The sequence below is a fragment of the Hibiscus syriacus genome, unplaced genomic scaffold (genome assembly GCF_006381635.1).
Source record: "Hibiscus syriacus cultivar Baekdansim isolate YM2019G1 unplaced genomic scaffold, ASM638163v2 tig00110584_pilon, whole genome shotgun sequence".
Classification (NCBI taxonomy): Eukaryota; Viridiplantae; Streptophyta; class Magnoliopsida; order Malvales; family Malvaceae; genus Hibiscus; species Hibiscus syriacus.
This window is the reverse complement of record NW_024062792.1, coordinates 2,953,042-3,025,130: the sequence shown is the minus strand read 5'-3', so window position 1 is coordinate 3,025,130 and position 72,089 is coordinate 2,953,042. Positions and strand designations below refer to the sequence as shown.

Genomic DNA, 72,089 nt, shown 5'->3' with positions numbered 1-72,089 from the left:
GTCGAGGAAACATGTTGTACACATTCAACAATGGAATAAGCAACATTTATCTACCCTATGCATTTCAAAATTACAGTTGTTGATCTTGATCTCAATATTTCTCCCTACCTCCGAAACTATGAAACAAATGGGAAACTATATTTAACAACATCGGCAAAGAGGGAACAACAATGGGAAGAAATGAATGCCAAATTCATAAAGGGTAAGAAAGAATTATCATCGACATTTTCGTCTTCTGCTTCTACTTCTGCGTTTATTGAGTATTTTGCATCTCAGACCAGTTATGGTTTTTATCCTCCATATCATGCTTCAATGAAGAGTCGGTCGAATTGGGTTAGAGGTTCATGAGATGCAATGCAAAGTACTCGGGCATCTTTGACATAATATGTGGGTGAATAGGATCATATTATATATGGTTAACAACAAGGTACTAATTTAGATAGTCAATTTGAGTCAATGACAGCAATGATTGCGTTAAATACCTTAAGTACTCCATCACCGTATTTCGAAGGTGTATCTTAAAGTGGATTGATGATCAATACACCTCCTGTTGAAGAAGCAAACGAAGATGAAGATGATCAAGGCAGACGACTAAGACTTAATCGACGTGCCTCACACCATTATCATTTGACCCCTTCTCGGCATCATCAAAAATTATAAAAATATAAATACATTTTTATTATGCATTGTATTAGTTGTAATAAAATTTATTATTATTTTTTAATATATTATTTTGTATTAAACCATTTTTAAACTTATTGTTTATAAATTAATTTCGACGAAACAATTCGCGTTGACGTGACGGGTTTGAACAATTAAATTTTTTAAAATTCATAAGTTGTCTCTTACCAACGACTACTTCATTTTAAATTCTAAGGTAACTCATCATCTTTGGGTGACGAAGTTTTGATTTTTTTAATTAAAAAAAAAACTTTATATGGGTACGTTGACGTGATGAGTTCTGAAAATATATTATAATAATAACCCACATGAGACCTATTAATATGGGACCATTAAAAATATTTTTTCAATAAACTTATCACGTCGCCATTATATATAATGGATGATCAAAATAAAAATAATGAATTAAAAATTCTTTAATCATAAATACAAGTCTGACAACAAAAATGGCATAGACATATGTGTGCCATATCTTTAATCATTTAATAGATGTATATTTAAAAATTTATATTTAAATTCTTTAAAATTCGTATGTATATATAACCAATATGAAAATAGACAACATAAAATAGCTCGGCATTGTAACTTCATCCCCCGAGACGGAGGGCCCTTGGGGCCCCGAACCCTGCTGCAAATTTTAATTTTTTTTCTTACCCTAATAGGCAGTGTTTTGAAAATCGAACTGGACTGGCCGGTTCAACCGGAAATCGTTGTCTAGTCTGGTTCAATCTATACCGGTTGAACCATTACTAGTGAACCGGCCGGAACCGCTGAACCGTTCAAACCGGACTGGCTGAAAACCAGAAAAAACCGGGAAAAATCGGAAAAAAACAACCAATTTTGTTTTTTTTTTAAATAAAATTAAATCAAACGACGTCGTTTGTTAAACGAGCCAAGTCAAACTCGAGTATTGCTGAGATCGACTCGAACTTGAAAACTTTAAAAGTAAGCTCAACTCGACTCAAAACTCACGAGCTAAAAATTATCAAGTTCAACTCAAACTCGAAATATAATATTGAAACTTGAACTCGAAAAGGCTTGAACTCAAAAAAAAAAATTAGAAGCTCGATTGAAGCCTAAAATTTGAGCTTGATTGAAGTGAAAGAATAGTTCACTCAATGCTCACCAAAAGGCTCCATGATTTTGAATGTCAAATTACCTCTATTATTTATAGAATTTAGTTGGGATGCTCTTCTATGTTTCTTAGTCATGTAGGATTGTTTTGTTCTCATATTTTTACTCGTTAGACTTTTGGGATACTCTTCTATGTTTCTTAGCCATGTGAGATTGTTTTAAAAAAAAAGTAAACCAAACAATATCATTTTGTTATGATTTTTTTAGCCCCAAATTTATTTTTTAATTATAGTTATATAATTATATTTATTATTTAATATATTTTACCTTAAATATTATGTTGTAGTTAATTTGAATCATTTTTGTTTTACTTAATTTTATGGTTTTTAACTTATATATGTTATGACTTGCTTTGAATATGACTTGTGATATAAAAAATTATTTTTTTATTAAATATTTTTTGGTATTTTTATTTAATTTTTTAAATAATTATGACATCGTTTGGTTTTTCCGACCGATCGGACCGGTTCGACCGGTTGAACCAGTGAACCGGTAGCATAGCCGGTTCGCTAACCGGTCTGGTTCTGAAAACCATGCTAATAGGAGTCATCAAAAATTTGTAGTGCAATTGTATAGGGATTGTGTTTTTTCAAAATCAATATAAATGGAAATTATGGAATAAAGTTTTAGTATTTCCAACATACAATATTGTGAAAAAACCCCATAAGCTCCACAATAAAATTAAGTCTCTTCAACTACGATTGTCTGAAATTTACTAAAGTGATCTAAATTCAATTGAGTGATAATATTTAAAGGTAAGAAATTAAGTAGTATTATATTTATTATTTTTTAATGTGAATTATTTGATCTTATATTTAATTTTATTATTCGTTTGAGTAATTTAATAATTGTTAAGTTGAATGGTATTTTCTAAATTTATTTTTTATGTTCGTGAACTAATTTTAGATAAATACATATTGACATGGGGAAAATCCAACAATTATTAAGCTTTTTAAGAGAAAAAAACAGTTAAACTTCGAAAAATGCAATAACTGAAACTTCAATTGGCGCACCTGTTAATGCTTCACCTTCGGAAGATAGACCTTAAAAGATAGGTACAAAATCAGGATCCAAGTACAAACTCTAATTACTTGGAGCGAGATCTTGGTAAGAACTGGGAATATTCTTCTGAACAAGAAAGAAAGAAATTCGGAGGGCTTATATTGCCGAGGGTCCATATCAACCAATACTCTCTGAATTCAAAAAAAAATTGGACATGTTTCTCACCCTCGTCGATTTCAAGCTTCCTGGTATAAATATTTTTGTTCATGATTATAATATTCTCCTGAAAATGATGTTGCATTTTATTTTATTTTATTTTCTTTCTTTTTAACAAGCTAGATAGTCATCCATCGCACAAGACTTTCACTATGAATGAAATCCGAAATTGGAATAAAGTAAATGGAAAAAGTTGTTATTTTAAGATGTATATAGATTTAGAACCTAATTCACCTCATAAAATTGTCGAGCAAGAATTGGAAGATTTTTTAACCAGTCTAGACACTTGCCACAAGTGTTGAATATGAAAACACCATTACAAATTGTTAATAATAGACCTAGACTTGAAACCTCTATAGATGCATTACGTTGGCTAGCTTTACAAGGGCTTGTAATGAGAGTCTGTGACAAAAGTGAATCCTCATTTAACCGAGGAAATCATTGATTCACTTTCTCAATCATTACAACAAAAATCTCAGGATATTCTGAACTCACTGCATCTTGTTGAGAGTTCATAAATACTTTTGTAGAAATTTAGAGATAATGGATGGAATAATCTTTATATGGAGGTTACCTAATTTTGTGAAAGTCACAACATAGATATCCCGGATATGAGTTCTATTTATAGAGAAAGAAGAGGTCGTACTTGTCACCAAAAAATCATTTTACAGTTGAACATCATTATCGAGTAGAATTTTTTTATGCTACAGTTGATGTTCAACTATAAGAGATAAATAATAGATTTAATGAAAAGTCAATAAAGTTATTAACTTGTGGTTGTGCAATGTAACAAAATTTTCAAGGTGGAAGACATTTGCAATATTGTGAATAAGTTTTATCCGAAAGATTTCATGGAAGTTGAAAAGAATGTTACGAATAGAATTGCGTCATTATGAGGTAGAGTTATCTTGGAATTCATATCTAAAAAAATTGTAGACGATCTCTGATCTAAGTCAATGGTTGGTGGATACGAGGAAAGTAAACACTTATCTGTATATATTTTGAACGATAAAAATTTTATTGACTCTCTTTGTCGACACCCGTTTTCGTCCGGATATTTCGTTAATGATAATAATATTATTATTATTACTATTTATTTTCTGCAGACCATTACAACATGCCCAATAGGGCCCAATTACAAGTGACCCAATAGACCCAAACTTGAGCCCAATACAAGGTAGCCAAATGTTTTAGGGTTTTCTAAAACCCTAAGTTCTAGCTACCTCTATGCCGCCAACAGAAGATTTCTCCCATCGTCACTGTTTCGGCCACCCGTTCCCAATGATCTCGTTGCTGTTCAACTACTTCATCATCATCTTCTCAGGCGAACAATGACAACAAAATCAAGTAAAAGAAAAAAAAGTCAAAAACCTCATTAAAAATTAATTAAAATCCTAAAAAATCATGATGAATTAATGCGAGTTTAGGGGAAATCATCCCCCTTGGTTCTAGCCTCACCAAACACGCAAAGGGGAGATTATAAACAAGGTCCAAATGAGGGATAAGGGATTCAAATTTTTTGGGGGAAAACCGAAAAAGAAAAAGGAGAGCAAACAAAGAAATTTTACCTCGGGTAAAGGTAAGTATCGACGACGAGGGGGCAGGTCGAATGTCTAAGGTATTTTCTTCATTATGGTTTATAATTTGGGCGAGTTTGATGGTTGATTTGGTTCGATTTAAAAGGGATATGAGATTAGGGTTTATGTTTTGTGTATTTTCAAGAAGAGTTTGCCCTTTAAGGGCGGTGTATAGTGGTAGGCACGGTGGTTTGTGGCCATCAATCGGATCTTTCACAAATAAAAATGGGGAAAAAGATAGAAAGTTGAGAGAAAAAATGGGGGGTGTCGAGCTATTGAGTAAAAAAATGAGGGACTAGGTTTTCTTAAAACCCATAATGAGACTTATATAGGAGTCCCACAACTACGTCGTTTTGGGAACTAGGGTTTTCTTGAAACTGACGCATGGGTTATTCACGCAGGGAGGGTCTTGTGCTTTGTAATATTTCATTTTGGTCACTATATGAAGTTTTATTTATTTTTGTTTTGAGCTTTTAATTTTTTTGGTTTATATTTAGATCACTATTCTAATTAATATTATTTGTTTTGGTTTATTTACGTGTTTGGTCCTCACTCGAGGTTTTCATTTTTATGATTTTGGCCTTTTATTTTACGCGTGTTATAATTTGGTACACATAGTTTATTTATTTTTGTTTATTATAATTTTAGCACATAATGTTAAATATGTTCATTTTGGTCCTAAATATTTGGTTTATTACTCTGTTAGAGGTTGTAATGTATGATTCTTGTATTATATGTTATGTTATTTATTTGATTTACTGTTTTGACACTAAAAATTCTAATTTTATTATTTAGTCATATATTTGTATAATATGAATAATATGTGCTTTGAATGTTGTCCATGTATAAAATATATATTGATATCATGAAATATAAATATTTGTGTAATTTGTTGCATATAGGTTTAGGATTTAATTTGAGTTAAATTGTATGAAACCTCGTAAGCATGACTTGACTCGAATCGAAATAATTTGACTAAGGGTAATATTCGTTCATTTTAATATTGTTGTGAAATAATTGTCTTAATGTATAAGAAAGTTACTTTCGATAATTTTAAAATGAAAGTATATCCCATTAAGTGAAACAAATAAAATTGATTACATTTAAAATTTAAGACTGAGAAAAAGATTATGTTCTTTTAATTAAATTCATCGAGAAAAGAATGTTAGATCGAATATATGGTCTCCTCTCGATGTATTTAAATAATTGAACATTAAGGGTCGGTAAAATAATTAATTAATCGTATTTGTTTGATGTATATATCTAACTTTCGTTTTATTTTTGTATATATTTTAATATGATTACAAAAATAAATAACACTCGAATTAATATTGAATTTTAGGATAAAATAGTAATATTTCTTTATTTAAATTGGAATAATAAATGAATGCTTTAACGCATGAGAGGTCATTTCTTTTCGATTGGAAATAATTAAATATTACTGTTTCCCCTTTTAAAATTCAAAGAATATGTTTTAAAAAGAAAATCTTAAATTTAATTTTTTTTATTTTATTGTTATTTCTGCACTTAAATTTTGAATTAATAATAAACTTTAGAATGTAATTGTAATATTTCTTTATTTTAATTGGAGTAGGAATTGACTGCTTTAAGGTATGAAAGGTTGATTCTTCTCAACAGGAAATAATTAAATATTATTGTTTCAGCCTAAAATTCTAAGAATATTATTTGTATGGGATATTACATTAAATTAAACTCGAATTCGTAAATTTTATTGCAAAGACAACTAATTAATTGACTAGGTACCAATTTAGGGCGATGTGGGGGTGCTAATCCTTCCGACGTGTAACCAACTCATGAACTCAAATTTTTGGTAACACATATCATTAATTTGTTGTTTTAATTAAAAGTAATATTTTTATTAAAATGACAAATATGTTTTTGGGTGCTCAATCACACCCTAATCAAATATTGGTGGCAACACCTCGAACCATGTTTTATTATTAAAAGGTCACCAAATTATTCGAGATTATATCTTTTAAAAATCATTTATAAAAATTAAATTTATTTTTTTTAAATCGTTTTGACAGCTGAGCGACTCTTCTGGGGACTTTTTTATAGACTCGAGCCGTTAGTCAATTAATTAATTGCCTTTCAATGAAAATTTCAAGTTCATTCTAATTTAGTTTTTGATCCATTATGTTTTGATTAATCACTAAATAGTTGTACTGATTTGTTTGCTAATGCTTTCAGATTAAATATGTCTTAAAGGGATTTGAGAACTCTGTTTTGTGTTGGTTGTGTGTATTTTCGCTTTTCCTCACACATTGCACAGTCGTATCTGCATAACATAAGCAAAAACCCCGCTCCCTCATATTTAATTAGGAGTGAGAAACTACTCCCTCGTGTGGTCTTCACCTCTGTATGGGATAGTGGATCGCTCATGGGGCTCACGCCTTATGGTCCTCGTGATGGTTTTCACCTTTGTATGGACATAAGGAGGTGTGTCCCCTCGAATTACCTCGATCTGCAAGCTTGTGATGGGCCAGGATTGAGGGTCTGAAAGCCCAAGGGGGCACCGACAATGACAATTCAAGAACCTTTTACTTTAGAGCCAAACCCAGCATATAATAAACCTAAAACCCGGGTAGATCCTATCCCAAACCTTAAGAGTCCCTTAAGGAGAGTACATTAGGAAAAGCTCCTTTGAGTATTTTAATTTTTCTAGTTTAATTTTGTTTTTCGAATAAATGTATGCGAAATAGAGATTATGTGGTTAGGTTTATATTTTTTGAATAATCATGTGAACTAGAAGGCATGAGGTTAGGATTTTTATGTTAAATAAAGCATAGGGGTAAGTTTTATTCAATGCTTATAGTACTTACTAACTTGTTGTTTATCTTATGTGTACTAACCCATTTTTGTTTTGTGTTTATTTTATTTTGCTTTTATTTTCTTGCATTTGCATCTTCAAGTCATCCGAAGGTATTAATTCACAAGTGATTGACTAAGTAAGAAGATTGTTCATATTGAGACAAGAAACTATTAACCATGTAGTCAAAACCAGGAGATCCAAAGATGTTCAAACGATATATGAAGAAAGACGTTTGATGAATGAAGAAATTTGAATATGGTTGAAGACTTCCTTTGAAGACGCAAAGGCTAAGATGTTTCCTCAAGAGATAGATGCAATCATACCAAGGACGAGCAGACCCTTCATGAAGAGATGAAAACCACTTCTCATTGGAAGTAAAAATAGAGATCTCAAGATTCAACCATAAATAATTTAAGGACATTAGGAATCATCAAATGTGATAAAGTAAACAGACAACTTTGTGTGCAATGTTAGATTCTATGAAGAGTACGGCTCAAGGAAATGAAGAAATAAAGAATCATAATTTTATTTTGATTATCTGATGTAATGAAACCTTGTTGTCTAAATGAAGGTTGTTCTATGGCGGACACCTATGGAATTAACACATTTTGCATTTGCATTTTGCATCTAAATTTGCATTCGCACTACTTTAATTTAAGCATTTTTACATACATCAATCATGAAAATGTGAGAATAATTTGTGAAGGATACTGTGACGGAAGTTCTTAATGCAAATTGAAGTTACCCAAGGCGTGTCTATAGAAAGATCAAAAGCGATGAATGAGATATTAACACGTGTTATTAAGATCGAGAGAATCTAGGAACAACTTGTAAGGACCTAATAATAAATTATTGATGAAGCAAGGAAGTTCCAAGTTGAATACAGAGAACAAATGTCCAAGTTGATGAGCATGATGGCTATAGTGATATATGGGAGAAATAGTTAGAGGGCTCTATTATGTAAGAAAAGATGAAGACTTTGAGTGAAAATCTGAATGTTGGTTGTGCAACCAATGTGATGACAACAGATGATCAAGAATCTGTTGGGGAGTATGATAATCCAAGTCAACTCAAAAAATCAGGTATGATTCTAGAAAATCTGACAGAGATCATGCTGGGAAAAATGAAAATTGAGGTTGAAACTTTTAACATGAAAGTTGAGTCTGACTCAAAGAAGAGAGGCATATAGAGGAAGTTGAAATGCTAGTAAAGAAGACTAAAAAGAATAACAAGAAAAAGATGACGATGCCTCTCGTTCTGATTCTGGGGTCATATTCAGACTTGTTACCCTTTTTCTATTTCTCCAAGGCCTAATACTTATTGGCATCCAGATTGGCAAGGTGTCAAAAATTTATACAACTATTATTCTGGAGATTTTAGCCACTCTATGGAAAGTTGTACGGTTATGAGATTAAAGGTTCAAAACCTCATCATGGAAGGGTTGTTATACTTTGAAGATAAAAACCCTAAGCTCCCTAGAAGCTCAGAACTTGTTTATAAAAGGAGATCTACAGACCAATATCTCCCAAGAGATGTTAGTCGAAAGTTAAACCTTCAAAAAGAATATCTCAATGATCATTCACTAGGTCTTCAGATGATCAAAATAATGGCAAAGAGAAAATAAAGTCAAAAGAGCTTCTACTCAATTTTCCTTAATTTTTACACAACAAATTATATCCCAATTTGCTCGAAGCCCAACTGATTACTCCACGTCTGGCTAAGCCTCTGTTACCCCCTTATCCGAGTTGGTATAATGAGAAAGTTTCTTGTGAATATAATGCTAGAGCCCGAGGACACTCCATAGAGAATTGTGGTAACTTCAAACGACAAGTCCAAGATCTTTTAGCACATGGAGTTATAGAGGTAGATGTTAACAATCAGTCAGTTTCAGTTAAACAGTTGCAAGTCAACCCCATAATAGAGTTGATAGGGTCAAAACAAATGAAGTGTATACGAAAAAATGCGTGAGGAAATAAAATAACAAAATCAAGGAAAGTAAGGTATGTGAGGCAGAGTTAAAGGATTGAACTCTCAAGACTTCTATGATACTAAAAAATGAGAAGGAAATGAGAAATGACAATAAGGAAATTAAAAGATAAGTAATCTAAGACTGCCTGCTAAAGATGTTATGGAAAAATACGACCCTCAAGGTTTTTCAAGTGCCCATTTTTGACTTGTTATACCCTTTAATCAAGAGTCAGTACCTCACCCTAAGGCCCTTGAGAATGAGGACTAGCCCATATGCTTATGGCTATGACTCGAATAGTGCTTGCGATTTTCATCTGGGGGCATTAGGCCATCTCACTGACAAGTGTATACCATTGATGGAAGAGATAGAAAAGCTCGTTGACAAGGGAGTCCTGACACAAGAAATGATCAAGAGATGGAGAGCAAATGAGGGTAAAGACCCTAATGTAATTAGATACCCAACATTATAAGAGTAATGGGGCATTCTAGATGAACAAGTGGAGGTCGTTATCCACAACAGTTGCACCTTATGTTGAAAGCATCTTGTTTGAATTTGTTTTTTGTCCTTTCTCAGCTTTTTTGTAAGGATATTTAAATGAACTTATGCTACTTTAAAGATGGTGAACATTAAATCAAATTTGCAATCTCGTAGTTCTTTGAATATCAACTGAATTAAAAACTCTTTAAATGATTCAAATTATGAATATTTGACAAAGTGACAAGACTAAACTCGTATAAAACAAGAACCCTTGATCTTACTCTAGAAGATACACCAGAATACCATACCCTTCTTTTGCATGGAACAAGATAGCATTCTCCTTGCATGAAGAGACAATTAAAGGCTTAACATTCATGTATTTATAGGAGCAGACGAAATGAGGCATATTGTATATGAGGTTGCAAAGCTGACTGGTTTATACTTCTATTGATGAAGATCGATGATGATTCTAATCTATTCAGATGAAATAGTTGAGTAGATGAATTAGTTTTGGTCAGCTGCTTGAGAATTGAACTCTAAAGATGAGATTTCCTAACATTCAACGACACCCAAACTATAACAGGTTCTCCTCGACGAGCTTAAAAAATTGAATCTATATACCCATGAACGTAATTATATACTTATAAAATAAAGATTGAGATGTTCCTCTAAAGCAATTGGTTAAATGTCTCGGCCTTATGAATAAATTCAGCTAGCCCGATAAAGGCGGTTATAATATATATATATATATATATATACAATAAAGCTGAATTCAGCTAGCCAAACAATGGCAAATTAAATTAAATTTACTAAATAAGGAGTTTCTGTAAAAATAAAATAAGGGAGTTGATGAACACCTATTATAGTTGATCTTACACAAGCACTTAAGAATTTTATATTTAGACTGATATTTTCGACATTGCCTCTATTGAAGGAGTTTGTAAAACTTGAACAAATGAAAGATTTTAGAGAACTGAAACAAAAGTGTTCTAAAAAGTCTAACAATTCAATATGATAGTTGCTTTATTTTGTCTGCATCCACTTAATATGTCAAACCGAGAAAGAGGGACATGTCATAAGGTTCACATAGGTATATAAACAAATGAGGGTATCTTGATGGCTAAAACCCTAGAAAATATGAAGCCAACCTGAAGTTAACCCACCAGTCCTAACAATTGTCAAATGAGTATAACTATGGAAATTTAGAGAACAATTAATTTTTTTGATATTCTGTAAACTCATGTTTATGATTTGCTTCAATTTCAAGCCTGAATTAAGGGGTAATACTTTACAAAATTCTTTCGTTCTTTGATTTCTAAAATAAAAGAAATGAGAAAAACATTTTCAAACAAGACAACCCCTCGAGAAAGAGGTCCTTGAACTTGACGAGGCTTATAAACAAAAATCAAAGCCAAGAAATGAGTAATGAGGAAGCAATGAGACAATAGACTGAACAAGAAGGGGCACGACTTACCTCGAGATTTCCTGGTATCTCAATTCATGTTAAGGAAAAATTGGTCACTTATTAAATGTCCATCTGTTTTTAAGATCTCATAGAAAGGAAAGGTCCATAAACTTTGACAAGAACAAGGAAAACAAGCGGAAACACTTCTATTTGCTCAAGATGATAGCTTGTGGTCGTTGACAAATGGTATTAGGATCAAATTATTCAAAATCAAATGTTGACTATCGATGGTCTCGGATTGGGGCATGACCAAAGACCCAGATCATGTTGAGATAACAAGGTTCAGATCAAGAAGACCCTGAAGGAGAGCATCACCACTTAGAGTGACAGGGTCAAAAGATGAAAACAAAAAGAGCTTACTTTGAGAAACATACCATTCATGCTTCAGTTGGAAGACGAGTCTTGAAAAAGAAATTATTGAGCGGTCCTTGTTGTAGCTTTCATCATTTAGCTCAAATCAGCTCCCTTAAGTGTGGCCGAATGCACCTTTAAAACAAAACACAATATTAGTTAAGTATTTAAAGTAATAAATATTGAATATAAATATGTGGGCTAAGGCTATATACTAATAACTTCATGCATAACATAATAATGAATGAAATGTTATCATCATAGCTATAGATGTAATATATGTATATAAATATATCTATGTCATAAATGAGATATGAGTCATGTATTATGAATATAATCATCATTATCATAGTGTAAGAAAATAATAAGTTAGAGAAAGTCCCCCTTTAAATCTTATGAATGGTTGGAGATGCAAGGATGAATATGATGCTGAATCGGTTCACATCAAGATCACAACCGAATGAATTGTCATTTTTCATTCCAAAGAAAAAAGTTTCGAAGTGGGAAGAAGATAAGGTTTAATGGGTTGATTAAATCTACCCAAAAGCTTAGTAGTGAAGCATTTTGGGATTTAAGGTTTAACAGGGTTTCAGATTTGAGAAATGCTTATATATGAACAAGATGGTATTTTTCGGGATACTTGATCAGTTTGGGTCCAAATGAATCAACCCTTTAATTTTGTGCATAATAATTTAAGGGTTAACTAACAAATTATCACTTATGTTTGTGTTTTATTCACTTTTAATCAATGATTTTAAAAAACATAAGATATAATCATTTTTGCTTTTATTTAATTAAGATGTGTCATCCCAAGTTAACTGTTGTTAATAACAGTTAAATATTTTAATATAATCACATATTTGGTCTCTATTATCTGCATATATTTTTAATTTAGTCATACTTTTAATAAATTAAAATAAATTTAATCCTCCAATCGAATGATGTCACATGTCATGCCATGTGGCACATTTGGTTGAAGGACTAACTTTATTTTAATTGAATATATTTATTTTCACCAATCAAAGAGTGACATGTGTCACCCTCAGGTTGAAAGAAAAGGAAAGTAAATTAAGGCAAAAAAAGATTCAAATCTTGGTCACTTAAGAAACTAAACATGTTTCCAACCATTAAGCCAAAACCATTGCTTGGTGTAAAGCAGACAACACGATGTATTTATTTTGTCATTTAAAAGTATATATTATACGTTAAAATTTAGTAAGAAGCATGACTATATTGAGAGAATATGTAAATGATAAGGACCAAATGTGTGATTATACTAACTATCACGTCACATATTCTGTTAATTGTTAACAACAATTAATCTGTTATGACCGCATCTTAATTAAATAAAAACGAAATTGATCATATTTTAATTAAATAAAAACGAAAGCAAACACTTCTTATGTTTTTTCTGAAATCAGACAGTGGACTTTTTCCTAAGCATTTTATTTTATTTCTCAATTTTTTATTAGATAAATTATGCGTTTAGTATTTAAATTATTAGTTTTGATACGTTTTAGTACTTAAACTTTTATTTTTTTCATACCTAACATTTTTTTAATATTATTATCTCATTGTTAAAAATTTAACAGACAAGCTGACATGGCATAGCTATGGTAGATAGACGACCAATCCGAACGGTAAATCATGAGAGAATGACAAGTCGACCAACATAGTTTAGTTTCATTTCCATCAGACGGTAGACTATGGAGATCAGAGGATAAAGAAATCGAAGATCCCATCGTCGATTCGTCGATTTGGGGAGATTGAGGCGTTTTCCTATGAAACAGAGGTCGTCGAAAAGGAATGAGCTATAAAGTTTGGACTTCATTGGTCGACGAATGCAACGGCTGGCGACTGTAGACTTTGCAGTTGGTGAACCTGTCTGTTAAGTTTTTAACGGCGGTGGTACTAAAATGAAACAAAAATTGAACATTAGGTATGATTTAAAAAAAGTTTAAGTACTAAAATGGACAAAAACTAATAGTTTAGATACTAAACACAAAATTTACCCTATTTTATTTTGGACTAAAAAGGACTACATAAAAATGAAAAGTGTTAGTTAACAAATGATTAACAGTCTAAAATAAGAGTCGTTATATCCTAAAATAAAATATTAAGGGACAAAATACTTCAGAAAAAAAATAAGTCCAAAGTGATTATTCGATCAAACGTTAGAGGTCTTTCTGTCATAAAATAAAACGTCAAGGGTCACAATACTAAAAAAAGAGTAAAGATCAAAATTATCATTTTGATAAACATTAGAAGTTAATTTTAGTATTATGCCATTTTGCTCATCAAATTCTAAAATATTTCAATCTAAACCTCAAAACTTTCAAATTTTGCTTTTTAAGTCACTGTGTTGTTAATTTGTTGACATTGTTTTAATTAATTTTGAGGGAGTTGATGATACAATGTTCATTTTAAGATAAAATTCAGTCCAGCTTCCATGCATATCGCGTAAATGAAGTCATGATAAATCGAAACAGTAATAATGACCCAGATTCTCGAGTTACAAGAAAAATATTGTTGTTGCGCCGGAGAAGAGTGTTAAACCTAGTTTAATCTTTAAGGCTTTGAGCTACGAAAATAACGTTTTAACATTCTATCAAAACTAGTTTTTAAGTTAAACTTTGTGCTTTCGGTGGTAAAAAATTTTATTGTTATTTCACGAGGTTCTGAGTTTTAGCACCATGAATGTTAAGAGCACGAGCGTTTAATGTCAAATAATTGAGAATTGTCTTTGAACTAATATTACATTATTCTTACACCAGGTTAAATAAAAAAAAAAGGTTAAACTCTACCACCTATAAAATATGTAAAATTACTACTGATAGGAATTCAAATACGACCCCTTGCAAAGAGGGTCTCAAACTTAGTTACTGAATCAATCAAGGAATATGTTAAATTTCTATCAAAACAAATATTTAAGTTAAATTGTATACCATTTTAAAATTATGAAAAATAGATACTAGAGAGAATCAAACTTGAGATACCAATAAAGAGAGGTCGATGTTTCACCACCGAATCAAGTTATATAATTTTCTTATTTAGTTTAACTAAAATACAATTTTTGATAGAAAGTTCACATATTTTTCACTTAGCTTAGTGGTTAAAGGGTCCCTTTGTAATGTATTTTGTGTTTGATGCTTCTAGGTAGTAATTTTGTTATTTTTAAGGTGACATAGGGTTTAAGTTAAATGTTAATTTTGATGAGATTTTAATGTATTTTTTGTCTTACTTAGGAGTTAAGGTTTGGAGTCTTTTGCAAGGGTTCTTTTGTTTAATATGTCAAGTGAACCACTGATAAGGAGAAAAAATGACTTTAAAAATTAAAAAGAAGCATATTAGTATTATCGTTAATTTTTAATTAAGAATGATGACTAAAATGAAAAAAAAAATATAATATTAATGACAATTTTATAAAAAGATAAACAAAACGATAAGAACTAACAGTAACTGAGTTTTCATCTTCTTTTCTTTCCTGAACCCAGACATTTGATGTAAATCATTCCTTGGTAAACACATAACCAATGTCATTTACCTGATAAATGGTTCCAAAAAACCAGCACCTTTTGGCGATGAAGCACGGCTTTATTACCCCGTCGGCAACACTCATTTCGCTTCATTGGAACCCTTTTCGGGATCATCCTCCTTTGCAGTAGAAGCTTCGGATTTAGCATCATCCTCTATCTGCATTGACATGAGAGGGCGTTCCGAGGCCTTTGCTTGAGTCGCAAGCTTCAGTGCCTGCTTCTTCTTCACCTTCTTTGCCCAACCAAGAAGACTCGCTTGCACATCTTCATCAAATATTGCCTTGTTGAATGAACTTCCCATCTTCAATTCCGTAAAAAGAAAACAAGTAAATCGGAGTTCGGATTATGAAAACTCAAATAAACATTCCAGAAACTCGACTAACCTGTGCGACGATGGCATAAAGTGGCAGCGTACTGTAACTACAGACTACTTGAATGAACATCCTGTAGGAACCAACAGAAGATCTAAGGTTTGGAACTCGGAAAAGAAATGCACACATTAAAGGAAATGGTCAATGATTTTACCCAATAGTAAGCTTTGGAACGATATAATAAAGTTCACCCATTAGGCAGGATTCGAACCCTAATTGAACCTACATATGATGAAGAAAATTTCATTATGTTCATCCGGATTACTTACACTGTAGTTCATATTGCAGAATTGTGACCCAAAAATTTAAGCTTACCCAAATCCAAAAGAAAAATGCAATCTCGAAAGCATTTTGGAAGAGGATAAAATGGATCAACCTGAGAACCAGACGAGGATTGTCGAACCAAAAGAATCCATCCGATGGTCTTACCACTAATTCTCCTTCAATGGCTACATGTTTCTCAGCAACATCATGAGCCAAACTGGTAATCACATGCTCGAGCTTCGTCCCCACAGCAAGTAGAAGCTAGCAAAACAAATAAGTAGAGAAAAAAGGATCATATCTCGTATCCAAATCCGGATATGTGTCAGATATAGGAAGATTTACAAGAACATGAATCAATCGTTGAGTGACTTCTAGTCTCTTCAATTTGACATTAAACTTCCAGTCCTGTTTTTATGTAAATGGATGTGTTTGTTCAGTGCATGTATGTTTAAGAAACTATATTGTAACTACTCACAATGAAAGGAATGAAAGCTATCCAGAAATATGTATACCATCCTGCAGAAGAAAATCGAGAAAAAATCCATCATTATGAAGCTTTAACGCTTGGCAATCTCAACAAATAACATCTATTACATGCCATTGAAACAAAACAGAATGATCCACAGCAATCGATATTCCATACCATTAACATTCAGCAACAAGAAGATGATCACGAATGCCCAGAGATACCAACTGCAAAAAACCAAACATACCAAGCACGATTTGAAGTAAAAATGAGGCCACGAAACATAAATCTTCAGAAACATACTCTCAAACATGACTTGCCTTATACCAACAACTTCCTTAAAATCATCTTCCAAGGCTCGAATCATGTATTTGTGAAAATTAAACTTGGGATTCCCTTTGCAATGGGTCTGCAAATATAAATGACAAGTATTGATGACTGACTATGTCGAGGAATGACAACAAAACCGTAAGAAAGTCGTTCGGGAGAAACCAGTTTTCCATAGATAGCTTACCATGATGAAACCTAGCCTTAGTGCCTCGTAATCGGATTTGGTAACAGATGCATGGAATTGCTTGAAAAACGAATACTAGGAAGAAGATTAGAGTCATTGTTAGGAATGCATACAAAACTTGTGTTTCAATTTTATTTTTCAAAAAAGAAAAGAAAAGAAAAGGTGAGACCAGATCAGAACTGGAAACTTCATGAGGCACAGTATCATTTCTTACTGTAATGCAGTTTTCTTCCTTGTTACTCAGGATTTGAGTGCCAGACACGAATATGTTCATATTTTCTGGCAGGGGTATTGAATATGGTCTTTCAAGGACCCTCCAAAGACATGGAAAAACTTGGGAAAAATCGAACACACCCGATTCTAAGTAACATAGAAGGAACTTTAAGGTCTACCTCTTTCATATTAGGTTCAGTTGTTACAGATGTTAATGGTAAAAAGAATGTATCATAGATGAAATAGCAGCTTACCAACCACCGTAGAGGAACTGAACGTTTACCGAAACCCTGAAAACGATGTTTGATAAAATCATGCTGCTGGACATGAATGAATTTTTTCTCCAACTCTGCAATAACACAATGTATAAGTCAGAACCACCAAAGTAAGAAAAAGAAACCGAAGCAGCAGACAACTTTAAAGCAGACATATATTGAATAGTCTATCATAAGCTATATTACCCAAGACACATGGATGTGAACATCGTACAGAAGCACGAGCCACAATACAGTAGATTGAAATCCATGTTCGGAAATGTGTTGGAAATGGGTACTTCAAGAGAAAAATAATAAAAGTTGGACCAACATAGATAAGTAGTGACCGGCATCTCAAATGTTCAGGTCCTAATATGCATCTAATAATGAAAAGATATCATGGACAAAACAGGGAGCTTTAGATTAGCATTAATCCTTACGTCTCTCTTGATCATAATTCTCTTTCGCAATCTCATCTTCCCATTGTTTCCATTTTTGTATCTACATCAACAAACAACATCCTTTAGGCCTCCAAAAGTTGAAAATTAAGCAAATGATATATATAGTAGATAGATTACCTTAAGCCCTCCAAAAGAAACTGTGAGAACACAGAACGTGACATGGGCAATGGCCAGGACGAAGATAAAAATATGTAGATGATGAAGAGCCGAAAGGGACATCAATGGTACTTTATTCTAAAGAACATAAAACATATGGAAATGATAAGAGATTAAGAGTACATCAATTAAAGTTTGGCTTTTCAATGAAAAAAAAGGAGCCAGAAACTGCAGTAATGTATTAAATAAGAAAGGTCATACATGTGATCCTAAACCATAGTATTACTCTCACCATGAATTCCTGTGTAACCGATGACAAAAATTTGTTTTTCCTCATTTCAGCAAGTAAAGAAACAATCCTAGGCAAACTCTAACATGAATAACAGTAAAAAAGACATTTTATTTGGTCATGTTTGAATATATATTACCTGGGAACTGCAGTATCTGTCCGCATTTAATGAATCTGCGCTCAGAAGGTGCCGGGTGCCAGAAGCAAAATAGATTTCTAATTTGTGACCATTATGGCCGGCCTTATCATCATCATCATGGTAATGGCGGTTAACTCTGCAAGGAAGCATGTCTTTACGTAGATCCTTTGACATGCAAATTTTAGAAATTGCACTCTGAAATGCTGTCAACAACAGTGATATAAACCCCAAGAGCATCAACTCTGCCAACAAAAAAAACCAAAAAATCCTTCTTTTTGAAGTTAACAATTCCGGAAACTACAAATCAATTTCCCAATGGAAACACATTTAACAAAAAGGGTTACCTTCTTTGACTTTCAAAAGAGCCTCGTAGAGCGGTTTCTGTTGTTTCTCTTTCAAAACATCCCCTAAATGATGAAGTAAACGTTCCATAGCAAAAGAAATGGCAATAATCACAAAACAAACTACTGCTATAACCCATGTTGGAGTGTACTCTAACGATCCCTCATCTCCTTCTCCTCCTCCTCCCCCCATTATTTCTCTCTCGAAAAAGCTTCTTCCTTTATCACTCTCCTACGGCTTTGGTTCTCAGTAAAACGATACCCAAAGGCCAAGCCAATCTTCTGCTTCACTTTCAATTATCTACCGCCCTTTTTAAACATGCATTACAACAAAAATATTGTTTTTTTTGTTGATTTGTTCATTTCACGAGAAAACAAAAAAACGTGGGAGATTTGTTCTATGGGATTGCTTAATTATGTAACTTTAATGTATGAACATGCTAGTCCTACTGAACTTGAAAATAGGAAGGGGGCAAGAAAAGCTAAATAAAGGTGATGCCTTTACTGAAACTATATTCTGTCAAAATTAGTTATAATTTAGTTAGCACTACGGATCGATTTACACCAATTTAATTAAATATATATTATTGTGGAACTTCAAATAAATGATTAAAGAATCAATTTCTTCTATTAGTTCATGTACCATACAAAAGTTAGGATTTAGTCTGAACTTGAAAATAGGAAGGGGGCAAGAAGTTGCTAGTCCTATGAACTTTAGAAAAGCTAAATAAAGGTGATTTTCAAACTGAACTATATTTGTCAAATTAGTTTAACTAGTTAGCACTACGGATCGATTTACACCAATTTAATTAAATATATATTATTGTGGAACTTCAAATAAATGATTAAAGAATCAATTTCTTCTATTAGTTCATGTACCATACAAAAGTTAGGATTTAGTCCTTGTGTTGAAGTTTTATCATTTTAGGTAATGTGTTTTTCAAATGTTAACATTTTGGTACGTACTCAAACCGTAGTCATGAAATATGTTAAGTCCAATACTGTTGTTAGTCTTGTATTACCTGTAAGTTATAGATTTAGTTCATGTTTTTGAATTAGCTCCTCTAATTTAATTATATTGTCGTCGAATTATTTGATTCAGAATTGAAATTTTAATTTTTTTAAAAAAGTACATGGACTAAAATAGATCAAATAAGAGTATAAGAACTAAATCTATAATTTGTGCACATTATAAGGACTAGTAATAGAATTTGATCATTAAAAAAATATGGTTGTTAAGGAAACAACCCTAACGTCTCCAAATGTAAACATGGAAGCAAATCTCAAGCATTTATTTGAGGACTAAAATTAGAAACAAAAGGTTTTGAGAACAAGATGTAATTGTGATGAACTTTTCTTATTGAATTGTTAGGCACTGAGGAAAATAGATTGGTGGGCAATCCATGTGTGCTTGTTAGAGTACACTCAAATGTTAAATGAAAATGATTTGTTAAACTTTATTCTTAATTTTGTAATAATAAATAACAACTGCAAATTGGTATCTTAGAGAACAAATTGAATATTTTCTCCCTCAACGTTATACACGGAATAAGAGTTGTGAAATAGTAAAAAGTCCAAAATGATAATTTTATTAAGCTTGAGGGTTATTTTAAATATTAAGCCTTTATATTAATAATGATCCGAACTTACAAACAGGTTCGACCACGCTTGAATCAGATTTCAACCAGTAATTTAGAAAATGATGTTGAATAATTTCCTTCTTTTTCTTAGAATAAGAAAGCTGTTACATTAAAAACTCCCTAAACGTATATAGGGAGGGCCAAACAAGTCTCTATGCAATAAATGGACCAAAACCATAGGAGGAGAGGAGAGTGCATGAACAAATAAATCATGAGGGTAGTCCATCTTGGAAAGATAGTCAGCAACCATGTTGGCTTCGCGCGAAATCTGGATGAAATTAACCTACCAATCATTCTCGCAAAGAAGGGCCATGGAGCGAACAAGAGGAAACAGACTGAGAATATGGAGGAGACAATAGCTTTATTGCATCAGCATTATCAAACTGAACAATGAGATAGTTGATGTTGTTACGTTTTGCCAACTTTAAGCCATCAAGGATCCCCACAGCTCGACTTGAAGAACGGTTGTAATCTCGATGTTCCTAGCAAAAGACAACAAAAGCAAACCTTCATAATCACGTGGAACTCCACCAATGGAACCAGCACCCGTAGTTTGTGAAACAGATGTTTTCGAATTGAGACAAATCCAACCTGAAGGGGGTGGATTCCATTTAATATTAGCAGCTATTGCCGAATAATCCAGTGTGCTTTGGGAAGTCTGGTTATTATACATTCTTGCTCATTGAACACTAGTGTGTAAGAGGCTTGACAGATCCATGGTGTGACATGTGAAGATGAAGCCATTATCAAAGATAAAGATTAGATTATATTATTCAATCTAATCTAATCTAATTACAAATTATAATCAATCTAAGTATACCTTGTATAAATCTTACCTCGTGTATGCATTTGACTTTGCTTACCTTTATAGGATTAAGATTCTTTTGTAATCTTATATATACCCATCTCTTGTAAATTTAAATTTATCAAATACACAAATCCAAATAGTAGAATTTCTCTACTATTTTTTTCGCTATCTCACAAACCGTGAAGATACTAATTTTTATCCATATTATTATTATTACTATTATTATTATTATTATTATTATTATTATCATTATTATTATTATTATTAATATATATTAAATACATATATATATAAATAAATAATTACAGACCAATTACAACTGGACCGGCCCAGTTACAAACAAACCAGAACCGGTCCAGATCAAACCAGAAACCCTAAACATTTGGGGTTCCAGTTAGGGTTTCCTAACCCTAATCTAGTCGGCCGCCTCATCACAGCCGTTGGATCTGAGAGATCCAACGGTCCAGATTACTCCAGAAGAAACCCTAGGGTCTGATACCCTAGGGCCACGCGGCGCCGCCCCAGTTTCCACGCGGCTGCCGACACTCTTTCGCCGCCTCCGCCGCTGCACGTCCCAACCGAAGACTCCAGAAGCTAGAACACCAGCCGTCCACGCCATGGCTACGGGGTGAGTCACCACTGGTAGTCCGGTGACTCACCGAGACCCCCTCTTCGGACCGGTCCGATGGCCACACCGGTGGTGGCTATAAAAGCCACCACCCGAACCTGAAAGAAAAAAAAGAAACGGAGACAGAAAAAAAAACGGAGAGACAGAGAACACAGAGAGACGGAGAAAAAAAAAAACAGAGAAAAAAAATATACTAAAAATATACCAACGATCTCAGTCAACATCAACGCAGCAAGAAAAAAAAAGGAGAGAAGAGAGGAAAGAAGCTTACTGTCATCGGAGAACCCCAACCGTCGCCGGATCTCGCCAGAACCTTCGAAACGCCGAAGGTATTTTTATAGATTCGCTCCGATTCAGAGCTTTTAAGGGAAGAGAACACCGGACCGTCCTTAGGACGGTCCGATCTACCCAATAGCATAAAAATAAATTTTCCGGCCACCGGATGCGGTGGCCGGCGGTGACGGTCACGGCGGCAGATGGTTGCCGTCTGGTGACCGGCTTCCCTCCGTGAGGGAAGCTAGAGAGAGGGGAGAGCTTTGTTCATTCTCTCTCAGTTAGAGAGAGAATGAAATTGAAAATGAAAGAGATGGCCCGAAGGGCCGGCTGTCTCGGGCATTAAATAGCCCTTCCCAAACGACGTCGTTTTGGGGAGGCTATTCGTGTAATTAAAGAATAGTTAAATCATTTCCGCAGCCATCTAAACTTGTAAACTTTACATTTTAGTCACTAATCGAGTTTATAATACTTTCAATTCAGATCTTTAATTTTAATTTCATTTATTTAGTCCTTTATATTAAAATAATATATTTAGGATAATAACAGATTTAATCCCTTAATTTTAATAAATAATATTTTAATCCCTAGTTTATATTTTTATTTTATTTTATTATAATATCCTAATTTTAGATAATTTTATTTTAGTCATTAAATTATTAAATAAGAAATAGCATGTTTAATCCTCATAATTCTGATTAATTATGAATTGGTTTTTTTATTTTTAATTTTACTATATTTAGTCCTTTATTTTAAGTATTGTTTATTGCTTTTAAATATATGGCTATAATTGTATTTTTTATTTTACTTGTTTATATATATTTAAATATTTTTATTATAGTCATAATATATATGTAATAAATAAATATTTATTTTAAATAAATTATTTTAATATTTATTTTTCAATATCGAAGAAAAGGACAGTCTTAATACAACTGGATGTCCTATTCTGGTATTTTAAAATAAAAAAAAAATATATAAAAAATATTATCAATATCAAAGAAAAGAGCTGTCTTAAGGCACCTAGAAGTTCTTTTCTGATATTTTAAAATAAATAAATATTTTTTATATATAATTTTGAAATAATAAAATTATAAATTAAATATATTTTGAATTTTTAAATTTTAATAATAGAGACAATTTATAATTAAAAAGTACCAATTTTGGGTGTTGTAGGGGTGCTAATCCTTCCCTAAATGTAACCGACCACGAATCCCTTTTTATTATAAAAAAAAAGAACGAATTTTTGGTTAAAACGCATATCAGTTTATCTTTTAATTGATGTTTTCTTAAAAACTCTTTTAAAAGATATTTTTTAGGTATTCGACCTACCTGACCAAAAGGCCGATGGCGACTCCCAAATTATTTTCAAAACCATTTATTCACATCAATTTCCCAGTCAATTATAATATTTCGTGCCCGGACGAAAACCGGTTACGACAGCTTGGCGACTCCGCTGGGGACGTGGTCAAACTTTAAAATCAATTATAAATTGTCTCTATTAATTAAAAATTAAAAGTTCATATATTTAATTTTTAATTCTTTCTTTTCAAATTTTTATTTATTTATTATTTTTATAATATTTATATGTTTTATTTGCAAGTATTTTATTTCAGTATTTATTTTTCTGTCAAAGGTTTGAACATTTCTCCTCACACACAACACTTGCATTGCATAACATAAAGCTCTATAATTGAGTTGTCCCTGTTAAGTGGGAGTGAAAGCGACGTCTTCGTGAGAATTTATTCTCCGTGTCAGACCTAGCAAGTAACTTCCGGGGTTCATATGCTCTCTGTCTTCGTGAGAATTTATTCTCCGTGTCAGGCATAGAGAAATGTATCCCCTCGAATTGAACTCGATCCACTTTAGTCTGTGATGGACTAGGATTGAGGGTTAGTAACCCAAGGGGGCACTAACAAGGACAATTCGGGTACCTTGATTCTTAGATCTAAAACCCTGCATATAAAGAACTTTAGAAACTCTTCCGATCAGAAGTCATGCCGAAATTTTGTCCAAAATAGGTGTACACACAGGAGAAATGAATTCTGACTTTCTTGTTAATTTATTTATTAATTAAATTACATGTTTATTTAAATTATTTAAATTTAGAAAAGCATGTTTAAATAAAGAATATTTATATAAAGGTTATTATTAAATTTCTTTATTATGTAAACTAATTTATTTTCTTTTTGTGTGTTCTTTATTTTTCTGTTTGCATTGCATCATACATGATAAAAGACATTGATCCTTGTGTTAATTGTCTCATTGGAAAGCCTTCATCTATGGATAAAAAGTGTTCAAATCAAGTAATTCTAAACTCAGAAGTAAGACAGTGGGCTGAAGACTTACAAAGACTAGAAAGAAACAGCCTGCAGGATGATTATGTATCTGACTTGGCCAGTTATGCTCCAGTTTCACTAAAAAGAAATGATATGCAAGATTTGCGAAGCATTTGGGAAAGTTGGGATTCAAACAAAAAATTGCAGTTTTATCAGACTTACGGAGACATCCCATATTTGCTCTATGTTGAAGTTGATGATGAATTACTCAGAGCCATAATTCAATTCTGGAATCCAGGGTACAATTGCTTCACTCTCAATAAGGAAGACTTGGTCCCTACTATTGAAGAATACACAACTTTGCTACATATCGAAGAGGCTTTGGAGAATCGAATCTATTCAAAGTCAATTAAAACTCAACCCTTTCGAGTTAAATTAGCAAAGATTGCCGGGGTACGAGAAGAATGGGTAGCAGCCTGTACAAAACAAAAAGGCGAAAGCGAAGGCATTGCTTGGACCAACATTAAAGAACTTATTCAGAGCCATCCAGACTCTAAAGTACGATTCGATTTATTTGCTCTGGGTATATATGGTATGGTCATCTTCCCAAAAGTATTAGGATATGTTGAAGCTGCAGTGGTAGATTTGTTTGAACAGCTACCGAAAAAGATTAATCCTGCTTCTGCAATTCTAGCAGAAACCTTCAGATCGTTAAATGCTTGTAGAAAGTTAGGAGGTGGACGATTCTCAGGGTGTACTCAGTTGTTATATGTTTGGATCCGTAGTCATTTCTGGAGGACAGAAAAGGTTTCATACCGACGTTTTAATACGGATTACTCACCATTAAAAGAATTTCTGGAGCAGGAATGGCCGAAAGAAATTAAGAAAGATATGTGGATTAATGCCTTTCGAAATCTGCAAAGCAAGGATGTGGTTTGGCGAGCCCCATGGCAAATCCAAAGGGAATTCTTTTACAGATGTGGAGATTACAACTGGATAATGTTACTCGGATTATGGGGAGGAATTGGGTATGCACCACTTCTGGTTATAAGACAGTATGAAGGTCGTCAATTTGTACCTGTCACTGCTGGATTACAGTCATCTGAGTTCGCATTCCATAGCAAAAACTATAAAAAGAAATATCATGGAAGCCGTTACAGCTTGGAAAACAACTTTTTGTATCCGAGCTAAAGCAGCAAAGGAAATGTTAACTCCTGATTATGAAGAATGGAGATCTGTCAGAAAAACGAAAATATTCCTCTACCAGATCAAAATGAGGATATCTCTATGGAAGATCGCATTAAGGTGGTTCCGTCAGAGATTGAAATCTTGAGAGCTGAGTTTGAAGCAGAAAGAGAAGGCTGGTCGAAAGAATTAGAGCAAATGAGACAAGATAAAGCTATGTTGGGGGTTGACATTGACTTTCATTCATCACAATGTGCAATGTTGAGAAAAGATAAAGAAAAAAGGTGAGGATGAGTACAGAGCCTTACAGAAAAATTACCAGGAGTTATATAAATCCCGAAAAGCATCAGGACCCAGCCAATCGACGGTACAGATGACCAGAGAATTGAACATCGAGAAAAGACGAGTTGAAGATCTGAAAGGAAAGAATAGCCGTCTACTCAAAAGCCTGGAAAAAGGAAAGCAAAAAATGGAAGATTTTGAGGTCGACAGAAGAGAGCGAATTATAAAACACAAGGCTGAACACCGCGAGATCATGAATGAAATGCAAAGAGAAAGGGATCGAGCCAAAGATTTAGAAGAGATGAAGAATGACATCTTTAATAAATTTGAAGGTGAGAAAAATATCATGTTCAAGGGATTCGAATCTGAAATGAACCAGTTGATTACTGAACTTGAAGTCAGAGGCCAAAAGATGGAAGAATCCAATATTGAAAAAGAAAAATGGGAGCTGGAAAGAAAAAATTTCAACACCAGACTTGAGGTAGAGCAGGAAGTGGCTAGCAATTGGATGCAAAGATGCAGAAACAAAGATGTTCAAATCCAGAAGCTTAATCAAAGAACGCAAGAAGCACGAACAAAACTTGAAGAAGATCTGGATCAGTCTAGAAACAAAAACTCAGAGTTTAATGCTTACATTTTGCAACTTGAAGAATCATTGTTTCAAGAAAAGGTTCGTCTAGGACCTAATGATCTCAAAGAAAGTAATGAGGAAGATGTTTCACTGCGAAGACGCATTAGAGATCTTGAAAAAATTATGCACAATTGTCAAGTCAGAATCACTGAATTAGAGCAGACTCTTGAAGAAATGAATGAACAGTGGCAAAAGTCAACTGAGTTCTATGTTGAAAGAAGTGAAGAAAGAAGTAATATGGTATTTGAGGCCATGGTTCAAATGAGCGAAGTTGCCAGATATGTTGGGGAACTAGCTGTTGAAGCCAAAATAATTGAGCATCAAGTTGATCCAGTTTCTAAGTGTGGAAAGAAGGTTTCATGGTTAATGAAAGAAATTATAGAGCTTAATAGGAAAGCTATGCCTTATCTGTAGTTATGAACTATTATAAAGAAACTTTTGTATGCCGATGAAAGTTGTTCTATGACAGTTAACTTTTTGGGATCAATGTTTTTTACATACATGCATTTTGCATACATTCATCATTCATTTCATAATTTTCGCTATGAATTATTTTATTTATTAAGTTAAAATTCATTAATTAAAATTTGAAAAAATAATATTAAAAGATTTTTCAATCGCAGTTACTCTGGCCAAAAGAGAAACTACATCACTACGGTACTAAACAAGCTACTAAGAGAATTATGGAGGATAAAATACAGCGTATTGAGGAACAGCATCATAAAGAACAAGAAGAAATGAGAATGAAGTTGGAAAAAATTGAAGCCAGTATTGCAAATTCACAAGACAATATGATGAAAAAAATAGAGGATATGTTTAAAAGGCAGGCTATTATTGGAAAAATGCCTGAAAATCCTGTATCTTTTGATCAAGAATCTATGTATCCTCTAGGTTTTCCACCAGAACCAATTTATCATTCTGGTACTACCTATACAAATCAATGCTCGTACATCTGCATTACAAGAAGTCAAACCACATGAAGATCAACAAGTGGATCCTGCATCTTCAAGCAAAAATCTGCTTATATCAGATGTGAAAATAGGGGATCTTAATACTGATCATTTGATCCCGGATTTGAATGAGCTGAATGAGAAACAAAAAGTAAATGAAGAACTGACCAGACAGATCAAGAACTTAGAAGAACGAATGAAATCCGTGGAAATAACTGAATCATTCTATGGGTTTGATGCTAGTGAGTTGAGTTTGGTTCCAGACCTAATCCTCCCCATCAAGTTCAAAGCTCCCGAATTTGATAAATATGACGGTACTACATGCCCTTCATCCCACATTACTATGTTTTGTCGCAGAATGGCAGGATATGTGAAGGACGAGAAATTGTTAATTCACTGCTTTCAGGATAGTTTGTCAGGACCGGCTTTAAAATGGTATACTCAATTGACCAAAGCCAACATTAGATCTTGGAAAGATTTGGCTAAAGCATTTTTAGAGCAGTACCGCCATGTGACAGACATGGTCCCTGATAGATGGACTCTCCAAAACTTGGAGAAAAAGAATAATGAAACATTCAGACAGTATGCCCAGAGATGGCGTGACACTGCGGCTCAAGTTCAACCACCTTTGTCAGAAAAAGAGGCCACAGTAATATTTGTTCATACATTGAAGGCTCCTTATTTAAATCATCTAATGGGAAATGCAACCAGAAATTTTGCAGATTTAGTCATTTCTGGAGAACTAATTGAAAATGTCTTGAAAAGCGGCAAGATTGAATCGAATGATGGGTCTAGTTCCAAAAGACCTATATACCGGAAAAAGGAGAATGAAGTCAACAATGCAAATTCTTACAGCAAAGATTCATCGAAAAGTGTTACAATAACCCAGCCAAGGGTTAAGAAAGAGGAAACAAACACTAATCGAGCAGAGTCCAGAGGATCTCGAAAGGAAAATGAAAGGTTGTCTTTTACACCTTTACCAGTACCGTATGCAGAGATCTATGATTCGCTGTTAAAAGCAGATGTTATACGGCCTTATCCCTTGGTTCCCATGCAACCACCATTCCCTCCTTGGTATGATACAAAGGCACACTGTGTTTACCATGAAGGAATTACGGGTCATTCCATTGAAAACTGTTTAGCATTCAAAAGGGTGGTTCAAAATTTGATCAACACTGGGAAGTTGGAATTCAATACATCATCTGCATCAAATCATCCATTGCCAAATCATGGAGATAAAAACGTAAATGCAATTCAGGAAGAGAACAGAAAGAAAGCAAAGATTGACATTTCTGAAATTAAATCTCCGTTTGTTTGGGTATTCCAACAACTCTCTTTAGCCGGTATAATTCCACAACAATTCAAGCCAAAGCAGAATTAAGGCAAGAATTATTGTGAATATCATCAGGAGAAAGGGCATAAAATTCAACTATGTCCTGAGTTTAGGGATTTGGTGCAAAAATTGATGAACAACAGAGAAATAGAATTCTTTGAAGAAGAACCAAGGAAAAAAGAAGATGATGTTTGCTCATCAGAGGATTCTAAACCAAGTCAAAGAATAAATGATCCTGTGATCATTAATGTGAAATCATCTACGGCGATTCCTGCACCAATAAAGCCGAAAGTAGTTATTACCACTCCTCTACCATTTCCATACAAAGATACCCACAGGGTACCTTGGAATTATACTACCAATGTTTCAATGGTAGGAGGACCTGTTTCTTTAGAAAAAACAGAAGAGAAAATACAAAGCCTGAGTACAACATCGACGTCTGAAGCAGTGAGCGAGGTCGGTTTCTTTACAAGAAGTGGGAGATGTTACTCTCCCGAAACATCCAATGCTTCAGAACAAGTGAAAGCAAAAGGAAAAGCCATGGCAATACCTCAGAAGGTATTTGAGGATGAATCCCTTCCAGCATTTAATGAGCCTGTGACAGAAAAACAAGCTCAAGAATTTTTGAAATTTTTGAAACATAGTGAGTATAGTGTGGTTGAACAACTACACAAACAACAAGCGAGAATTTCTATTCTTGATTTATTGATGAATTCAGAAGCACATAGAAATGCTTTGATGAAAATCCTCAATCAAACATTTATCCCCGAAGATATATCCCTCAATAAACTTGACAGAATTGTGGGACATATAGCCGCTGACAATTACATAACGTTCACAGATGATGAAATACCGGAAGGCGGAATGGGGACAGTAAAAGCTTTGAACATCACGACACATTGTCATGGTCATGTGTTGCCGGGACTATTGATTGACAATGGATCTACTCTCAACTTGATGCCTCTAGTCACACTTCAAAGAATCCCTCTGGATCAATCACACATGAAGAGTTATCAGAATGTAGTACGAGCATTTGATGGTACTCAAAAAGAAGTGCTTGGGAAAATGGAAATACCGTTGTTAATTGGACCAGTCGTGTACAGTATTGACTTTGTGGTGATGGACATCCACCCTACATATAATTGTCTATTAGGGAGGCCATGGATTCATTCAGCAGGAGCCGTTCCTTCTTCATTACATCAGAAATTGAAATTTGTTGTTGATGGACAATTAATATGCGTAGGAGCTGAAGAAGAAATCATTGCGTCAGTAACAAGTGATGTTCCATATATCGAAACCAATGATGATGCTCTTGAATGCTCTTTCCGAGCTCTTGAATTTGTAAATGCAACCTTTATTGCAGAAGGAAGCAAAATTCCATATCCCAAATTGTCTGATTGCACCAAGATGACGGTACAACAAACTTTAGGCATCGGAGCTAAAGCTGGGAAAGGTCTAGGAAAGAATCTTCAAGGGATTTCAGTTCCTATCAGTATAAAGATGAAAAAAGACCGTTTTGGGCTAGGGTTTAAGCCCAATCTTCAGCAAAAGAACAAAGATATGAAAAGAAGATGTGAAAACAGAAAGGCAAAATTGAAAGGGGAAGAAATCCTTTGGAAACACATGTCTTTCTCACAGTTGAAGACCACATTCAGATCAGGGGGAACAATTAATGTAGAACAGCAGCTTGTTGAAGCCTTTAAAGAAGAAAAGTTGACGAAAGATCAAGACATAGTTGAAGAAGCTATGAATGGATTATTTATCAACATGATCATGAATGACAACAAAACTGGCAAATATTTGGATAGGATTCGCCCATGTCTTCCTAGAGAAACACTCACCAATTGGACCACTGAAGATCTTCCTATAGTTTTTAATAATAATGCAGAGTAATATTCAGAACTAATCTTTATGTTTAGCTCAAAAATATGAAAACTTTTTGTTATCTTATAAAAGAAATTATGTTAAATATAAGAAATTTTCTTTAAAATTTTCATATGGCAATCATTCTTTACATTTTCTTACATTTTTACATTTATTTATTTCATAAATTTACTATATTCTTTCGGAAATATGTCCGATTTAAATTTGCAGGTGTCACAGTGTTAATAGCATGTTTATTCCTAAATTTAATCCAGTGATAAATTTAGAGCAGCCTATATGTCTGGAAGAAATCAATGGGTGTGAGAATGAACTAGAATGTGATGTTCCTACTGAACTATTAAGATTGGTAGAAAAAGAAGACAAACAAATTCTACCCCACAAAGAAGAGGTTGAGACTGTGAATTTGGGAACAGATGAAGAAATAAAAGAGGTGAAAATTGGTACTACTCTGACCATCCAGATAAAACAAGAATTGCTAAATCTCCTTCAAGAGTTCAAAGATATCTTTGCATGGTCTTATCAAGATATGCCCGGTTTAAGCACAGATATAGTGATACACAAGCTTCCAATCAATCCAGAATATAAACCGGTTCAACAAAAGCTCAGAAGAATGAGGCCAGAAATGTTGTTGCAAATCAAAGAAGAAGTGATGAAACAAATCAATGCAGGTTTCCTACAGGCATCTAAATACCCAGAATGGGTAGCCAACATTGTTCCCGTACCAAATAAAAATGGGAAAGTTCGAATGTGTGTGGATTACAGAGATCTCAACAAAGCTAGTCCAAAAGATAGCTTTCCATTACCCCACATAGACACATTGGTGGACAATACTGCAGGACATGCATGGTTTTCATTTATGGATGGATTTTCAGGATATAATCAGATAAAAATGAATCCTGAAGACATGGAAAAAACAACATTTGTAACCATGTGGGGCACATTCTGTTATAAAGTGATGCCATTTGGATTGAAAAATACAGGGGCAACATATCAAAGAGCCATGGTAACTTTGTTTCATGACATGATGCACAAAGAGATTGAAGTATACGTAGATGACATGATTGCTAAATCTCGAACTGAAGAAGAACATATTCAAAATTTGAGGAAACTTTTCCAGAGATTGAGGAAGTATCAATTAAAGCTCAACCCCGCTAAATGCACTTTTGGGGTAACTTCTGGGAAACTTTTGGGATTTGTGGTCAGCAAAAAAGGAATCGAGATTGATCCAGATAAAGTCAAAGCAATTCAAGATCTTCCACCACCCAATACAAAAAAAGAAGTTCGAGGTTTTTTGGGAAGATTAAATTATATATCTCGGTTCATTTCTCAATTAACTGACAAATGTGATCCAGTGTTCAAATTACTTCGAAAGAATAATCCTGAAGTCTGGAATGAAGAATGTCAAGAAACTTTGGATATTATTAAGAAATATTTATCCAATGCCCCCATTTTAGTATCACCAATACCTGATAGACCATTAATTCTCTACTTGACAGTCTTCGAAAATTCGATGGGATGTGTACTAGGACAGCATGATGAATCAGGAAGGAAAGAAAAAGCTATTTATTATCTGAGCAAGAAATTTACTGATTGTGAAGTTCGATATCCACCAATACAAAAATTATGTTGTGCTTTGGTATGGACTACTCGAAGACTCAGACAATATATGTTATACCATACTACTCGGTTGATATCAAAACTTGATCCTTTGAAGTTCTTAATGGAATCACCAGCTTTGACAGGCAGAATGGCTAGATGGCAGATGTTATTATCTGAGTTTGATATTGTTTATGTCAACCAAAAAGCAATAAAAGGAAGTGTCATAGCTGATTTTTTGGCCAGTCGTGTATCAAATGATTATCAGCCTTTGAACTTCAATTTTCCCGATGAAGATCTGTTATGCATATCCATGAATGAAGAAGTCAAAACAAATGATGAATTTGCAACTTGGAAGCTTTATTTTGACGGAGCATCTAATGCTTTGGGACGAGGAATCGGGGCAGTGTTAATTTCTCCAGAAAATATTTATTATCCCTTTACGAGTAGACTGGAGTTCTTTTGCACCAATAACATGGCGGAATATGAAGCTTGTGTCATGGGATTGAAAGCAGCTATAGAAAGAAAAATCAAATGTCTCAAGATATATGGAGATTCATCGTTGGTGGTGTATCAATTGCGAGGAGAATGGGAAACAAAAGATCCCAAATTGTTGGAATACCGAAATTTTACCCTCAAATTAGTGAAAGAATTTGAGAAAATTACCTTCAATTATCTCCCTCGAGAAGAAAATCAAATGGCAGATGCTTTGGCTACATTAGCTGCTATGTTTCAGGCAACTAAGAAAGTTGATATGATGCCAATCAAAATGCAAGTGTATGAAATTCCTGCACATTGTTATAGTGTGGAAGAAGAGGTAGATGGTAAACCATGGTATCATGATATCCTGCAATATATCAAAAATCAAAGTTACCCACCAAATGCATCGGAAATTGATAAAAGAACCTTGAGAAGAATGGCTGCTGGATATTTTCTTGATGGAGAGATTATGTATAGAAGAAGCAGTGATCAAATGCTATTGAGATGTTTAAATACCAGCGAAGCTCGAAACGTCATTGAAGAAGTACACAGTGGAATATGTGGAACACATGCAAATGGTCTTTCCATGGCTAGAAAAATAATGAGATATGGATACTATTGGGCTACCATGCACACTGATTGCATTGATTATGCGAGGAAATGTCATAAATGCCAGATATATGCAGACAAGATTCATGTACCCCCATCTCCGTTACATGTAATGACAGCACCCTGGCCATTTTCTATGTGGGGAATAGATGTCATTGGAGCAATCACACCAAAAGCATCGAATGGACATTGTTTCATCCTTGTGGCAATTGATTATTTTACCAAATGGGTTGAAGCTGCTTCATATGCCAATATTAAGAGGTCCACAGTCTGTAAATTCATAAAGAAAGAGATAGTTTGCCGATATGGTCTACCAGAAAGGATCATTACAGATAATGCTCTGAACCTGAACAACAAAATGATGACCGAACTTTGTGCACAGTTTAAGATCAAACATTCAAACTCAGTGGCGTATCGTCCAAAAATGAATGGGGCAGTTGAAGCAGCAAATAAGAACATCAAGAGAATCATTACAAAGACTACTGAAACTTACAAAGATTGGTACGAAAAGTTACCTTTTGCTCTATATGCATACCGAACTACTGTCCGAACATCTACTGGGGCAACGCCTTTTTCTTTAGTCTATGGGATGGAAGCAGTCTTACCAATTGAAGTTGAGATTCCATCGCTTCGAATATTGAGAGAAACAAAATTGGATGAATCTGAATGGATCCAAGCTAGAGTTGATCAATTGAACCTTATTGAGGAGAAAAGATTGAAAGCTGTTTGCCATGGACAGATGTATCAAAAACGGATGATGAAGTCTCATGACAAAAAAGTACATCCAAGAGAATTCCAAGAGGGTGATCTAGTACTAAAAAAGATCTTGCCTATACATAAAGATTTCCGTGGGAAATGGATGCCTAATTGGGAAGGGCCATACGTTGTGAAAAAGGCCTTTTCCGGAGGAGCGTTGATCTTGGCAGAAATGGATGGAAAAATTCTGAAAAATCCAATAAACTCGGATTCTGTCAAGAAATATTATGCTTGAAAAAAAAAAAGGGGGGGGGTCAAGGTGAAAACCCGCAAAGGGCATCTTGTAACCAAAGGAAGGATTTGAGTTGAAAACCTGAAAAGGCGGCTCAAATACAGTTTGATATTAGGCATCTGGCAATTGAAATCTCTTAAGATTTTGACAGTTTGGGAGAAACTTCACATCTACAAGCATTTTGACAACGTTTGAGATCTTCCAGACAAAAGCTTACATCATTACTCTAAATTGTGTCAACTTGATTAATTTAGAAATACTTATGCTTATAATTTGTTGAGACATTTGAATTTTTATTATTCTTATGCTTGCCATAACTTTGAATACAATTATATCTATTTCAAGTTCAATTTATTTGAGATTCAATTTATTTTCGAAAATTCCATTTATTCTTCTATGAATCAACATAATTTTGAAATAAGTTAAAGATTTCTGAATATCACTTTATGTTAATACTTTTAAATACATGGAATACAAAATAAGCAAATCATCACCATCTTGAACAATAAGGTTGTTATGCTAGATATAACCGACAACAAGGTCGAATCCGCCAAATCTACTCATCAATTGCTCCAACCGATCACCATTCAGTTCTTGCACACCTGTTTTCAAAGATATACTAAGGCAATAGAAGGCAACCTTTGTAGCATTGATTCCGGCAAAAAGAAACAAGACATTGATATCACTGGGAAACATGTCTCTATACAGATCCTTGTGTATGGTTTTTAAGGAAACCTAGAAGCATTTCCACCTCATCATATTCAAGTGGAACAATTTTATTCTTTTCAACCCATACCAGATTCCATTTTCAGCACTCATCAAGAACATACTTCTGGACACTTGAAGATGACTCATTGTCATAAGCTTCAAGAGCCTTACAGATCCTTTCTGTCAATCTGGCACTTCCTGTACATGTTTATAAACAGTTCAACTTTATTCTTGGATCCCATGAAAGCCATCATTTCTTTGTCAATGGAAAAGCATCAGCACATGGAGGAAGCAGAATAAGAGAAAATCTGTTCTTAATTGGCAGAATTAAGAATATAGCCCTTTTTAGTGTAGCAGCATGGAAATGCTTCAAATCTACAAATTCTGGCTTTACATCAAATAAGTACTGTGATATCCCAGTCCAAACATTAAATAGAAGATGAATTTGCCAATAGCATCTTCTGGAAGTGTTCTTTGAGTTATCTGATCTGATTGAACAGAACAATCATTGAATTTAGAAGATGAATTTGCCAATAGCATCTTCTAGAAGTGTTCTTTGAGTTATCTGACCTGGTTTAGCAGAACCAATCATTGAATTGAGAAGATGAATTTGCCAATAGCATCTTCTAGAAGTGTTCTTTGAGTTATCTGACCTGGTTTAGCAGAACCAATCATTGAATTGAGAAGATGAATTTGCCAATAGCATCTTCTGGAAGTGTTCTTTGAGTTATCTGATCTGATTGGACAGAACAATCATTGAATTTAGAAGATGAATTTGCCAATAGCATCTTCTGGAAGTGTTCTTTGAGTTATCTGATCTGATTTAGCAGAACCAATCATTGAGTTTAGAAGATGAATGTGCTCATAGCATCTTCTGGAAGTATTCTTTGAGTTATTTGATCTGGTTTGGTATGAACCCAAAAAACCAATCATTGAATTTGGAAGATGAATTTGCTCATAGTAAAAATAAGGATACTCAATAGCATCTTCTGGAAGTGTTCTTTGAGTTATTTGATCAGAAGAAGTGCATCAGCAGCCTTAGTCATTTGAGCAGCACATATAAAATTAGCCAATTCTGCAATTGATGAATCTGGACCACATTTCTCCAGGGCTATTGAAGTTTCAGCCCATGAGAATCCCATTTTTGTCAAGTATAACAGTTTATTCTCCTCATCAGAATCAGAATTCAAGATTTCTCAGTATTAGAAGAACTATCGATTAATGTGAAATCATCTTGAAAGGTCACTTCATAATCAGATGAATTGTTATCAGAATCAACATGTTGCCTGAATGCAAGCTTTTCAAGAGCCTATACTATTGAGTTTTATTCTCAAGAGGTTTTGTGACATTATATCTACATTTGTCAAAGATGATAGATTCTCTGATTTGAAAAAGAAAGATCTATTGGGTTTTTACAATTGAAGAAATACTCAATTCACCAGTCTGAAATCAAATAAATTAACATTCATGCATCATATTTTAGGTGTTTACAAAAATAGGTGCATTTTCATTCATTTTCATCTATGTTGAATTTTTAACAGGAATTTCAAAAACTTTAGCAAAGATTCAAATCTATCATTTGATGGATTATCTTTTCCAGAGAAGGTTCATAATGAGAAGAACTCATCATTTGAAGGAGGAAGAAGAAGTTCATAATGAGAAGAATTTGTTCAACCTTTTATCTGAATTCATCACTTGATGGATTATTTTTGCCAGAGAAGTTCATAATGAGAAGAACTCATCTGAAGAAGGAAGAAGAAGTTCATAATGAGAAGAATTTGTTCAACCTTTTGCTTGAATTCATCATTTGATGGATCAACATTGCCAAATAGAGTTCATAATGAGAAGAACTCGTCATCTGAAGAAGGAAGAAGAAGTTCATAATGAGAAGAACTTGTTCAACTTTTTGTTTGAATTCATCATTTGATGGATCAACATTGCCGGGTAGAGTTCATAATGAGAAGAACTCGTCATCTGAAGAAGGAAGAAGAAGTTCATAATGAGAAGAACTTGTTCAATCTTTTGCTTGAATTCATCATTTGATGGATCAACATTGCCAAATAGAGTTCATAATGAGAAGAACTCGTCATCTGAAGAAGAAAGAAGAAGTTCATAATAAGAAGAACTTGTTCAATAATTCTATCACAGAAGGAGATAGATTAGCATCAGCCTTTCTAGAGAAAGTTCATAATGAGAAGAACTCATCAAAAGCTTATTCAACCTTTTGAATGACTCTATCACAGAAAGAAAGAGGTCAGCATCATCCCCAGCAGAAAAGTTCATAATGAGAAGAACTCATCTGAAGAAAGAGAAGAATTTATTCAATATCTCCATTATGATCAAAGTAAAGTCAAATGGATAAAAAAATTTATTATCTTTTCATCTTTGCCCTATTCTTGTTAACACAAGAATGAGCAAAGAGGGGCAGCTGAAGATACTAATTTTTATCCATATTATTATTATTACTATTATTATTATTATTATTATTATTATCATTATTATTATTATTATTAATATATATTAAATACATATATATATAAATAAATAATTACAGACCAATTACAACTGGACCGGCCCAGTTACAAACAAACCAGAACCGGTCCAGATCAAACCAGAAACCCTAAACATTTGGGGTTCCAGTTAGGGTTTCCTAACCCTAATCTAGTCGGCCGCCTCATCACAGCTGTTGGATCTGAGAGATCCAACGGTCCAGATTACTCCAGAAGAAACCCTAGGGTCTGATACCCTAGGGCCACGCGGCGCCGCCCCAGTTTCCACGCGGCTGCCGACACTCTTTCGCCGCCTCCGCCGCTGCCACGTCCCAACCGAAGACTCCAGAAGCTAGAACACCAGCCGTCCACGCCATGGCTACGGGGTGAGTCACCACTGGTAGTCCGGTGACTCACCGAGACCCCCTCTTCGGACCGGTCCGATGGCCACACCGGTGGTGGCTATAAAAGCCACCACCCGAACCTGAAAGAAAAAAAAGAAAACGGAGACAGAAAAAAAAATGGAGAGACAGAGAACACAGAGAGACGGAGAAAAAAAAAACAGAGAAAAAAAAATATACTAAAAAATATACCAACGATCTCAGTCAACATCAACGCAGCAAGAAAAAAAAAGGAGAGAAGAGAGGAAAGAAGCTTACTGTCATCGGAGAACCCCAACCGTCGCCGGATCTCGCCAGAACCTTCGAAACGCCGAAGGTATTTTTGTAGATTCGCTCCGATTCAGAGCTTTTTAAGGGAAGAGAACACCGGGACCGTCCTTAGGACGGTCCGATCTACCCAATAGCATAAAAATAAAATTTTCCGGCCACCGGATGCGGTGGCCGGCGGTGACGGTCACGGCGGCAGACGGTTGCCGTCTGGTGACCGGCTTCCCTCCGGTGAGGGAAGCTAGAGAGAGGGGAGAGCTTTGTTCATTCTCTCTCAGTTAGAGAGAGAATGAAAATTGAAAAATGAAAGAGATGGCCCGAAGGGCCGGCTGTCTCGGGCATTAAATAGCCCTTCCCAAACGACGTCGTTTTGGGGAGGGCTATTCGTGTAATTAAAGAATAGTTAAATCATTTCCGCAGCCATCTAAACTTGTAAACTTTACATTTTAGTCACTAAATCGAGTTTATAATACTTTCAATTCAGATCTTTAATTTTAATTTCATTTATTTTAGTCCTTTATATTAAAATAATATATTTAGGATAAATAACAGATTTAATCCCTTAATTTTAATAAATAATATTTTAATCCCTAGTTTATATTTTTATTTTATTTTATTATAATATCCTAATTTTAGATAATTTTATTTTAGTCATTAAATTATTAAATAAGAAAATAGCATGTTTAATCCTCATAATTCTGATTAATTATGAATTGGTTTTTTTATTTTTAATTTTACTATAATTTAGTCCTTTATTTTAAGTATTGTTTATTGCTTTTAAATATATGGCTATAATTGTATTTTTTATTTTACTTGTTTATATATATTTAAATATTTTTATTATAGTCATAAATATATATATGTAATAAATAAATATTTATTTTAAATAAATTATTTTAATATTTATTTTTCAATATCGAAGAAAAGGACAGTCTTAATACAACTGGATGTCCTATTCTGGTATTTTAAAAAAAAAAAAAATATATAAAAAATATTATCAATATCAAAGAAAAGAGCTGTCTTAAGGCACCTAGAAGTTCTTTTCTGATATTTTAAAATAAATAAATATTTTTTTATATATAATTTTGAAATAATAAAATTATAAATTAAATATATTTTGAATTTTTAAATTTTAATAATAGAGACAATTTATAATTAAAAAGTACCAATTTTGGGCGTTGTAGGGGTGCTAATCCTTCCCTAAATGTAACCGACCACGAATCCCTTTTTATTATAAAAAAAAAAGAACGAATTTTTGGTTAAAACGCAGATCAGTTTATCTTTTAATTGATGTTTTCTTAAAAACTCTTTTAAAAGATATTTTTTAGGTATTCGACCTACCTGACCCAAAAGGCCGATGGCGACTCCCAAATTATTTTCAAAACCATTTATTCACATCAATTTACCAGTCAATTATAATATTTCGTGCCCGGACGAAAACCGGTTACGACAAACCGAATATCTTCTCATAGCTCTATATTGCACCACCAACAATCTCGTGCATCTCAATGCACCATCCAATTTTCCAATCAAATTATGTATGTCAACTTCCTGTATGGCGTCGACAAGTAGATACCACTCTCATTGATTTTGGGCTCATCGATTATATTGATGGTTCACAGCCTTCCCCATTCCGGTTTACCGATGTTGCAGCAAAAATTGCTAATTATGAATATCTGCAATGGTTTCGTCAGGATCAAATTCTTATCAGTGCTCTTCTTGGAAGTTGTGATAATCTAGTCCAACCTCTTATTTCATCTGCTAAAATGGCGTGAGATAATCTAGTTGAAAGTTATGTTCGTGCATCTCCTAGTCATATTCTTTCCCTTAAATCCAAACTAGCTCGCAATGCGCGTGATTATAGATCCATCATCTACCTATATTGGTTGATATACCATGGAAAATTGATCTGTTGTAGTAGCAGCTACATCATTATGCTACAGTACCTATATAACAACCCGATGATCCTCCTGGTGTACCAACACCCATGGTTGATATGCCAAAGCATAATGATGTATCTGCTACTACAATAGATTAATTTTCGCAGCAAAATACTCGATAATCACGCACTTGTCGGCCAAATATGTGGTATTTTGGTCCTTCATTTGTTAATACCACTGCATGTCACTCTTTACCTTCCACATTAGAGTCGAAAACTATGTCTCAAGCTCTTAAAGATTCGTTATGGAGGCAAGTTATGGAATATGAGTTTAATGCTTTAATGCGTAATCATATATGGAATCTTGTTCCACAATCAAAGCGATCTGTTGTAGGATGCAAATGGGTGTTCTGCATGAAAAAGGCATCCAGATGGCTCTGTTGATCGATACAAAGCCATATTAGTTGTAAAGGGGTATTTTTAAGAGGCTGGTCGAGACTCTTTTGAGTCTTTTAATCTTGTGATGAAGTTACGGTACACATTATCTTTTACTGTTGCACTTCATCATGCGTGGTATATCAAGCAGCTTGATATCAATAATGCATTCTTCAATGGCACTTTGTATGAGGAAGTTTATCTAAAAGAACCTTTGGGATATGTTAACCCTACAAAATCTTCTCATGTTTGTTGGTTACGTAAGGCCTTTTATGGACTGAAATAGGCACCAAGGGCATGGTATATTGAGTTTTCTTAATTTCTTCTTCGATTTTGCTTTCAGAAATCAAAGGCTAATGCATCACTCTTCATTTACAATACAAAGAAAGTCATTTTGTATCTTCTAGTATATGTGAATGATATTGTGATTATTGGTAATAGTATTGATTTCATTTCTCATTTCACTAGCTTATTGTCTACGAAGTTTTCTTTGTAGGATATAAGGCTTCTCAATCACTTTCTTGGCATTGAGGCTATTTTCTCTCCGACTAGTTTGTTTCTATCTCAAGCACAATACATCTCAGATATCTTAGCACAATTTCATATGGAAAATGCTAAGGTAGTTTCAACACCTATGTATTCTTTTGATAAATTATCCAGATATTGCGTTTGTTGTTAATCGTTTGTCGCAATACATGCATGGCCCTATACTTGCACATTGAACAACAACTAAACATATCATGCATTATCTCAAAGGTACATTATGTCATGGCATTCTTTTTCGCTCAGCATCTTCACTCCATCTCACTACCTTTGCTGATACGGATTGGGGTGGATCCTTTACGCACGGCAAATCCACTACTGATTTTGCTATTTATCTTGGTTCCAATCTCATCTCATGAAAATCAACTTGTCAGAAAATAGTTTGTCGTTTTCTATAGAAGTTGAATATCATGTTGTAGTAAATGCAACTGATGAAGTACTTTGGGTTTAACATCTACTTCAAGAAATTGACGTAGCATTAAACAAACCACCATCTCTCTTTTGTGACAATCTCAACGTCACATATATTTGTAAGAATCCAGTCTTCCATTCTCAGATGAAGCATCTTGCACTTGATTACTTCTTTGTTCATGACTTAGTTGTTGCCTGTTCACTACTAGTTCAACACATCCCATTCAAAGCTCAAATTACGGATACTCTTACTAAACCGTTTGGACGGAATCTCTTCCTTCATTTTCGGTCCAAGATTGATGTCTCCGATGGATCCTCTATCTTGTGGGGATGTATCAAAGATAAAGATTAGATTAAACTATTCAATCTAATCAAGTCAAATTACAAATTATAATCAATCTAATTATACCTTGTATAAATCTTACCTTGTGTATACATTTGACTTTCCTTACCTTTGTAGGATTTAGATTCTTTTGTAATCTTCTATATACCCATCACTTGTAAATTTCAATTTATCAAATATACAATTCCTTTACAGCCATTCCGTCGTTTCCAAGATTGCCAGATTATGTAGCAAAGACGTCAAGAGGAGATGCCACCAAGAATCAATTCTTGCAGGGAGGGTTAAAGAAGTTGTGATGCAATATATTCCTCGGTAAAGAGAGCCGTAATCAGTGCATGCTCGGGCAGTCCCTTAAAATATGAAGAAGAGATTCATCGTGATCACCACAAAGAGGACATGAGGAACTCGAGGCAAGAGAATGCTTTACTCGATTGTGATTCGTCAAAAGTTTTTCATGGAGAGCCAGCCAGAGAAAGCCTTTTAAATGCTCAAGGACATTTAACGTCCAAACCAATGTCCAAGAAGGATTAGCGATTTGCCATTGGTTACGAGAGATGTGATGGTGAGCGTTTTTAACTGAAAATTCTCTCTTACTATTATCATTTCAGAAACAAAAATATGATTCAAAGGAGACTTAAGGAGGGTGGATGGCCTGGATATAAGGGAGGATTAAGTGATCAACCTGTTCACTAAAAAACTGTAAATTTCATTCCCCACTATCAAGAAAAAAATGGAGAGTAATATCATCACTACAGGTAGCAGAGGGATCACGTCACGCATGAAGTGGACCCAACTTCGGAATCCAAATATTTGACCAAAAATTGATGGTTCCGTCACCAACTGACCAAGCGACATATTGGAAATAGTGGGGCCAAATTGAAGCTGTGGATCTCCAGAAAGGGGAGCTGTTGGGACGAGTAATTGATAGAGGGTAGAGATCAAACATTTTATATCTTTCCCTTAGCACATGCACCCATAGGGATTGAGGAGACTGAACTAAAGCATGGCATATATCTAGAAGAAAAACAGTATTTTGATCTTTAGTGTGTCTAATTCCCAGATCTCCATATACACGGGACTGACATAAAGTGTTCCACTTAACCAGAGAGATAGATCTTGTGTTTCTATTCGCCCCCCAAATAAAACGTCTGACGATGCTCTCAATCTTGTCACAAATGAAAGTTGGGAGCATGTGAGACTGCATGGTGTAAGAGAGGATATTAAGCAAAACTGACTTCGCCAAAGTTAAACGGCTAGTGAAGGAGAGAGTGTGGGCTGGATAACTAGAAAGGCGACTTTGAATTTTGTTTATAATATAACAAAAACGTTCATTGGTTACACCAGATTGGCTAACCACAGTTCCCAAATATTTTCCCATATCAATAACTATTTGAAAACCAAGTTGACTGCTACTAGCCTACTGCAAAGCCGGATCAATTTTGGGAGAGAATTAAAATTTGGTTTTTTTGCTTATTAACCAAATGGCCAGAATGCACCTCAAAATCATTAAGGATACTATCAATGTTGGCATCTTGATTGTGACCTTTTTAGCGTATAGAATAAGACTATTGATGAGAAAAGATGAGAGATGGGAGTACCATTGCGAACCAGCTCGAAACCTTTTCTCTTTCCTCCCCTTACGAATGTCGTGAACCACACACTAAATTGGTTCAGAATTTTCATTTTCTTAATTAAAGAAAGAGTTCATGACAGCCATGGTGTCTCCAATGGATGAAGAAAACCTCCCAATTCTTTTCTCTTTCCTCCCCTTATGATTGTCCTGAACCACACACTAAATTGATTCAGAATTTTCATTTTCTTAATTAAAGAAAATGGTTCAAAATCATAATTAAAGGACACTTAGATAGTAACTCACCATTTAAAGAAAATTTGGGTAAATTAAGATCTTAGTCTTTAATCTTTTACATGCACATGAATGAGTTACGCAACTTTATTTACACTTTAAGTTGATAATTTCATAGATCTTGCATTTTAGTCATTAATCTTGAAATTTCAAAATTAGACCTTAATCTTTCAAAATTTTTTTGAATTTAATCTTAAAAACTTAATTTGAATATCATAAAGTAAATCTCGATCATAAAAAATTGATAAATTTACTATACCGATTTTAGGGGTGTTACAAAACCACCTTGAAACACACCGCTCGCCTTAGATCTAAGAAAATGGAGAGGTTACCTACGGTTGGTGAAGGTTCTTAGCTCTCTAAAGACGGTCGTAGCAAAGGTGGTGTCTTTCTCTCCTCCCTATCTCCTCTAGTTCTTTTTTGTTGTAGTTGTTGCTCTCTGGATTTTTTTTGTTTCTTTATCTCTGGCCTTTTGCTTTCTCTCAAATAGTTCTCTTTCTTGGGTTTTGCGAATGAAACTCCCATTCTTGTTTTGAGTGGTTGTTGTTGTTCTAAAAAAATTCTTCCTCCGCTCTTTTTTTGTGTTTTCGAATCGAAGTTCAATTCTCCTAATTTTGCATGCAGGTTAGAAGGAGAAGGAAAAGCTACAATTTTCCATTTTTTTTTATTTTTTTTCTTTTTACGCCTGACTATGGGGACAAAGCAGTAGGGACAATGCTCTGAGCTTGATGGTTGTGATGATCACGAGTTTACCCTCTGACGTTCGACGTGAACCACGCCTAGTGATGACAATAGGCTTTGGAAGATGGGGTTTTTACAGACACCCCGTTTGCTTTTAATTTTACTTTTCTGACACCGTTTGACTAATATTTTCAGAACTAGCACCCTTTCTGCTGAGTTGGCAAAGGCGCGTCCCCGGAGGCGCGCTTTACCCGTGTTTTTCGCTGAGTTGGATGCCACGTGTAAAAGGCGCGTCCCCGGGGACGCGCCTTTGCCAACTCAGCAGACACGTATTTTGTTTTATAATAAATAGTTTATTTTTATTATTATTATAAATTAATAATATATTATGTAAAATGTTTCGATTATAATGTAAGAATTATCAAGTTTCGAGTATTTTTGATTTTGATTATCGATCTATTAATTTTATCAGTTAATTATTTAAATGTTATCAATCTAGTCATCTCATATTAATATTTAACGAAACTATTGATGCATAAGTTAATAAATTAGTATAATTACATATTTAATCTTCAAGACTTACATATTTTATAAAATTAGTCTTATTGAAAATTTAATTTAATAAATTTAATCCTCCAATCAGAACATGAAATGTGTCATCGTATACATAAATTTTTTAATAACTTTTAATTTGTTTAATTTAATATTTTCTCTACTTAGAAGGTGGAATTATTATTATATTTAAAAAAATTATAACTAAATATTAAATATTATATTAAATAATATATTAAAATATTTATGTATTAAAAGTTAAAAAAAATTATTTAGGTGTACATACATTGACAAATTATATAAATGCAATAACATTAAATTATTAGAAATAAAAACATTCATTTAAATACAATATTAATTACATAAGAGTTAACGGTTATATGATGATAACAGAGCTGGACATTTTTTTCTATTGTGCCCGATGTTTCTACAATGCCCACATCGTTTTTGTTCTGTTGACTTCTCCCGAATATCCATATCACAATGTATTCTAGTAGATTTTGGACGACCTGAGTCCCTCAATAGCAATGGATCTGGTACAATTGTAAGCCAAGTTTGAATCTCATTTGGGTCTCTTTCGTTTCCTATGGGCGGAAACTCAAATTCATATACTTTGAAAACTTGTGAAAGTTAGTATACGGGATCAACATAATTTTTGAAGTCCAAATGCGAATGTGAGCAAGCAGCAATGACATGAGAGCATGGATATTTGAGTGCTTGAAAGAAACCACAATCGCACCACCTCTCTTGCAGATTAACTCTGAAAGAGTTAGCTTCAATCCCTTGCAGCGGACGTGGCATTTCGGTTACACGAAACAATTCACGGGTGCGAGAAAAATTTGTAACTAACATCCCATTTGATGCAGCCACTTTTTTCTGTAAATCGGCTACTAGTCTTGGGTGGTAAATATGTCCGTTTTGCATCCAAGTAAGAGCTTGTCCACCGAGTTTTGCAAAGAGTTGACCCAAACGAAAATAAGTCGTTTTGACCAACGCCGTGACTGGTAAATGACGCGCCCCCTTTAAGGTTGAATTTATTGCTTCAGCCAAGTTTGTTGTCATATGACCATAGCGATACCCCCCGTCATATGCATTTGTCCACATTTCTTTGCTGATGTCCATAATGTACTCGCACCCCTTCTTATTTTTGCCAAACAGCTCTTGTAGCATCGACTCAAACCTTTGAGGTAAGAGTTCGTAACCTAAGCCATTAGGAATATGTAATAGTTAATATGAAGTATAAATAAGTAATAAGAAATTGATAGAAAAATTGGGAAAAAGTAACATACCCATCCGCACGACTAACTGACGTTCATCATTCTTCTTGTATTTTCCGTAATAGTTTGCAGCAATATGACGGACACAATAACGATGTTGAACATGTGGAGGTCTATACATTGTACCCAAAGAGTCCATTGCTGCTTTTATCCCGGCTCCTCGGTCTGAAATAATGCATAGTCGTTCCCTGGTGACAACATGTAAACGTAAATTTTTAAGGAAAAAAGCCCAAGACTCAGTGTCTTCTCCTTGAACGAGGGCAAACGCAACAGGAAGAATATTGCGGTTTTCATCTTGGACCACAGCCAATAATAAAACTTGCTTGTATTTCCCATACAAGAAAGTACCATCAATTTGGACAATTGGTTTACAGTACTTGACTGCATTAATACACTGAGGGTAAGTCCAAAAGACTCGGTAAAATTGGCAGCGATCGCGAACCATTCGATCATTCACGTAATGATGTTGAGTTTCGAACTCAACAATTGTCCCGGGATTAAGTCTTTGCACAACATGAAACCAACTGGGCAACTCGTTGTAAGAGGAATCCCATTCGCCATGAAGTTTGCAAATGGCATTCTGTTTTGCCAACCACGCTTTTTTATATGAGACAGTGTACCCATATTGTGACTGTATAGCAGAAATCAACACTGCAACAGCTATATGAGAGCTTTGCTTCACAATGGGCATGATTGCTTGACAAATAATGTTGGAGTCCAAGTTGGGATGATCCTGGTTTATACCTGTTGCACAACATGTATGAGGACCGTTGTATCTGGTTAGTTCCCATAAGTTGTTCTTCCTCTTCCTCTTTGATACACGGACCATCCATTGACATCCGTTGTGACGTTGGACGCATGAGCAGACATATTTCTCCGTGTTAGATCGATCAACTCAGGACTGAACTGAGTTACGAATATTGTAACTCTTTATTGCCATCATTGCTTCCTCCTTCGATGCGAACTCCATTCCAATATGTAAATTACCGTCATTGACTGATAATTGAAGTCCATAGTTGCCAACATCAGGAAGATCTGGAAATTCAGGCTCATACATTGCATCATAATCAGCCTCATACATATGTGCAGGAAGTTCGGCTGGTGTTGTATTTATCGGAACATCATCCTCGTCATCATCAGAATGTACGTTAAACTGTGGTGAGTCAGGTTCAACGAATAATCCCGTTTCAGCACCATCTGCACCTGGCTCCCGAAGAGGTTCTTCTGGTGGAGATGAGGGTTCCTCCGATAATCCAATGTTGAGGTCAAATAAGTTCCCGCTTGCGTGTCCTCCCCTTGAACTTGAGGCCATTGTATCATGTGGGATGTGAATAGACTGTCGTCTCGTTGGCATTTCCATATGTAAGTCGAAAACATTGGCAGATGAATGTCTGCCCCTTGAAGTAGAAGAGATGTTGCCATATGGATTATTGGTGAAGACACGTGGGTTGAGATCATAAGCAGTTGCAGATGAATGCCTTCCTATTGAACTTGATGGCATGGTATATGGCGTTGGATCCGCCATTAATGATGTGAAATCATTACAGATCAGTTATGTCGGGCTATCAACTTGATCAGTTTGATATGCAATGCCAAAGTGAGAGGAATATGAGAGACCATGAGTTGCACGAACCTCAATAAAAGTGGCATACATTTCAATAAGAGATTGTGAACTCCCCATATGAGCATCAACCATCATAGAAACATCATCATCGTTTGAAAGCTGAAATGATGTATACGTGAGCGGAAAAAGTTCAGTAGGAAATCTGTACTGAAGTGAAGATAGTCTTCTCTGGCCTGCTACACGAATCTTTAACGAAATTTTTGTGATTAACTCCTCAATTGTGATGTTTCTCTTCAAGGTTAAGGGGATATAATGATCTGACTCAAAAACAACCCCCTCTTCAGCTTCCTTAATTTCTCCATCATACAAAACAACAGCAGAAAGACGACTCATTTTCAGAGAATTTGAGAATTTAGAGTTTGAGAATTTGAGAATTTGAAAGATTATGAACTGAAGTTTGTTTTGAAAGTTTATAATACGTTGCATATAATAGTGTCTATAATCGGTTCACTATTCACATGAAGGCGCGTTCCCGGGGGCGCGCCTTCCATTATTTCGTCAGAGAATATGTTATCATTGCCCTATTATGTCATTCATGTCCCTCGGGGACACTAGATATATCAGTACCTATTATTTCACTATTTACATGAAGGCGCGTTCCCGGGGGCACGCCTTCCATTATTTCGTCAGAGAATATGTTATCATTGCCCTATTATGTCACTCATGTCTCTCGGGGACACTAGATATATCAGTACCTATTATTTCACTATTCACATGAAGGCGCGTTCCCGGGGCGCGCCTTCCATTATTTCGTCAGAGAATATGTTATCATTGCCCTATTATGTCACTCATGTCCCTCGGGGACACTAGATATATCAGTACCTATTATTTCACTATTCACATGAAGGCGCGTTCCCGGGGGCGCGCCTTCCATTATTTCGTCAGAGAATATGTTATCATTGCTCTATTATGTCACTCATGTCCCTCGGGGACACTAGATATATCAGTACCTATTATTTCACTATTCACATGAAGGCGCGTTCCCGGGGGCGCGCCTTCCATTATTTCGTCAGAGAATATGTTATCATTGCCCTATTATGTCACTCATGTCCCTCGGGGACACTAGATATATCAGTACTTATTATTTCACTATTCACATGAAGGCGCGTTCCCGGGGGCGCGCCTTCCATTATTTCGTCAGAGAATATGTTATCATTGCCCTATTATGTCACTCATGTCCCTCGGGGACACTAGATATATCAGTTTGAATAACTTAAATTTAACTTCTTTTGAAAGTTCAACAAGTTAAGAATAACTTAAATTAAAACGTTATGTGAAGTTTGAATAAATTAGATAAAATGTTATGGATAAATTGAATAAATGTGAAGTGATAAGTTGATTGTGACATTGAAATTGTATGGAATGAGCATTGAAATGTGACATTGAATAAATTGCCAATTCACTCCCCTCTTGGTTGATTCCGTCGATCGATGAACTCAACATAAGTTGATTTTAATGTATACGTTTTAATATATATGTTAATGATAAAATCATATGTATGGATAAATTTAATTTCAATTTAAGTATTGTGAACTATAATTGGAATATAACTTTTAATTTCGAATACAATTGGAATATTAAGTTGAAATTTAATGTTAAATTTCGAATACTATAATTTATATTTTAAATTTAAATTTGAATAATATTATTTTATTTTTATTTTAAATTTCGAATAATATAATTTGTATTTTAAAACATTTATCAAACATTTAATGTTAAATGTGAATAAAAAATAACATTAAAAAATATGTATGTAACAACCATGAAACATTTAAATAACATAACCAAATTACATAAAATTCTGAAATTTAATTATTTAAATAACATTAAATATAACTGGATCACCGATGTTGTCTTCTCGAATGAGTTCCACATGGCGGTGGTTGCCTATTTCGTGGAGGATTTCTTCGTGGAACTTGTTCTTCATTCTCCTCATCTTCACTATCATCATCAGCAGCATTTTCTTCATTTGGTGTAGATGACGCTGAAGGGGCTGAAGGGCCTGTATAAAATAACGACCCTGGAGGAGTGCTAGTAACAATCCCACCGCTCCCCGGGAACTGTGGAAACTGTGGAAACATTGGCATCGATGTATGTGATCCAGATGAAGATTGAGGTGTCTGCGGAGAAGCACCACCAACCAAATAAGATGCATATGAACCATATGCTGGATCATTAAACATAGTCGTATATGCACCTCCATATGGTATAAAACCCTGCGGGCTAGGCATTTAACCTGGCGGGCTAGGCATGTAACCTGGCGGGCTAGGAATGTAACCCTGCGGGCTCGGAATGTAACCTTGCGGAGATGGCATATAAACTGGTGGGCTTGGCATATGAAGTGGAGGGCTGGGCATGTACACCTGCGGCATCGACGAATAAGGATGTTGTGGTGGGACTGATGCAGAACCGGTAGCGCCTTCTCTCCGTCCACGCGTCGGGGGACGATGATATTGAGACGGTTGACGTCTTTCTCGGCGCCTAGGAATGTTAACCCCTCGTGCTTCCGCCGAAAGTAGAAACGGCTTCCCATTTTCATTAAACCAGTCCATATAGTTATCCGTAACCATATGACCAGTTTCAGCGTAATATTGTCGAGGGGCCAACAGTGTATATCGGTTCTCCCAAAGCGCAATCCAATCTCTGTGTCTCACCACCCAGTTAACATCTTTCTTTCCCCGTCTATCTATGTTATGCACGTCGTCTAAATTTCTAGGAGCTCCAGGAATATATTGCGTACAACCATACTGACGGAGCACGCGATCAACTGGATGCCACTCAATAATAGCATAACATATAAGAGGTATAACCGATATCCATACCTTTAATGACCCACTAAGGTGGGGTGGGATGCAAGCTTTCACTTCATCGCTCGCATAAGGTATCCACTGAAACTGAAATATAAATATACAATTCAAATAAATAAAATATTCTAATTATATCTAACATTTTAAATTAAAATATTAATAATTAAACAAATTTAAAAACATACTCAGACCCAGCTTTCGTATCAATAAGTAAACGAATTTCCTCTAACCAGTAGGTATACTTTTATGGTCCTTTCTTTTCATCGACCACCTATGAAATATAATATAAACTAAATATCACCCTATTTAATTGAAAATATTTAAATCAAAATTTAGTTCGAAAATTACCTCAACAATAAGGGGAATACGTATGGTTCTTCACGATCGGGCATAAGAAAGGCATGCGGAACCACGCCCATGATTGTAGAAGCAGAAGACATCCACCGATAGCAGTTTCTTATAATTCGTCGCCCGACATTTCTCTAAAGAGAAATGCCAAAACTGCAGCACCCCAACTATATCTTCCAGCTTCATCAAATCGATCAGATACCGCAACCACATACAATGCACCTGGTTGCGAGATTTGTCGGGCATCATATTCCTCCAATTATTCGTAGAATATATGCCCGAGCACATGCCTTTGCTTGATCCTCTGAAGCATTTTCATTTAAAACCTCAAAATTAGCTTTCAACCAAGATAAAGCTATTCTACCTCCATTAAACTCTGGCGGAGCAGCTCCAAGATAATCAATGCACATTGATTGCCAATCACCATCCGCCATACCACACATCATATTTCCGTCGACGGGAAGCCCCAGATGCATAGAGACATCCTCTAATGTAATTGTTGCCTCTCCACATGGAAGGTGAAAAGTGTGTGTCTCGGGCCTCCACCTCTCAATCAGTGCAGAAATTAGGACAGGTTCGAGTTTGCAACCGCCTATAATTGTTGCAATATACCCGAACCCAGCAGAAGCCAAATATGGCAAAATACGTTCCGGTGTCGGTATACGTGGATTTTTAATAAAAGTTTCTAAAATACGATCAGCATCCTAAATATATATATTATAAAAAATAAAAATTAATATAAATTCATAATAACTTTAAAATAAAAATAAATTTAAATATTAACATTAATTATAAAAAATATTACCATATCGCTAAAATGTCTGGAGATATGATCATATCCAATCGCAACAGCATTTCGTTTTCCATTATAACTGTAGACAAAACAATATAATTAGCAAAAAAAATTAATAATTCTAAATAAATAATAATTATAAAATATTATTTTAATAAAAAATAATATTTACATAAATATATTAATATAAAAAATAATAACTATTTAAAAAAATACTAACATAAAAATAAATTTCTTACCACTAATAACAAATTTAAAACTCAAATAGTTGGAGAATTTGAGTTATATAAGAGAGGAGAAGATGATTTTGGTGTGAAGAATGAGTGAGGGTTGAGGGGGTTATATAGGGGAGGAGGAGGGGTAGTTAGGAAAAACGGATGGGGGCATTTATGACATTTAATGGAAGGCGCGTCCCCGGGGATGCGCTTTCCACACGTGTCTGCTGATATGGCAAAGGCGTGTCCCCGGGGACGCGCTTTTGTCAACTCAGCAGAAAGGATGCTAGTTTTGGAAATATTAGTCAAACGGTGTTAGAAAGGTAAAATTAAAAACAAACGGTGTCAGTTATGTAATTTAGCCTGGAAGATGGGGAGTCACGAGCATGTAGAAAGACTAGGCGTGTGCATCTCAGAACGGTCAAGATCGCCTGGCAACAGTTGTCATGTGATTAGGGTTAAAACCCCAACATGAAACTCGATCTAGGTCGTTGAATTTGACCAGATCCATTGGTTGACAACTAATGTGACTGTAGGAAAAGGGTGGGAAACCATAACTACTCCCAATATAGACTATTGACCTTCAGGTAGATCTAACGGTTGGTATCTGACGGCGCTAGTTCTAGGTTTGCTTTGTTCTTCACACGGGCCTCCATCTTTTGTGCTTTGGCTGTTGGGCGTTTTTGTTTTTGTAAATTGAATTTTGGTGTTGAAATTTAGATATGTTTGGAACTTGTAACTTGTAACTTCGGCTGCTGGCCACATTGGATCATTATAATAAAAAGGTGAAGAAGTCGCAGAGGTTGACGTACTTTTTTTTTTTAAAAAAAATATCGTTTTATCTTTTTATCTTAATATGACATTCCAATTCAGAAAATAAATTTAATATAATCAATATTTTTTTCTTTGACCATTACGGTACTGACGTGATAGTTCATGATGCTGGCATAATACTTCAAGATGCTCATGTGACAGTCCATCTGTCATGTTTGAGTTATCAATTTAGTTCATCTACCATATTATACACCACATTATCAACCACCATATACCGTTACATTAGCACTATGAACTTCAACGACGAAAAACATTGATCAAAGGGTCACATTAAGTTTATTTTCTAAATTAAAAGATCAATATGAGAAAAAATATTACGAGGATCACATTAGTTTCTTTTTTAAATACAAGGACCTCAAATGATTTTTTTGGCAATAAAAAAGTGTATTAAATAATATTTTAGGTGGCGTAAATCGAAAGAAACATTAATAAGCAAAATAAACTGAACTTGAATGAAATATGAATTAACATCAAAATCAATAATAAGTAAAATAGTATCTTAAGGGAAATTCCATTCAAAGAAGTCGGTCAGTGTAGACTTTATTATATTTTTTGTGCATTTTTCATTAATAACATATTTCATAAAAATTTCCTTTCTAGCGTTATTCATACCATAGATTAAGTTTTACAAGAGTTCGTCAAACAAAACGAGTTTGTGAAAGAGACCAAAATATAATGTAATATCGTTGCCTCATAAAATCTAATTACAAATCATTTGTTTTTATTGTTGTATTCAGTGCGAATCCTCCAGGTTTTTTGAGTTCAAATCATAATCAAGTCAACATATTCTAAATAACATTTAATGAATGGGGAAATCAATTTTCATTTTATAGTCATTTACAATGCTAGTCCTTACAACAGACATTATTGTATAATTCACATTGGTTAAACTTCATTTACCCAATATGAAAGCAGTGCATGAGGACAAAAGATTAATACAAGAAACAACGTGAAGACCGAAAAGCTCCATTACCTTCAATGATGTCGCGGCGGAATTCCGATTCAGCGAACAATGAGCCGATAACTGAATTCCTCCGAGCACACCCTTTGAATTGCTAGTAATGGAAGTTTGCATATCAAACCAACTACCCTGCTCAGTAGGCTACATCATTGTCAGCCTCAAACATTATTATCGATGTTATATGCCATTTTTAGTCACTTATCATCTAGGTGAAATGTCCTAAATTTAATCAATTTCCTCTACAATAGACATAGAGGGACTTAAACGAGTTAGATCTATATTCTTGAAGCATTGTCTATATATGGCAAGCCTCCTTTCTAGTAAAGTTAAACGCATACTTAAACTCGGGATAAGGCCATACTGATGCAGGCTCTCACCCAGTATTAGTTTGATTGAGTAAATGAATGCTAGAAAAAAGGCTTTCATACTGATCTGAATCATAACAGCTATAATTCAAGGGGCACAGAAGTTTCAGTTGAGAAACTATTTCATATATAACACATACTTAGCATGAGATAATTTCATATACAGAGACAGCATCATCCCCGCAACTCTAGCTTCTCTACCATTTCAACGAACTTAAATTCTCAATGTTCTTCTGTTTCCTCCAAAAGTTGAAAATGGCCAATCATAAACAGCAGAGGGAAACATGCTCCGATGGTTAATCGATTATGCTGAAAGATCTCAGAAGTCAAACAAGAAATTCTGAACCATACATTAAAAGCCATTAACCAGATAACCAAGAGGTGCAGAAGGAATACAGTATGTATTGTTTAAGAGAAGCAAATATCATTGAAATTAGTAAATATGAACAGGCAAACTAGATTTCACTTGATACAGGTAAAAATTCCTCAGTTATGAGCATGATATAACCCAAACTCCTATACCTGCAGAAATGCTTACGCAATCACAATGTTAAGCATACAACATAATAAGTGGATTATTTACTAAATAAAACCTGAGAAATTTGGTCCGCATCCGATCAAGCCAGACTTCTGGTTTAAGTTAAGAGTGTTAGACCCTCATACACAAGAGAGGGTCTCAAAATATTGATAGACTTGAATCCGATATAATTCAATGGACACCGATTGAGAATCTCAGGACACTGCTTCAGCTCATAAACATTTAGCAAAATTCCATCCTTCAGGTCAAAACAAATTGCTTTATAATCCACAAGAATCACAACTTTAGACTCTTCACCTTCAGATCGGATGACAGATAAAACATGGAATCCATAATAGATATCCACAACAGGCAACCTCAAGTCAGGGAAAGATTTCATTGTATCATCCATGTTCAGACAGTATTTAAGGAACCAATGGGAATAATCAGCCCCCATCTCAAAGATATTAAATTTAAAACAAAGTGGCATGTATGCAACTCCAAGATGCAAATGGCCCCGAGACTCTCCGAAATATCGGCTATCCTCATCCTCGGAGGATTCGGGAGCTTGAAATATAGGAGCCAGCATTGGCATTTTCTTTAACACTTTATTCTCCAAATCAAACCGCAAAGATTTCCGATCATTACTATTCCAATGAAAGATCCCATTAAAGAAAAATCCATGGTCAAACCTTATGTACTCGTTGGCTCGAAAGCTAATCCAAGAAGAATCTCATTCATTAGACTTGGATGAATAGATGTACAGACCAAACCTTTTATTTGGAGAAAGCAATTTCCTGACGCAAATGATCTTATAATAAGGTGATTTAGCAGGATCAAATGCTAAATTAACGGCACGTAAAGAACCTGATTGCGAAACAGGCAAAGAAATCATTTTGAACTTACGGGTAGTGGGGTTACAGATGAAATACCTCAACCCTTCATTTATATTGTAATAGAAATGACCCAAGAGCAAGCCATTGCAAGATTGGAGGATCTTGAAGTGTGGGTCGGCAATGAAATCCAATAGGGGAACCCTGGTTTCAGGGTTTAAGGGAAGGGCGGGTAATTCAAAGGGAGGCCTGTCATAGTTCCCGATGCCTAGGAAGAGAGCTGTTGGGGTCAGAAAGCCTCGATTCTGGTGGTGAAGGGAGTGGTAATGAGAGAATTGGAGGCTGAAGATGAGGGAACGCCATTGTTTTGAGACGAGTTTGAGTCTGAGGAGATGTTTTGAAGGGATTCTTATGAGGATTTCGATGAGGAAGTCCTGGTTGTGGGCTATGGTTTCTGCCGAATAGGAAGAAATTGAGGACCAGGGTTTGGATTTCTTCATGCTCACAAGCCCTAATTCTTCGATATTTGGGGATTTGGGAATTAAGCAGAGTCTGTTACTGTTAACACCTTCATCGCTCTATTCAATTGGAGCTTCGATCTTATCAATTTAGTCGGTTTTATTAGAATTATTATTTAGGGTAAACTACGTGTTTAGCATCCAAACTATTGCTTTTGTTCTGTTTAGATACCTTAACTTTATTTTCTTTTATAATATACATAATATTTAGTTTAAGTTTCATTTTAATACTTCGTGGTTAAAAACTTAACGATGATGTTGATGTTTCACCATAAGATAATATTACGTTATCATTAAAAAATTAAAAAATATCACATCAACAATTCTATTAATTTTTTAACAGTAAATACCATAAATATAGATATTAAAAATCATGTCATGACCTCAATCCAAAATAATATTATATTTAATTACTAAAATTACCTGATGATGAATTCATTTATGAAAAAAAATTAAAATTTAGAACTAATAGTAGATAATGTAAATTGTACGATTGACGTTATTATTATTATTTTAATTATTTTAGAGTGATTATAAGTAGTAATATTTATTTTAAAGACTATTAATCATTTGATAATTAAAGTTTAAATACTTACTAATTGCTTATGCTCAAATTTAATACCTCAATAAAAACAATCGTCCCTTAATTGCTGAAGTAGTTTCGTTCTTACAATTAATATTATTTTTAAATGATAATCATCTTCTAATATAAAACAGATATTATTTACAAACGTTGTCCAAAAGAAATACGTTAGTTACCAAGTGTATTAAGCAAATGGTAAAACCCTGATACTTCCCCATAATCTCATGCCTCTATCCGCTTCAACCCTCGCTCTTTTCAAAAAGGTCGCGCTCGAAATATCGATTCCAGGCGAGCCACTCTCTCCCCCTCTAGCAGTCAACGATGTCTAGTTTTTTCATCAGTTTCAAGGCGCTGTTAGCTTCCCCGGCGTCGGCGTCGTTAGCTGCAGCAGCCCAGTTTTCTTCTTCAGCTTCGATTGCCACTTCTGCCAAATCAGTTACTTCAAAAACGGCTAAGAAAACTCCGAAAAAGTCGACCACTTCAAAACCCAAGGCTGAAAAGCCAGCTACTCCCCGAACCACGACCCGACCATCCGGGATTTTTAAAATTGTCCCCATTTCCCCTGCTTTGGGTCGATTCCTTGGAGCCCAACAGGCTTCCCGTACCGACGCTGTTAAGCAGATCTGGAACTATATCAAGTCCCACAACCTCCAGGTCCTCTCTGTCTCTCTAGTGTTTCTTTTGCTTCCTTTATAAAGTTGATCTTTTTTCCTGGGTTTTCTTTGCTTTCTTTTCCTGCCCTATTTCCTTGTTTATTATTTTTATTGGAATTGCTTTATTTTAGTATCTCAGGAATGATGAAAAATGTAAAGGAATGTGGGCATGAGTAAATGTCTGGGGAAACGCTTTCAACTTCGGTGTTTTATAAGTTTGATTTATTATTGATTCTTCTCCCATGTTGTTTGCTTGCTGGGTTTCTGAGGTTTATGTATCATTTTCATTTTTTTTCTTTTCTCTCCCCCCTCTCTCTGTCGTTTCTAATGATGGGTTTTGCCCGTGTTTGGTTTTTATTGTTGAAGAGAAGTTAAGCTGTCAGCTGTAGTTGGATTAGTTTTGTGAATGTTCAATTGTTAATGTAGGTTTCATTTAGGTAGATTGAATTCTTAATGTTCATGAATCTAACTTTAGTTCTTTTGAAGGGTATTGAAATTTATGCTTGGATTGTTAGGGTGAAAAGATTTTTCCCCCTGTTGTGTTTTTGAAGTTACAATTATAGGAGAAAACTTGTTATAATTCAGTGAAATGATGTGAGTAGAAGGCATGTCATTTTCTTCATGTAAGAAAGTGGGGTATAGGTGAACCGAAAGAATAGAGTGTTCCAAAAGTGATTTAAAAGCTTTGGGCTCTGTGCTTTAATTAAGTCATAGGCTATCCAACAATAGCCATTCTTATTGCATCTCCTGATTTTCCACGCGCTAAGTTCTTGCTTGTATTTTGTAGAGAAAAAATTGAGACTCGAGCACTGTAATGGATCTTTCCTGTTTCTTGTGACAAATGTTGTATTCATTTATACAACATTTACCCTTTTCACAGTTTCAATTAATATGCTGACTGAGCATTTGAGTTTTCTAAATGCAGGTTGTATTTGGTGTTTGATATCTCTCTCTTTTAAGATTTCTATCTCCGAGGCAATATTTTCACCCTCTGCTTCCTTTATCTTCTTTAATGCTTACTTAAGAGTTTCTATTGATGAATTCTCTCGGGCAATGTTCATTCTATGCACACGGTTTAGAAATTTGACCTTTTAAGGGAATTTAATCGGTGCCTTACTATGGAGTAGCTATTGTTGGTAGAAAAGTGATCATGAGTGAACAATTACAAAAGTGTGGGATCATAGTTGAGATTCTCTCTATGGTGCTTATGGATCGTCATTACCTCATCCCTTTCATATTTTGTCTATTGAAGTTGAGTAACAGAAATTTATGTGGCTTATATTTGTGTTTACCCAAGGCAGAAACGGTAATTCTGTTAACAGAAATTTATGTGGACTCTTTCATTATGGCAGTATATGCTGCATGTTGTGATGTCAAAGTTGCTGATTTTACTACGTTGTGTTTAGTAGATTTTGCTTAGGTATCATATTTTGAGTGACTGACATTTTTGTATGCGGATACCGTCTAGTAACATGCACTGAAATATATGGAAACTTTTTCCTGCAGAATCATGATAACAAGAGGGAAATCTTTTGTGATGAGAAGCTTAAGACCATTTTCGATGGAAAAGAAAAGGTCGGCTTCCTGGAGATTGGGAAAATGCTATCACGCCACTTTGTGAAGTCTAGCTGACCTCTTTTTTCATATTTTGCCATTGGTTGCCAAACTCTTTTAATGTATGTTCATGTTTTGAGAGCTGAGCTGTCTGGGGGTAGCCTTGCAACTAAGAAAAAGGTCCAAGCTGGACCTCTGTAAAAATTCAGTAGGGACCAGGGAGTGAAAGTGGAGACATTTTAATTTGGTTTCCTGATTTTAACTGTACTGTTTATGGTAACTGGATCTTTGAACAATTACTGGTTTAATCATTGTATCATGAGGAAGCCATTGTTGATATTGAATTTCAGTGATCGGCCTTGTTTATGGCAAGTGGTATCAGTTGTTGTCTGACTGCCTTCAGCCGAGCTCCCTGAAGATACCAGAATATGAAAACTCATTAAAGAACAAAAACTATTGCTTTAATTCATATGAATGTCTCAGTTTATTAGGAATAATAACCCATACTGCAATTTTTGCTTTCATTGATCCCCACCTTGTCCAAAGTTTGTGTATAAGTAAATGTTTAATGTGTATGGTTTTATGTGAATAAACTTGAAGGAACCAAATCTATAAGACCATATATTTCGTACTTTCAAGTTTTAATTTTGGTTCATGATAAAGTTTTCTTGTGTTTTTCCATAATTCTTATATTCTTTCAAGTTTTGTAGAAAAAAAATGGTGAGTTGGCCCTTAAAATATGGTTGGAGGGCTGATTATAAAATATCCCTCTGTTTCATCTTTAGACTAACATGCTTTCTTCAAAAGGATTTTGAAGGTTATTTTCATGTGTCCGGATGTGTCAGACAAGAAAAACAAAGTGTTAGACTAAGACAATATGATTACTTTGAGAATATAAAATATTTTGACATTTATAATCAAGTAGAATCCATTGGTCTCAGTGGTAAAAACAACTTTTATGTTTTGTTATTTTTTACGTTGGCTGTTCTAAGAAATATTAAGCTGTTCTTTATGAGGCATTAACTAAAACATGGCAGTGGCACCATATCCACCAAGAATTCTGGATTGTTAAAAGGTCCCCCCCCCCCCAATACCAGACGGAAAAATTAATTGGCCCAATAGGTAAAAACAGATTTTTGATTTTCAATCTACAACATTCGTAAACTTGAAATTAGTCACTTCAATATGACAAGTTTCATTGAAAATATTTTTTTAATAGTCTTAAGTATGTGAGTCCCATGTAAACTAATATTTAATTATTTTCACAAAAACTCATCACCTCGAAGTGACGAGTTCCGTTAGAAATTAATTTACTAAATAATTTGAAAAGGTAGTCGTTGCACAATGGGCAACTGCAACGGTCACTATCAAACTCGTTTGGTATGATTTTTTTTTAAAAACTAGTCTTTTATGGTCGTTGGGTTTGGGGTTATAAATAGAAGTTTAGGTTTTTTTATTGTGTTTTGTTAAGAAAAATATTCAAAATTTTCGAAAAATGTCAATCTGTGATGAAATGTTACTCCTTGATAATGTCCACATTTCTTCGCTCAAGCTTGGTCTGATTGAAGGACGGAGCATTCATCGAAGAGGAATCAGTCTTAGAGATCCGCGTGAGCATATTATTATATATTTGCAACAATCTGGGTTGTATCCAGCGATGTTTTTGTGTGATTTTAAGGTGAACCCGACATTGATTATGACTCTCATTGAATGTTGGAGGCCGGAGACGTATACTTTTCATTTTTCGAGTGGTGAAGCGACAATTACGTTGGAAGATATTGCTTACCAACTTGGTGTTTCGATTAATGGCGCGACAATAGTGAGACACAACAATTTCGACCGATTCAGAATTGTTCATGAAGTTTTGGGAAATGTGCCACCATCAGAGGTTTTAGACGGGTATTGGATACGAATTACTTGGTTGGAGTTCAGATTTAATGTGACAAATGACTCTACCGAGAAAGAGGTGATTTTTACAGCTTGAGCGTATCTGCTCCAATTGATTGGAGGGGTATTGTTACCGAATAAATATGGTACTTTTGTGTGCATTCAGTATCTTCATATATCGAAGAATTTTATTGAGTGTCGAAACACTAGTTGGGGTTCGACGTTTTTGGCTTCTTTATATCGAAAACATTGCAAGGCTACAATTATCGAATGGGGTCAAAAAAGCAAATGTAGTGAGTTGTCTAGTCCTACTACAATCTTGGGTGTGGTAACGGTTCTCGTTTATGCCAATTACAGTTGTCCCGGTTGAGTTTCCTGCAAAGTAATTTTTTACCATTATTTTTTAGTAATTTTTTTTGTTTTCTTAATTTTTATATTATTTAGATGGCGACATAAAATTACTGAGATGAAGTTGTCGGGTGTAACTAAAAAAACAAACGAATGATAATTGATATCGTCGGTTGACACGTAGTAAATACTATATTTTAAAATTACTAAATTTAGTTAAATTTTGTAACACCCTAAACTCGAATGGGCCTAAAGTGCTATATTGGACTGCCAAGGCAACATCTGATTTTAAAAACATGTTCATTCTCTTTTTAAAACATACTCAATGGTATTATACAACATACAAAATAGTTATTAAAATATTTTATAAACCACAGCTTCGTGACACATAATTTAAAAAACAAATAATACATCTTGAGGTTTACAACTTAAATACATAAGTAATGTTCTATGAATACACATGCCCACTAAAGCTACATTGCAATAATCTAAAGGAGATTATGGAAGTCCTGCTACGACGGTGCTCCACGAACTCAAGCTACTGATCTTCAAATGAAAAACATCCAAAGACTGATCTTACAAAGCCCAACAGTATAATCGTTGATCTAATGTTGTAACACACATTTCCCGTATACGTTTCCGTACACAAGTCATAGGTGTCACATGACTTTTAAAAACATTCACCCATTTGTAAAACCCATAAAATTTTGTTTTGAAATTTAAAACCAAAAAATATTTTAGTACAACAATAAAACAGTCGTTGAAACCTATTACCAAAGTTATCACTTTCAATTCATTATAGAGCAATTTTTCTTAATTTCGATTACATGCCAGTAATTTTTTTCAAAATAACTTGATTGTCCTACTGTTATTGATTAGGGCCAACCTTATATTGATGATAGCTGCTCCTGCTCCCAGTACCCGACTAGTCTTTGTTGTTACCTATGCGTAAAATCAACACACGTTAAGTATATACTTAGTGAGACATAATATTGTAAAGAATCTGCAATTTATACATAAGTATCTCATGACTATTTAATGACGAACTAAATCGCATACTCCATAAGGATCAGATAAATCCTTCTTAGTTAAACCAGATTTTTCTTTCATACAATCATCAAAATTATTCTTAATAGTCCCAACATACCTATCATTATGTATATATTTTTCTCAATTATTCTTTATTTGTCATATGTACGTTAAATGAGAAAGTAATGTACATGTATTGCACCAAAGTGTCAAATGGTCTTTTATCTTTTATAATTATCATGAGCGACACCTTATATATCGTTAATATACCGCTATGTATTTTTATTTGTGGCATCCTTTAATGCTAATTATGCACTGTTATACATTTTCATTTATGGCATCCTTTCATGCCAATTATGTAATGTTCTTCATTTAACTTGTATTACTGGTACATTTTTGCCAAAATGCACCGTTAGGCATTAGTCTTTTATCCTAAAGGCATTTAACCTTTCTTCTAACTTTCATTATTGACACCTTTCTGCCAAATGCACCATTAGACATTTAGTCTTTTATTTTAGAACAGTTTCTACTCTAATAATTATTCATAATATCAATTAACTTTTTCAATTCATTATAAACTCTATAGTTTGCATACATAGTGCCAATACGATAATTTACCAACTTTCTAGTCATGATAATTTTATTAAGATGCACACGTAGTGCCTATACGGTTGTTCATCAATACAAGATGAATTCCGTGAGTTGCACACATAGTGCCTGTACGTTGTTCATCAATATATGATGAATTCCGTGAGTTGCACACATAGTGCCTGTACGGTTGTTCATCAACTTATAATGAATTCCGTGGGTTGTACACATAGTGCCTGTACGGTAGTTCATCAACATATGATGAATTTCATGGGTTGCACACATAGTGCCTGTACGGTTGTTCATCAACATATGATGAATTCCATGGGTTGCACACATAGTGCATGTACGGTTATTCATCAATATATGATGAATTTTGTGGGCTGCACACATAGTGCTTGTACGGTTGTTCATCAACTTATGATGAATTCTGTGGGTTGCACACATAGCTCCTGTACGGTTGTTCATCAACTTATGATGAATTATGTGGGTTGCACACATAGTGCCTATACAATTGTTCATCAACTTATGAAGAATTCCGTGAGTTGCACACATAGTGCCTATAGTACACATAATACTAATATACAATTGCAACATATACTTTTAACAACATACATTTATAACTCTTAATGTACATAATAAATGCACTCACCTGGCTTGCCTCGTTATTATATCCAAAACGCAAATCTGACTACTCAGCTACTTCATCTTTGTCCGTTTTGCTTGAGTCAGGAGTTTGATTACGATCTACATAAGCATCCATTAAAGATATATACCATACTAAATGATAGTATATTCCCTAAAATTTATACTTTAATAATATTCACAAGTACTATTATTTAAATTTCTATAACAATTTCAATTTATCTTATAATTTATGTCTCAATATTATCGGTACCCCTACCATGGTATTAATACTTCTATAATGTGGCACAAATACTCCCTTACAGTATCGATACCATTTCTGTATTTTGTAATCAATGGTATCGATACCTCCTCCATAGTATCGATACCCCTCTCAGTATTGATACCAATTGCATCAGTATCAATTTTGTTCAGCTGATTCTTCTAATTTTAAGCCTATAGTATTGATATTGTTCTATCAGTACCGATACCCTTACCTAGATATTCCATTTTTCAGCTTGAATCTTACCCAAATTTGGTCAAATTTCCTTATGTTTACACCCAACAATACTATTAAACTATTCTCTACTTATCCCTACTAACTTTCCTTCATTTAGCTTTTTAAAACATCTAAACTCTCCCAAGAACATTTCAATATAAGAATCACACCACTTTTTCTAACATGTTTTTAAACCAATCCAATGCTTCTAATCTATCATTTACTTCTTTGACAAGTCAAATATACTAGTAAACATCATTAAAAACTCATAAGTTAACATATCATTCCAAAACCTATTTTCTTAAATCTCCAATATTTCATCCATCTCTTAGTTTTGATCCTATTTAATCCTTCCTTAAGCTTCTATCATATTCGATGTTTCAAAAACCAACAAAAAACGAAAGAAGAAACTAACCAAAAGAAACCTTACCTTTGGATATGGAGGAGAGCTTTTCCATAAGAAAGAAGAAGAAAAAAGAAAACTTTTGTTAACTTACTTTCCCCTTTTCCCTTACTTTAATACCTTACTAAAAAATGAATTTCAAATTCATTTTCCTTTAAAGGACCAAAATGCCCTCTTTTTCATCTATTGTTACAAATTAGTCTAAATCACTATTCCAAATCATTTTGTCATCTTTTATCATTTATTCAAATAAATCCTCAAATTTTAAAACTTTTCACTAAAGTCCCTGACTTGATATTTGGGGTATTACATGAGCAGCATTATGAGTTTTATAAACATAAGCATTCTAAAGACATGACACTATGCAATAGATCCATGCATGATCTTGATCAGGTGCTACCTACTTAAGGTTTAACTATTTTATCACTAAAGTAAGAGTCTCATACTTCTCTTATCCTCTGCTAAGGACCTGCCATGAGTACACCATCTAAAGGTCTCTAACCCTAATGAATGTAACTACTACACATTATCTAAATACGATACTAACACTCCTATGCATTATCTGAATACAATCCTGACCTGATTCTGTTGTGCATTATTTGAATACAACCCTGACTATTATCTGGTCTCACACAACTAATCAGACACTAGTTAACTAAGGGAATCTGGTGTCACATAACATCAGTGAAATTCCTACTAAGTTTATAAATGATCTCTTGGTCCTTACATAGCCATCAGGTAGATCATTAAGGGGGAACCCGATGTCAAATAACCTCAATACAATTCCCGCTCTACTGAAGCATTGGCTTGGTCTCACATAGCCATCAAGACAAGCTTTAAGAATTCTGATTTACTAGACTGATGCAACTATACATGTATAACTAAGGGCCTAAGGGCCAAACACAACACTAACATCGTTAACTCATTCTTCACGAGTGTTCAGGCCTCGTGCCCTAGTTAGCCCCTAAAGTGCCTTACGCACTAACAATGCCCATTAGGTAAACTATAATAGCCTAACCATACACTATTGTAGCTTGACACACTAAAGTGAGGTCGACCCCTCACTAGTTACTATCTCGCTCATTCTTTCATCTATAATATTATGCAAGGGTTTAGGCGTCTGTTACTTCTTTTCATTATTAAGTTGCTCTGTTTTAGTTGCTCATTACTTAAGGACATTTTAGTCATTTTCTATCTTTAGCGAAGTCTCTACGTATTTGGGGGGTTTTACCATAACTATTGCTTTTACTGCTCACTGGCTGGCCCGATACCTGACTTAGGTTCAATTATGGGAAGCAATATTCTATTCGCTTTTACCATGTTCTCCCTCAATTTACCCTCGAATTAGAGGGATAATTGTTTGTTCATCATTCGCTGACATTCTCACATTACATAACTTCACCTTTTTTATAATTTGATGGATTCATCATACCACTTGTGTACATCCTCCGCAACAATCCTTCATGCTTAGATACTCGATACGTGTTCAACTGAAGATACTTAGATGCATTATGCCTACTTTGGTTACTCTGGTCATAACCCTCTCCTACGAGTGTTCTTGGGTCCCTTTGGCCATTTACGTCCCTCATGGACTGCGTTCTACCATTACGAATCATCCTTAGCTCTTATGGGCCTACTTGTTGTATCAATACCTTAAGGTCAAGTATCGATACCCCTATGAGTATCTATACTAAAAGTAGCTTTCATGTTCTGGAAAATAGCCAAGTATAGATCTTGTTACCCTAAGTATTTGTATTGTAGGGGTAGTATCGATACTCTATTTCCACCGATGGTATTACAGTATCGATACTCTATTTCCACCGCTGGTATTATAGTATCGATACTCTATTCTTTCGGTATCGCTATTGTTCTTCCAGTATCGATACTCGAGCCCAGAAATATCTTATTTAGGCTTAGTAAACACCTAAAATTCATCATAAATGACTTGGTTTGGTTCCAAATCATGTGCTAAAGCTTTAGGAAGTTGTTTAGGGCCTTAAAGTGTCATAAAAACACATATTTTACAATAAATTCTTCATCTATGGCTTAAATCAAGTTTAAAACCCTAAATGCTCAAATAATCAAATCCTAAGGTAGGAGAAATGTCAAAATCAAGTTCGGGGGGTGTAGTCTTGTAACGCATAGGAATTGAGAAATGACGTTGATTCCATTGCTTAATGTAATCACAATGTTTCCTCGGTCAATTATGGTTATGCTTCTCATGCGTATCAATTTTATAGAGCGTGTCCATATCAATAATTTGCATAGAAATCAGCTGATGAGACCCAAACTATTGCAACACTCTATATGACGAGTAAATTTCAACACTCTATATGATGAGTGAATTTCAACAATTGTAAAGTGTAGAAGAGGCATTACGGAACACCATAACTCTGACCCTTAAAAAAACCCCGGTGGCAATACCTGATGGATCTCATCTTCATAATACGAGATCCAAGAAAATTGTAAATATTAATCATAAAAGTTATTATAAATAAAGTGAAAAAGTTTATAACACCCCAAATTTATGGGTACTAGTTCAAGTTTGCGTGAGAGGTATGTGGACCTCATGAAAAATGATAATCAAAGTCGTTGGACCGATTTAGGCTTGATTGGGTTGGACTTGGGGCCCAATTAGCTATAAAAAAGGGAATTTTAGTTATGAGACAAAGCTTGGAGGAACAAAAGAGCAATTAGATCATTGATGGAAATTGAAGCTAAAATTTGGAGATTTATATCATTTTTGACATGGGGTGTCCCATTTCCTCTTCATCTTCTTCTTTTCTCTTCTTTCATTCTCCAAGTCTCTATAGCTCCAAGTGTTGGTAGGAACATCTTTCTCTACTCCTTTAGGCTTCTAATATATTTCAAACTCATCCTATAACCCTTTATATGCTAAGAAATCATTTCATCTTTGTGGGATAGAGAAAATGGTGGAAAATCAACCAAATCTTAAAGGAAGTGAGTGTGGTTAAGCAATGAGCTTCATTTCGAGAACCTAGCATCAAGGTAGTGCATTTCTAATCCTTTGTGGTGTTAAGACTTTCTTAAACATGATGGTTTCCTAGGATTTTATTATTTGATCTTTTAGGGTTTCAAACTTGATTTAAGATATAGATGAAGAAATCGTTGTAAAGCATGTGTTTTTATAACACTTTAAGGCCCTAAACAACTTTCTAAAGATTTAGTACATGATTTAGAACCAAATCAAGCCATTTAAGATGAATTTTAGGTGTTTTTGAGCCTAAATAAGAGAGTTTTGGGTTCGAGTATCGATACTGGAAGAAAGGTACCGATACTGAAAGTATAGAGTATCAATACTGTAATACTAGCAGTGGAAATAGAGTACATGTATTGTAATACCAATGGTGGAAATATATTACCGATTTTGTAATATCAGCGTTGGAAATAAAGTATCGTTACTGCCCCTATAGTCCAGATACTTAGGGTAATATTATCGATATTTGACTATTTTTCAGAACATCGAAGCTATTTTTAGTATTGATACTCATAGGGGTATCGACACTTGACCCTAGGGTATCAATACTACTCACCTTAGATGGTTATATTTGACCTATTTAAGGCATATAAGAGTTAAGGATGATCTGTAATGGTAGAACGTAGTCCGTGAGGGACATAAATGGCCAAAGGGGACCGAGAACACTAGTAGGAGGGGGTTACAACCAGAGTAACCAAAGTAGGCATGGATCTAAGTATATTCAATTGAATATGTAGAGATTATCTAAGCATAAAGGATCGTTGCGGAGGATGTCCCGACAAGTGGTATAACAAATCCATCAGATTATGAAAGGGCGAAGTTATGTACAGTGAGAATGTCAGCGAATGATGAACGTATAGTTATCCCTCCAATTCGAGGGTGAATTGAAAGAGAATGTGGTAAGAGTGAATAGAGTTTCAATACCCAGAATAGAACCCGAGTCAAGTATCATGCCAACTAGTATCACAACTAGTGAGCAGTAAATGCAATAATAATCGTAAAACCTCGAAACACGTAGAGACTTTGCTAGAGACAAAAAATGAATAAAACACCCTTAAGTATCGAGTAACTAGAACGAAGTAGTTTAGTAGATAACATAAGTTATAGACTCCTAAACCCTTGCATAACGTTCTAGACGAGAGAATGAGCAAGATAAAAACTAGTGAGGGGTTGACCTCACTTTAGTGTATCAATCTACACTAGTGTGTAGTTAGGCTACTTTAGTTGCAACAATGGGGATTTTTAGTGCGCGAGACACTTTAGGGGCTAACTAGGGCGCGAGACGCAAACACTCGCGAGGAGTGGGTTAGCAATGTTAGTGTTGTGTGTGGCCCTTAGGCCCTTAGTTATTCATGTATAGTTGCATCAGTCCAGTACACCAGAATAATTAAAGCTTGGCTTGATGACTATGTGAGACCGAGTCAAAGCTTCAACTATCAAATAATTTAATAATATGATTTATTACTAATAAAAAATAATATGATATACTAGATCATTTAAATATAATCAAAAAGGTCAAAAATAAACGTTACAAATGAAAAAAAAAGTTTATTGAGATAAATGATTTTTGTAATAGGTTAATAGATTAAATACTAATGCTTATATAAAAAAATAAAAATATTTATATTATTATTTATACAATATATAGATAACAACTGAGTTAGTGTGACATTACTCAATCATCGCATACTAATTTAATTATAAATCAGTAAAATATCTAAAAATTTATTTAATGTATATTTTTTTATTAATATGGGGTAAGTACAATGCAAAATGTATTTAAAGATAATTCTTAACCATTTAATATTGAACACTCATACCACTGGTATTTCTAGTGCTAGAACTCAATCATCGAGGTCGTTTGATTCATGTTTTTTAATATATTTTTTATTTAGTTAGGCTGAAAACTTTATTAAATAACATTTATCAATATAATTTATTTTGTATTTTTAAGTAAAATTTTTCAGTTATGTATGCATTTATCAAATATAAGTTTAAGACTATACATTAAATAAAAATATATATGCATTTTATTTAAAAAAAAGTATATATGGATAGAAAAGACAACCACATTGAAATAGATACCAAGTGGGGGAAATTAAAATAAAATAACAAACAACAAATTTTGTCTCTTTCAGTCACCCATGTGGGATTTCCCCAACTACCATGTTCACTTGTCCAACAAGAAATTCAATAAAATCATATACTATTATCCAAACTGAACAAGGTGTGGTCAAATAAACTAATAATCATAAAAAGTGGATAAAATGAATTTTTCAATATTAAAATGAAAACCAGAAGGTCATTTGTTTAGTTTATTGTAATACTTCCATATCACTTTCACCGAAATAATAATATATTTTAGTTATAATTATTTTCCATATATGTAATAGTGGATTTATAATTTTTTAGAATATTTATATATATTAATAATATAAAATCTTTGTATGTGAATGAATACATAAAATTCAAGAGGAATACACTCAACAAAATGAATAATAATAAAATAATATTAAAATTTTAAAAGAGAAATTTAAATTTTGGAGCGGACCCTTTATTCTTAACATGAATATGTGAGTAAATATATGTTATACGCATATGGCTTAATGTAAAAAATAAGTATCTAAACTATACTCAAAGTTAATTTTTGGTGTATAAAATTTTTTCGTTAAAAATAGATGCTTAACATTTCCCCGTTATATTTTTAGGTATCTACAATTAAAAATCATTAAGTGACACATGTCACATTTATATTTTTTTTAAAAATATTTTTAAATAATATTTTATTTAAAAAAATCAAAAAATATAAATGTGACATATGTCACTTAACAGATTTTTAATGATAAGCACCTAAAAGAATGATGAATAAAACGTTATATACCTATTTTTAACTTAAAATTTTTTAGGCGCCAAAATTTAATTTTAAATATAATTCAGACACTTATTTTTGCATTAAGCTTATATATATATATATATATATATATATATATATATATATATATATATGTGTAAAGCCCGTTTATAGTAATTTATATCGTATGAAACTACATATACAAGTAGTTATATATTTTTAAAAATTGGGAAAATATTATATGATTGAATCTAAACGAGTTTGAGTTACCTATTTGTAGGTATGGGTGGGCATAATTTGAGGTCATATTCCAGTTGAACAAAGCTTGGATAAGTAAATCCAAACTGATTCTCTACATAAACTTAATTTAAATTTATAATTTGATTGATATTATAATCAATATTATTATTGATGTAATTATTAAATTTTGATTTTTTTAAAGATACTATTTTTACCAACAATTGACATGGTTGTTGACATTTCAACTTGGATATGAAGAATAAACGATAAGCTTTTAATGAGTATCCTATAAACTATAATTACTCCCATTTTACAAAGGATAAGAAATGTAAACAAGAAACTTCACAAGGTGTTTACAAAGATTTAACCTCACAAAAAAAAAAACCAAAATATATTCAATTAAGCTTTATACACTTTTGTACAAGAGAAAAATGAAGGAAATAAGAATGAAAACTCTTTTCAATTGATCTCTATGCTTGGATAGGTGTAGTAACCTTATTCAAGTGTCCTTAGAGTGTTTTTATTGTGTGAAATGAGTTGCTAGCCATTTATGGCCGTTAGGGATGAGTTATAGTCGTTGGGAAGCTTTAAAAACATGCAATAAAGGTTACCTGCACATGGAATTTCGAAATTTTGTGAAAGTATCGAAATTTTTAAACACACTGTTCTTGAAAGTTTCAAAACTTTGATGAAAGTTTCGAAACTCTTACTTTAAAATATGACTGTTGAAGAAAATCAGACCGTTAAAACAATTTATGGGTGCAAAGTTTCGAAACTTTTGTAAAGTTTCAAAACTCTTACAAAGTTTCCAAACTATGAACAGTACCGTGTATAAACAGTGTCAAATAGTGACTGAATAGTGTTTTTCATATATAAAAATCCTTAAACACATTTTAAACACTTTAAACATATTTTAATTAACTCAAAAATATTTCACATATATAAAGAAATTAAGAATACATAATTTTTCAAGTTATTTTGGACTTTGAATTATTTATGAAAGATTTGATTAAGTCCAAAATCAATTTTACAAATATTTGTTATATCAAAATATAAGTTCAACAATTGAAGAAAGTTTTTTATCTCTAATATTGAATAGGTGTACTAACCTTCTTCAAGTGCCCTTAGAGTGTTTTTATTGTGTGGAATGAGTTGCTAGCCGTTTATGACCGTTGGGGATGAGTTATAGCCGTTGGGAAGCTTTAAAAGCATGCAATAAAGGCCACCTGCACATACAGTTTCGAAACTTTGAAGAAAATTTCGAAAATTGTGAGGAAGTTTCGAAACTTTGTGAAAGTATCGAAACTTTTAAACACATTGTTCTTGAAAGTTTCGAAACTCATACTAAAAAATATAACCGTTGAAGAAAATCAGGCCGTTAAAACAGTTTCTAGGTGCAAATTTTTGAAACTTTTGTAGAGTTTCGAAACTCTTAATAAAAAATTTTAAAACTCTTACAAAATTTCCAAACTATGAATAGTACTCGTGTATGAACAGTGTCATGAACACTTCCACATAGTAACTGAATAGTATTTTTCATAGTTAAAAAGCTTTAAACACATTTTAAACGTTTTAAACATATTTTAATTAACTCATAAATATATCACATATATATAAACCAATTAAGAACACATAATTTTAAAGTTATTTTGGAATTTGAATTGTTTTTGAAAATTTTGATTAACTCCATAATCAAGTTTACAAATATTTGTTATATCAAAATATAAGTTCAACAATATCCTCCTTTTTTATATAACAAAACTTCTTTGAAAAATTGTTTTTGACAAAAGCTACCCTTTAGAAAAATATATTTTGAAAAAGAGAATTTAATAAAAATATATTTAAGCTCCCCCTTTTACTTTGAGAAATTTAATTTTTCACTTACTTATACCCTTTTTGTTATATCAAAAATAATTCAACAATGGTAATTCAACAATGGAGAATAAGTAAAA

General features: G+C 34.1%; 2 protein-coding genes and 1 pseudogene across 2 annotated transcripts; 1 reads left to right on the top strand and 2 right to left on the bottom strand.

Annotated features, from left to right (window-relative positions):
• Positions 1-15,320: 15,320 nt before the first annotated feature.
• Positions 15,321-19,022, bottom strand: LOC120133690 (MLO-like protein 1). The gene is made up of 13 exons (XM_039150221.1): positions 18,653-19,022; positions 18,309-18,550; positions 17,902-18,018; positions 17,764-17,824; positions 17,324-17,418; positions 16,857-16,931; positions 16,663-16,751; positions 16,520-16,569; positions 16,352-16,392; positions 15,928-16,137; positions 15,767-15,834; positions 15,625-15,685; positions 15,321-15,542 (listed from the first exon to the last, which is right to left on the bottom strand). The coding sequence occupies exons 1-13, from the start codon at positions 18,840-18,842 to the stop codon at positions 15,321-15,323; spliced, it is 1,521 nt and encodes a 506-aa protein (XP_039006152.1). The 5' UTR covers positions 18,843-19,022.
• A 35,100-nt stretch (positions 19,023-54,122) lies between these two features.
• Positions 54,123-55,932, bottom strand: LOC120133625 (annotated as a pseudogene).
• A 752-nt stretch (positions 55,933-56,684) lies between these two features.
• LOC120133607 (protein TRI1-like) lies at positions 56,685-59,008 on the top strand. The gene is made up of 2 exons (XM_039150162.1): positions 56,685-57,117; positions 58,623-59,008. The coding sequence occupies exons 1-2, from the start codon at positions 56,785-56,787 to the stop codon at positions 58,746-58,748; spliced, it is 459 nt and encodes a 152-aa protein (XP_039006093.1). The 5' UTR covers positions 56,685-56,784; the 3' UTR covers positions 58,749-59,008.
• Positions 59,009-72,089: the final 13,081 nt, after the last annotated feature.

Bases quoted from the DNA above. Each gene is read 5' to 3' on its own strand.
- LOC120133690 (XM_039150221.1), bottom strand. From the start codon at position 18,842: ATGGGGGGAGGAGGAGGAGAAGGAGATGAGGGATCGTTAGAGTACACT. The intron at 18,019-18,308 runs GTAATATATATT...TATGTTCTTTAG, and splicing joins ACAGATACTGCAGTTCCCAG to AATAAAGTACCATTGATGTC. The intron at 17,825-17,901 runs GTAATCTATCTA...TTGTTGATGTAG, and splicing joins TTTCTTTTGGAGGGCTTAAG to ATACAAAAATGGAAACAATG.
- LOC120133607 (XM_039150162.1), top strand. From the start codon at position 56,785: ATGTCTAGTTTTTTCATCAGTTTCAAGGCGCTGTTAGCTTCCCCGGCG. The intron at 57,118-58,622 runs GTCCTCTCTGTC...TTTTTCCTGCAG, and splicing joins TCAAGTCCCACAACCTCCAG to AATCATGATAACAAGAGGGA.